This window comes from Rana temporaria, chromosome 2 (genome assembly GCF_905171775.1).
Source record: "Rana temporaria chromosome 2, aRanTem1.1, whole genome shotgun sequence".
In the NCBI taxonomy this organism is placed as follows: domain Eukaryota; kingdom Metazoa; phylum Chordata; class Amphibia; order Anura; family Ranidae; genus Rana; species Rana temporaria.
In genome coordinates this window covers 177,335,358-177,407,446 of record NC_053490.1, presented here as the reverse complement: position 1 = coordinate 177,407,446, position 72,089 = coordinate 177,335,358, and positions in this window count along the sequence as shown.

The following is a 72,089-nucleotide window of genomic DNA, read 5'->3' as shown; positions in this document are numbered from 1 at the left end:
AGGAACACTTTGAAAACACTGGGTACTGGACTGGTTAATGTGTTAGAAATTATTATTATTATTAATATTATTATTATTACTACTTGCTACCTTTAGGCGATCCCTGAAAACGCATCTCTTCAGGGAAGCCTATCACTTCTCCAACTAAACTTTTACCACTTTCATCAGCTCTTTCCCCACAGTTACAACCTTTTGTACCACCTGCCCCACCCAATTAGGTTGTAAGCACTTCTGAGCAGGGCCCTCTTAATCCTCTTGTATTATAACTGTATGGTCTCCCTTTTATATTGTAAACTGTTGGCGCTATATAAATCCTGTATAATAATAATAATAATAATAATAATAATACTCAGTAGTTTGTATGGCTCACATATGCTTATATGCATGCCTGACATTGTCGGGGGCATGCTCCTAATGAGACAACGGATGGTGTCCTGAGGTATTTCCTCCAAGCTCTGGACCAGGGCATCACTGAGCTCCTGAACAGACTGAGGTGCAAACTGGTGGGATCAGATGGATGGACCGAAACATTATGTCTTAGAAGTGTCCTATTGGATTTAGGTCAGCAAGCGTGGGGGCCATTCAATGGTATCAATTCCTTCATCCTCCAGGAACTGGCTGCATACTCTCGCCCCATGAGGCTGGGTATTTTTGTGTGCCAGGAGAAACCCAGGATCCATTGCACCTGCATAGGGTCTGACAATGGGTCCAATGATTCTATCCCGACACCAAATGGCAGTCAGGGTGCTATTGTCTAGCCTGTAGAGGTCTGTACGTCCCTTCATTGATATGCCGCCCCAGACCATCAGTGACCCACAACCAAACCGGTCATACTGAATGACGTTACAGGCAGCATAATGTTCTAATTCGCTTCTCCAGACCCTTTCACATCTGTCACCTGTGCCCAGGGTGAACCTGCTCTCATCTGTGAAAAGAACCGGGGGCCAGTGGTGGACCTGCCAATTCTGGTGTTCAAACAATCGAACTCCACAGTGTTGAGCAGTGAGCACAGGGCCCACTAGAGGATGTCGAGCCCTCGGGCCACCCTCATGAATTCTGTTATGATTGTTAGAGACATTTACACCAGTGGCCTGCTGGAGGTAATTTTGTCAGGTTCTGACAGTGCTCATCCTGTTCCTCCTTGAACAAAGGAGCAGATACCAGTCCTGCTGATGAGTAAATGACCTTCTACGACCCTGTCCAGCTCTCCTAGAGTAACTGCCTGTCTCCCAGAATCTCTGCCATGCTCTTGAGACTGTGCTGGGAGACACAAAAAAGCTTCTGGCAATGGCATGTACTGATGTGCCTTCCCGGAGGAGTTGGATTGCCTGTGCAACCTATATAGGGTCCAGGTATTGCCTCATGCTACCAGTAGTGACACTGACCTAGCCAAATGCAAAACTAGTGCTACTGCTCCCAGTATGCATATTAGGCGGTCCAAAGGGACCCTAACTTGGAATACAAAGGAGATAACCTCCGTAACAGTACCCCAGAACCGGTGCAGCTCAAGACAGCGCCACATCAGATAGATAAGCGAACCCTCCTCCCCGCAGCATTTGGGACACAGAGAGGAATCCCTTCTACCCCAATGGAACAATTGAATAGGTGTGCGATAGGCCCTATGCAACAAAAACAAGTGAGATAGCCTATGTGCCTGCGACACCGAAGTAAGAGGTCCCGCTTGTAAACATGAGTCCCAGGTTTCACCATTAATGTCTCCCAGGTCTTCCGTCCACCCTCTCCTGCACGGTAAAGTCGCTGCGTCCTTCTCTGTCGATAGAAGTGTAGAATAGACATGGGATATTAGGCCTTTTTTGTCCTTACCAAAGAATATATCCTTTATTAAATGATGACTAGATAATTGGAGAGTAGAAATCTGACCCTGGGCTTTTTAGGGCATGCCGGAGCTGCAGGTATCTATAAAATTGATGCCTAGGAAGATCAAATTCAGTCTGTAGTTCCTGAAATGATTTAAGAATATTTTGGTGATATATCTGGGCTACATTGTGAATACCAGCCATCCTCCAGGACTGGAAACCGTCCAGCCCAATGACCTCCGCTAGATTGGGATTATCCCATAGGGAAGTCTCTACAAGAAATCCTGAAACTCTCAAATTAGACCTCACCATGGACCACAATTTCCTAAGGAGAACCACGGTTGGCGCCATACATAACAGAGTGTCAATGGAATCGCTTTCATTGATACACCCCATTCTACACAAATTCTGCAACTGAGAAGCTAAGAAATAAAATTTAGGGTTAGGGACCGCAGCACCACCCTGGTCCTTACCATATTGTAATGTAGAAAGCCGAATACGGGCAATTTTTTTCCTCCATAGTAATGACCTAAATAAGGTATCTATCCGAGTGAACCACCTATGAGGTATCCACTGAGGCGAGTTGTGCATTATATATAAAAATTGTGGGCCCCACACCATCTTGATCAGATTAATTCTACCTACACTATAACTGAAAGCGGGAGTTTACACCAGGTATTACAGGTCGTTTGCAAATGTCTAAAAAGAGGTAGGAGATTCTCCTCTAAGTACTTCTGCGGGCTGGTCGACACCTGAACCCCCAAATATTTAAAAGAGGAAGCCACCTTAAGGGACCTTGCAGCATCGGGCAGCGAGGCAATTGGGCCATCTATGGGCATAAGAACAGACTTACTCCAATTAATCAAAAAACCTGACAAAGAGCCAAATTGTTTAATCAAATCCATAGCCATTGTAAGGGATGTGTCCACATCCCCCAGATACAGTAATGTGTCAGCTGCGTAAAGGGAAATCTTTTCCATGCACGTACCTCTGTTAAAGCCAGTAATCGCAGAGGACTATCTAATCAGAGCCGCCAACGGTTCAAGGGCCAATGCAAACAGCAGGGGTGATAATGGACACCCCTGCCGTGTGCCTCTAAACAAAGGAAAAGAGTCTGTAAGATCTCCATTTACGCGGATCCTAACCGTAGGGGCAGCATACAATAAACCCACCCACGTAATAAAAGTATCCCCCAGACCAAAGCGATCCAGGACCTCCCACAAATAGGGCCATTCGACGCTGTCAAAAGCTTTGGCAGTGTCCAATGAAAGAATTGCCCTCTGGCCTTCATTATCCGCAGGTAGCTAAAGATGAAGAAAAAGGCGCCTGATGTTGAGGGCCGTTGACCGAGAAGGGATGAACCCCCGACTGATCCTTATGAACAAGCTTATGGATAACTTTAGTTAGTCTAGTAGCCAACACCCTGGCCAGTAATTTCACATCAGTCGTCAACAAAGAAATGGGCCTATACGAGTCCGGAGAGTGAGCCTCCTTACCAGGTTTCAATAACAGCACCACTATAGCTTCATTCATGGACCGAGGCAAGGTACCCTTGTCATATGCATCCGCGAACACCTCCCTCAAAAGAGGTATCAATACGTCTGAGTATCGCCCATACACCCCTGCCGGCAAGCCATCCGAACCCGGAGACTTACCAGGAGAGGAAAGCGCTAGCGCCTCCATCATCTCTTCAGCCGTGAGCGGAGCACTGAATTGCTCCACATCTGAGGCCGACAGATGCAGAATTTGACATTGGTCCAAGAAATAGGGAATCTCTTCCTTAGCAGGTGACACCTTAGAAGAATACACATCAGCATAAAAATCTCTGAATATGGATAAAATATCTGCATGGGATGACACCAAAGCCCCCAAAGGAGCGGTGATTGCTTCTATATGGGCAGAGCCCCTCTGTGATCTCACCATCATAGCTAGCATATGGCCGGTGCCCTCCCCTTCCTCAAAGTATTTTTGTTGGAGAAAAAATCTTTTTTTTTCAGCCTTAGTCAGGATTACATGTTTAGCAATATTCTGAGCTTCACCCCATGCCCTCTCGGTCCGTTCAGAGGGGGAATCCACAAAAGCCGATTCAGCCCTCTCAACCTCCCTAAGTACAAACTGCTCCCAGGACCTCGTCCCAGCCTTAATTGCATTAATGGATCTGATAAACTGACCCCTTAGATATGCTTTAAGTGCATCCCAAAAAACGTTAAATCCCGTAAAATGCTTGTTAACCTTAATAAAATTAACCAAGTCAGTATGAACAGGATCGGGAGTGGGGAATAGAAGCAACCAAAACTGGTTGAGCCTCCAACAGGAATTCTTAGCAATTCTGGAAGTCAGTACATCAACATACAAAGGGGAGTGGTCCGAAATGGTTCTTGCCTCATACTGCATAGAGACCACTAGGGGAAGCATTTCACTATTACCCAGGCCAAGATCAATCCTAGAAAGGCCTCTGTGCGAAGCCGAATGACAAGAATAACACTTCTCCTGTGGATGGCTAAGCCTCCAAACATCTCTCAGCCCCAGCTCCTGCACAAGCTGAGCAAATGGCATCGAGCTCCCTCTTGGGGCGGCCGCCAACACCCCAGGAGAAAATTTGTCAAGACTCGCACACAAAAAATTGTTAAAGTCTCCCACGATAAGGGCAGGCACACCAGGGTGACGAGATAGGAAAGTGGCCAAGGTCTTAAGAACTTCCACTGAAAAGGGAGGCGGTATGTACACATTCACTATACAGTAATACATTGTAGATTATTCAAAATACAGAACAAAAAAATAAACCGTCCCTGGGGTCAATGAGGGAGGAGATAAGGACAAACTGAACAGTTGTATTAATAAGTGTACTAACCCCTCTAGCATAGGACAAGAAGGCAGATTGAAACTGGGTACTATAAACTCTAGAGGAGAACAGAGACACCTGACCCGGCAGCATGTGGGTCTCCTGCAGACACACCACAGAAGAGCCCAACCGCTTAAGCATATGCCCCACCGCCAGACGTTTCACTCTGTCCCCCAGTCCCCTCACATTCCAACTAGTCACCACACACCGTACAGCCATAATGCAAAGAAATAAACATTTTGCTCAGGTAAATAGTGCACAAACCCAAAAATAAAAGGCCATGGCAACCTCAAAAACAAGTAATGACTAATCAAGCATAGTATAAAGTAGAAAATTCCCTTAATGTTCATAGTCAGGCAAAGTGGACACAACCTGTAAGAACAAAAGTTAGGCAGACTGCAGATAAACGGTCCAACAGGACCAGATTTGAAATGAAAAAAAAAAATAGAAAAAAGGGGAAAAAAATGAAGGAACCGTAATGTCCACGAGGGACTCATCTCCATGGGGCTAAAGTCACTAGCCGGCACCAAAAAGACCAACAGGCAACAGGCCTCTTTTGGAAATTAACAAAACGTTTTCAGTCAGAGTAGGCACATCCTGTGACAACAGTCTTCTGCCTTGAAAGGAGTTTGAGATGTTCAGTCACTCCGATCCCACGATTGAGAAGCACAGATAGAAGACACAAACTTGGCAAACAGCAGTCACTCATTCCTCCGCCTTCTCCCCAGATCCTCACGTAAGGAACGCTCCTCTCTATCTAGCCATTGCATGGCCTGGTTAGGCTTATCAAAAAAATGAACTTCATCCCTGGCCACCACCCTCAAACGGGCAGGGTAAAGCATAGCATACTGCAACTCCTGGGAACGTAGCCTCTTCTTAACATCATTAAATTGAGCACGTTGTTTTTGAACCTCTGCTGAGAAATCCTGAAATAGGGAGATTTTTTAATTATCCATCACTAGAGCATCCCCCAAAGAACGCGCCTTAGACAAAATGACATCTCTGTCCTTATAATTGAGCAATTTGAATAAAAAAGCTCTGGGGGGATTACCCGGGGGCAAAGGCCTCAGGGGGACATAATGTGCACGCTCCACCACAAACATGGGCGAAAATGAATCTTTTCCAAACTTCTCCATCAGCCAATGCTCTATAAAAAGCAACCGGATTTTTCCCTTCCATTCTCTCCGCAATACCAATAGCTCTGACATTATTTTGGCGCATTCTATTTTTGAGTTCATCAATTTTTGGCAACCATCACTTGCTGGGCATGAGGCTCCAGCTGCATGGGGGCTAAATCATCCTCCAAGACACTAACGTGCCCCTCAGCATCAGATGTGCGGTCCCGCAACTTCTGCATGTCCTGACGCATAAAGGACATTTCTGCTTTTACCCCTTTAAGTTCAGCAGCTAAATTTGTGACAGAAGCATTGCATGTTATAATTGCTGCAAATATGTCTCTTAGTGTGGGCTCAGGTCCGTCCGAGCCCGAGGCTGAAGTCACCCCCAGCACACGGGACCCAGGTGTAGTACTCACTGTGTTCCAAGGTAGCACTGGTGCAGGGGGATCCTTCAGGGGCACAGTATCATCGGCTTCTGACTGAGATCCGCTGTTAGTCTCCTCGCTTTCCCCTGGGATCTCTGGCATTTCACAGGCACTGATCGGAGAGAACAGCTTCTGTGCGACCGCCCTGTACCTCCCCTTAGCAGACTGAGAGACCGCGCTACCATCTTGGCTCACGTGGTCCGGAGCCGTGCGGCCTGATGTTATCCTCTTAGACATCTTCCCTGAACCACACGAGAACAGCGGGGAGTGGACCGAGCAGCCGGGGACACAGACACGCCGCAGGACCAGAATCGAGCCACCAGGGACTCAGAAAAAGGATCAATTGACTGATGTACGGCGGAGCTTACAGGACGTGCAACCTTCTACATCCCTAGCCAAGCCACGCCCCTCCATATTTTTTTTAAATCGTGACAGATAGTGTGGGGGGGGGGAGATCCCCACTAGCTGTCATAGTGGGGAATTGGGGAGGTGTGGGGGGCTGGTTCGTTTGTAACATGTTGCATGTTACACCTTGAATATGTGTGTAACATGTACTATGTTACTATGTTACAAAAGGGGAACTTATGCTTTAATAAAAAGATGATATTGCATTTACTTCAACCACACAAACTTATGCTAACAACAACAAAAACATTTTCACTTGCACATAACCAGGTATGGAAAGGTTGACACAGGTTGCTTTTGTTTACCATCATTTAATATTTAACAAAGTGAACAGTTCTTACTTTAGTAAATGAACCCCAATGCATGTTTGTAAATATATATATATTTTTTTTTCTTTACAATCTATTTTTTATGTTAGCCACTAAAAGGTAGCATATTTTTTGGCTTCTCTGCATTTATTGTGTAAAAGAGGAATCTGCACTAGCAAATAATTGCCATCAATATCTGAAGTTTGGTTTAATTGGTTATTACTACAAATTTAGCTCCTACTTACACAATGTTGGCCATAGTTTTATTATAAGCAGCACAAGGTTGTTGCCTGAATTACTTTATTTTCATTTATCCCAAGGTCTGAGGCCCTGTACACACGACAGAGTTTCTCGGCAGAATTCACCGAGAAACTCGGTCAAAACCCGGATTCTGCCGAGAAACTCTGTCGTCTGTACAGTTTTGGCTCGATGGAGCCGCCGAGGAGCTCGACGAGAAAATAGAGAACATGTTCTCTATTTTCTCGTTGTTCTATGGGAGAAGGCGTCCCGCCGAGCTCCTCGGCGGCTTCATGTCAAGAACTCGACGAGGAACTCGACGAGGAACTCGACGTGCCAAGCACGTCGAGTTCCTCGGCCGTGTGTACGGGGCCTCAAACACACCTTTGTAATGTGGTGGGTTGAAGTAATGTGCTTGTTACTGAGCACAACACACTTTTATTTGTTAGCGTTCTTTTTCAGTGTCGGTCATTTTGAATGGCACATTAATGCACTATGGCGATGCAGCACAAGGCACGATAATGCACTACAATGTGCTGTGAAGAGCTGCATTGCCAAAAAAGATGCATGGTAATTTTTTTATGTTTTGGTACCGGTACATTGTTAGCCTATAAACTCTCTAACGCAACTCATATTAATGTGCAAAAAAAAAAATGCATATTAATACATTTAATGGGCTTCAAGACACCAGGATGCCAAGATACTTTGTGCTTCATAACTATTTACAGTTTTTTTTTAAACAAAAACAGTGGTTTTTACCAACAACAAAAATCAGCAAATCACAACATTTTTTATTGTGCTTGGCTAAACATAATTTACCAATTACTTTTCCCTTACTTCCAATTGAGTTTATGTTTACTTTCTGGTTTTAACAGCTGTCTGCCAAAGTGTGAGAGCTCATTAAACTCAATTTGTAGAAGAAAAAATAATTGGTACATTATAAGTTTTTATTTTGATGTTTAAAATATCTAAACTGATTTTGTGTAAAGTTTTTGCTACTTGTATGAAAGCTTAGAAAAAAAATTACCACAGGCTGCTTTCACAAATAATTCTCAGCTCTCCAATAAGTTAGCCCAGCAGTAGATGTTTTCTTTGGTTTTTCTGTCTAATTGATATTTTATATGAAACAATATGAACTAGATGCAGTTATGTGTGTATTCTTAGCAAAGCTGAACAGCTGGGAATAACATTCTAATCTTTTTACAGCATAAAAGTAAAGAACTCTAAAAAAAAAAAAACTGTTATTGATATTGCTCTGGAACTGCACCTCCTGGCTGCATATTGTATTTATGAACTACCCCTATATAATATTTTATATTTACACACACACACACACACACACATTTGTAATATTTTGTCCTTAAGATAATGAAGAACATATGTAAAAACACATTCTATGCAAGCTCTTTTCGTCAGGAAACTTCAGAATGTGTATTGGCTACTTTCATACTTTATGTACATATCATTTTTTGTAAATATTGGTACACATTCTATGACTTAGCATATCCTAACTCCTGATGGTATATAAAATGTTTGTTAATTTGGCTTTAGGATACATAATTTGGCTTTAGGATACATATTCATATTCTGCATATGCACTTGTCAGGACCTTTGTGAAGAAATAGATATATTTCCATTGTTTCAGTTTTGGAGACATAGACGTTTAAAATTAAATCATTTTTGGATATGCCAAAATATTAAAGGGGTTCATTTCAGGTCTGAAATCATGCAAGTGTCACACAAAGACATACTGTTTTTTTATGATCTGGTGGGGGTCTGAAAAAACAAGCCTGTTTGCAAAACTGGTTAGAAGATTAATGAGGTTGTACATTCTTTCCCACCTGGAGCCTCGAAGAAGCTGTTTTATTACTTACAAATAAAACTTGTGTAATAAGCCTTGAAACCAGCAACTATCAACTGACTTTCCAAGGTAAAATACACAATGTCCAAATAGAAGGTAAAGACAACCCCTGATCGATGCTTACATGAAGATGGAGTATGAAAGCACCATGTATATTCAGATGGACTTGTGGACACAATAGATGAGCAAGGGTGGTTAAATAGTGACCAGCCATTGTCTTAGTTCTGAGAAAGATAAACACAGAGTGAGACCTTCCCAGAAAATAATTATTTTTCTTGTAACAATTTCACAAGCTAAAGACATTCATATAACATAAAGTCACTTCACAATCTCTATATTGCAAATCATCAAGACCCTGTGGCATATATATACAGGGCTTTTTTTCTGGGGGAACTTGGGGGAACTCAGTTCCACCACCTCTGGCTCAGACCCTTTGGTGCCTGCTCACCACAATCACTTGTAAACACAGAAGTCTGGTTTCTGTGTTTACAAGTGACAGCTCTGCACTCTGTGTGTAACCCCCCTGAACTCTGCACTCTGTATGTAATGCAATTCTGGTATTTAATGACCCTTTAAGACCCTTCTACTGTTTGTGAAATCTGAACGGGGTCATGGTTGAGTTCCTGCACCTATTTTCTGAGAAAAAAAGCTCTGTATATATATATATGTGATTGTTAGTAGACATGTGGATTCCTTTTTGTCGAAATGCATTTTCATCCGAATTTCTGGGATTTTCCTGGTCGTTTTAACAAATGATAACGAACGTGCAGAATCCAAAATCGGAAAGATCCAACATAAAAAAATGCTTTATTTTCATTTTGTTGTGACAACTGTTCAATACAGATAGAAGATTTCACATGATGGCGACAATAGCGTTGGACATTTGAGCGGATTTTACCGGTACCAGAAAAGAACAATATATAGTTTTACAAAAATAAATTGATTTATTTAATGTTACAAGATGGATAAAAGTGTATATAGAATAAAAACAAGAGAAAATAGAGCTTGCGATTGTATAACCACAGATATATAAAGTATGTATATATTCCCTTTTACTGTTCAGTCAAATAAGGTCAACGTTTCGCTGTTGCTTCTTTAGGACCTATTTCCATTAACCACAGGCAAGGGGGTTCTGCATGGGAAAGAAAAGCGTATCAAAACTTCATCAAATGGATGACAAATGCAGACAAATCATATATAGTAATGTAAGTCCCATAGGTGGTATGGGGATAGTGTATATGAGGTGCCACTCACATAGCAGAGAGTATCAAAAAACTGGCATGAAATAGCATCCAATGATCTGCATTAGCAGGCAATTAATATTGTCAGCGCTAGTGATGACTGCAGGTATAGATCTGAGGAGCAAAGTAACCTAAATTACTTTCCTGCATACTAAATCATTAAGGTATATGGCGTGAGGTTTTCAATGAAAGTCCCAGTAAATAAACTAACCTGATCCTGAGTGTCCTGGATAAACATGCCACCACAGACAGCTCTTGAATCCAAGCCTTAAGTAGAGCCGACAATCGGCACCACCTAAAAACCCAAAACAGCTCACTATAATCAGCTGTGAGGGCTGTACCAGCATGTGTGAACATGTGAGGCATTAACAGATCTTCAGGTGGGGAATCGCCCATAAGTGCCGAAAGAATGGTACCACTGTACCCTGCACATACACTGTGGAAACATAAGTGATTACTGATTGCTGAGAGTGCACTCAATAAAAACAGCACTGCCTGAGAATGTCCTCCACAGTGAGCCGCCATTGCAGAGCTGGACCACAGTTGGCAGTAGCAAGACTAAACAATACAAAACACATATGCCCTGCATAGTTAATTTAATTTGTAGATCTAATACAGAAATAAAGATAAAATAAAAGGAGGGGGGATACCCATGGCTCCCACAACCACAACATCACCACCTTGGTACTGCAGCGGCTAATAAAAACTAAACTTCAGCCAGATGTTATCCATGCCAGGGGTCCCCAAGAGAGAAAATCAACAAATAAATATATCAGAGATGAAGCCCTGATCTGACACGCATTAAGGGCACCCTTTGGCACACTGTGTGTGTATATATATATATATATATATATATATATATATATATATATATATATATATTATACATATACACACACACACAGTGAGGTGACATTAAGACTAAAGATCCATCTAGCTTCCCATTGTAGGAGCTTCTTATCAATATTTCCTCCTCTAGGATCTTCAACTGTCCTTTCTAGCACCGTAAATTGTATTATTGAGGTGTTGTGCTTGTGCTGAAGGGCAACATGTCTCCCAATGGGGGTATAGAGTAGTTTTTTTTCGATGTAATATATATATGACCATAAATCCTTCTCCAGAAGTTCTTAAAGGTTTTCCCTATATAGAATGATCCACATCTACATAGGGCGATATAGATCAGTGTTTCTCAACTCCAGTCCTTAAGGCACACCAACAGGTCATGGTTTTCAGGATTTCCCTCAGATAAAAACGGCTGGAGTAATTACTAAGGCAGTGAAACTAATCAAATCACCTGTGCAAAATAATGGTAAGCCTGAAAACATGACCTGTTGGGGTGCCTTGGGGACTGGAGTTGAGAAACACTGATATAGATAACACATTTAGTTTGTCAGTTCACAAAATGTTGAATTCTGTGTACCCTGCCATTTGGGTAGTGTAAAATACCCTCCCTCCAGAATCTAGTCACAATATTCACAGCTCCCATATATAAACATGCCCTTTAGATCTTCATTGGGCCCCATAAATTCTTGGAAATGGCTATGGACCAGACGATCTTTTAAAGATCTACATTTTTGTACGTGACTTTGGGATATTCTTCAATGTATTTTCTCAAGATTGGATACCCAGTGAGAAGATGTCAATATTTCTCTAAAGTTTTTTCACCTTGTCATGGTTATTGGAGTAGGTAGTAATAATCCTGACCGTATCTTCCTGTTTCTTTATTTTCATATTGAACAATAGTTCTTGTCTATTTTTTAGTAAGCTTTATTATAGGCTTTTTTAGGGTTGTCTTAATATAGCCCCTCTGCAAAAGCCTCATTCTCAAAAGTTTTGATTCCTTCAAGAAATCATCTTCACTAGAACAATTGCACCTGATACGTTAATATTGTGAATAGGGTATGCTCCTAATTAGTGGTTGAGGATGGGCACTAGAGGCATGGAGCACAGTATTACCCACAGTGGGTTTCATGTACAGTGAAGTACCTAAAGTACCATCCTCTTCTTTAAAAATGTCCACATCTAGAAACGATATTGATTGTAAATCACAATGCATAGTAAATTTGAGATTGTAATCATTATTGGCCAGTTTCTCCATAAAACCCATTAACCCAGCAGGTCTGTTTTACTCAAATTCCAGACCATGTGTCGGGGACGTACTGTTCGCTCCCCTCGGCACGCGCCTACGCGCATGCGCCAACCGCGGACCTTGCACACAGCTATGCAGCCGTTGCGCGCTCCTTCGCGCACGCGCCAAAACGTACCTAACCAGACGTCACTCGTTCGTGCGCGCATGCGCACGCATTATACGCATCTTTTGGCACCCAGCAAGCCTATAAAAGACACTGTGGTGATGCTGCACCTCGCGGCTTGATCTGCATCTGTTCCCTGAGCTCCTGTTGCTGTTTGAAAGCATTCTGTTCCAAGTGTATGACCCGGCTTCCTGACTCTGCTTCCTGCTCCAATCCTGACTCTGGCTTGTTGACCTTGCTCTGTTCCCTGCTTGAATACCCGTTGCCAAGACCCGGCCTGGACTGACTACTCTTCTGCCTATTGCTTCTGCTATGACTCCAAGTGTATGACCCGGCCTGCCTGACTCTGCTCACCTGCACCTGCTGCGCTGCTAACCTGCATCCACGCCTCTGCTAACCTGCATCCACGGCTCTGCTGACCTGCATCCACGCTCTGCTGACCTGCATCTACTAAGTCTGCAAACCTGCATCATCTGCTTCCTGTCTCTCGGTTCCCATCTCACCAGCAGCAACAACCAGAACAGGCACCTGTACCCCACCGCGCTCCTACCCCCACTGTCCCCATTCCAGTGGTCTCCGAGCCGGGGTTGTACGGGAGGTCTCCCTCCACGCGTCAGGCTCACACCCAGGTACGTAACACCATGAAGATGTCATCTATGTATCTGTACCAGCATACAATGCTGGACAGATACATAGATAGGAAATATTGATAAGAAGCTCCTAGATGGATCTTTAGTCTTAATGCCACCTCTCCTACTGGCCTCAGCGAAGCCTTAAGTTACAAAGCATTCCTAGGTTAAATATTGATTGGTCCACATGCTCTTGCTTCTCTTTTGAGAGAATATGGTGAAATGATTCCAACAGAATGACAGCTTTGTCTCCCCCTTGTCTGGTTACATAGTTCTGAATAGATTTGTGATCAGGAAGTTTGATTATGTATTATACCATTGAAAATATACTCTATCTCTATTAAATTGTTTAATGTATGGTATTAAACATGGGAAGCTCAGATGACCAATGCAGCAATTCTAATGTGGGACCAAGGGTTTCCTTTGCCTCGATCCCCCAGTTCAGCTTAGTGTATATATGTGCAGTGTTCCGGAGGGTGACCTTGATGCATCTCGGATCAGGGCTTCATCTCTGATCTATTTATTTGTTTATTTTCTCTTTTGGGGACCCCCGACATGGATAACATCTGGCTGCAATTTGGTTTTTATTAGCCGCTGCAGTACCAAGGTGGTGGTGTTGTGGTGGTAGGAGACAGGGGTATCCCCCTCATCTTATTTTATCTTTATTTCTGTATTAAATCTATGAATTGGGAAGGGTAGTATAATTTTTCGACAGGATAGTTTTGTACCTAGCTCTCATGTAATATCCATCTCATTTTTTAATTTTGAAATAAGGAACAAAAGAATGTATAATATTGATAGGATATATTGAAATCCAAAATAAAATAAAACATCCTGGTTACAACACATCAAGCTTCAGGATATCTGGTAAGCCCAACAGCCCAGACTCTATTTACTCCAGTAAGGATAGGAATCAAGGGAAGAAAGGAAAATAAATGCCTTCCATAGTGTAATAATTTCAAATACTAGGGTATTTATTTAAATAAAAACCCTAGTAGACAGAAATACCCCAGTAAAATATCGTGGAGCGGAATCTTATGAGTGTTAAAGGCTTTTTCCCTATTTTATGCAGTTTATCTACTTATTGGAGGTGAGAGTTCTGTAAGCACATTTTTTAACCGGATGTAATGAATATACATTAGCGATAGCCTGAATTTGGATCATTATATGGACTAGAACTAGGAACCAATATAAGGGTGGCTCCATATATTTTGTGGATAAAGAATAATCACCCTGATGTAGTGATGCTATGGATCTGTTGGCATTGTGAGTACCCTGCCAAGATGATATTATATATACATATTGCCCCGCATATCTTTATGGGGGCTCATTCTTATTATTTTTTGTCCTCCTCTCAGATTGGGGAGTCAGGTATTTTTTGATCGTCTTGATCAAGGGAGCACTGATCTGATTGCATCTGGGTAGCATACGGCATCCCGCACATGGGAGGGCTCTCTCTGCTATGTGAGTGGCACCTCATATACACTGTCCCCATACCACCTATGGGACTTACATTACTATATATGATTTGTCTGCATTTGTCATCCATTTGATGAAGTTTTGATACGCTTTTCTTTCCCATGCAGAACCCCCTTGCCTGTGGTTAATGGAAATAGGTCCTAAAGAAGCAACAGCGAAACGTTGACCTTATTTGACTGAGCAGTAATAGGGAATATATACATACTTTATATATCTGTGGTTATACAATCGCAAGCTCTATTTTCTCTTGTTTTTATTGTATATACACTTTTATCCATTTTGTAACATTAAATAAATCAATTTATTTTTGTAAAATCATATAGTGTTCCTTTCTGGTGTCCAAAAACTATTTTCCAACAGTTTTTATTGGATGTGGTACCCCCTTAGCTATATTTCTTTAAATATACTGTATTCATATGATTGTAAATCAGTACACATGGTGAAAAGGTACAAAAATATGTTATACTGACAAGATATTCCATCACCGGAAAAAGGGTGTTATTATGATTACAGTTTATTTGTAATTGAGGTTATTAGGGAAATGTGTGTGTGTGTGTGTGTGTGTGTGTGTGTGTGTGTGTGTGTGTGTAAGACATAACTATATTCAATTAATAGTTTATAGGGTTATATGCCTTTCATGTATTTAATTGCTATATATGGAATTCCAACTCCTGATAATCAAAAAAGTCTTACTGTTAAATATTTGCTGCAACAGAAATATGTGCTCATACATTGGCAGCTACCAGATCTACTAAACATTACATATAAGTACATATATATTAGAGATATCACATGGCCATTCCTGTATCATGAAAAAGTGAACATTCTTATAACAGATTATTTATAAGAATCTAATAATTTAGAACAAACATTCCTTGTCCTAAAATGACACCTGGTAGCTAAGAAATGCAATGCTTGAACAACCAACGAGTAAATATTTAGCCGCATGAACCAATGAAAAGAAGTTCCACCTTCTGGGCTAGGCTTATTCAATTTTTGTATATAGGACAAGGTTAGGAGACTTCATCCATACAGATCCGGACACTTCATCCACACCTCATCATCACGCTTCATCATCTGACACCTCAGGGACACCAAGACACAGCTCCACAATAACGAGACACCATTTTGGAAAGGCAGATACTTTAGGGGCCATTTTGATAGGGTAACTACAATACATTGATATTTTATTAATTAGTTGTTTAGCTTGATATGCATGTTAAATGCTTCTTTGTGATACCTAGATTGCTCTCCCCCAATATTATAACCATTTACATTTTTCTTTAATTCTATTTTTGTTTTTCCAATTTAAATAATTTTCTGTTTTTGTGCTATAGTAGCGTACCATTTTTACATAGTTTAACACTTACACCTTTTGCAGACTAACGCAGACTATTGTCAGTTAGTTGTTATATTATGACTATTTTCAATATATATATATATATATATATATATATATATATATATATATATATATATATATATATATATATATAATTATTCTATCCACTGGGAGAATTTAATTATTTTGTTTTATTCTATACATAGCGATATCCATATATTATTGAGTGTTATTACAATTTTATTTTTATATACGTTTGTTGTCCATCCACTGATCTAACTATTGTGAATATGTGTCGTAGTAAAAAAAAAAAATATTAACGTATTTCCATATTTAGTCTGTATTTATATTGATAGAGTTGTGTTCTTAAAGATTTCTGCTTTAGTCTAAAAATGTCTCAACATAATTAAGCGTTTAGGCAATTCCTGAGGCAAACACATTAACACACTATACCTGGTCTTCAAAAAATAGCAAGTTGTAACAACTGTGTTTGCAGGAAAAAGTTGAAGCCACTAAATATACACACACACAATCACATACATATATATATATATATATATATATATATATATATATATATATATATATATATATATACACACACACACACACACACACACACACACACACATACACATACATACATATGTGTGTGTGTGTGTGTGTGTGTGTATATATATATATAAAACTGTAATGGTACATATTGGTACCAATTGCAAAGTTAGAGGAAGATGGTGTGTGTCAAAAACTTCCCTAAAATAGCTTTTAGGGACTTAGGAGCTATATAGAGAAAAACAGCAGAAATACTGCCAGGACCTGAAGCTACGCCATATAGGCCCATATAGGCAGAAGGAGCTTAGGGAACCTAACAAGTGGCTTAGGAACTGGGATGGAAGGCAAATGTTGAGTTTCTTGAGAACTGTGCTGATTTTTCGTTGGTTACCAGCTCTATAGCAGAGACAGACTGCACCTAACCAGAGAGGGTGCAGCTCTGTTAGGAGAGAATATAGCCAAAAAAATAGACAAACTTTTAAAATAGGTGGTGGAGTGGAAGGAACAAGGAAGGCATTCCAGGCAGTGAGGGAGCGTCAGAGGGTTCTATTATGGTCAGTGATGAGAGGGTAACCGCAGTACCAAAAAAAATGCACATAGGTTTTCAGAATCCTAGTGCAGCACAGTACACACAAGGGGAAAATATTATTCCCCCCGTACAAAACAGCAGGCTGTAAAAGGCATGTTCAGAAATGCTAGAAGTTTGGGGAATAAAATGGAAGAAGTGGAGCAACTGATATAAAAAGAGGATTTTGACTTTGTGGAAGTATCAGAAACCTGGTTTGACAGCTCACATGACTGGCTTATGACAGTGCAGGGTTAGGTAGAATGGGGAAGGGTAGGTAGAAGGGGGGAGGACTGTGTATGTCAAGAATGAGTTGTTAAGGGGACACTGATAAAAGGACAAGGGAGAAGGTGAAATCCTAGTGGCCAGAGATTTAAAGGGAGAACACAAATGGGAAATTAATAGCTGTTGTATGCTACAGGCCGCCCTAACCTGAAGGCTGAAGAGGAGACCCATCTCCTCCCACAGTTAGAAATTGTGGTGAGGCAGGAAGATGTTATCATGGGGGACTTAAATTATCTGGATATTGACTGAGTACATTTAATTGCTCAGTCATCCTAGGCTCGCAATTTCTTCAATGTCTTGCAGGACAATTTCATGTTCCAACCAGAAATAAGGCTCTGTTTTACCTACTAATTACAAACAGCACAGAGCTAAATTCTTGTATAAAAAGGCATATTAATGAGATTTTTTTTAAATTTAAGGCTTAGCAGTCACTGTCAGCATTAAAACACTACAAAGAATAAAATAAGAAATGTAAGGGCCAGATTCACAAAAGAGATATGACGGCGTATCTCCTGATACGCCGTCGTATCTCTGAGATACGATTGTCGTATCTATGCCCCTGATTCATAGAATCAGTTACGCATAGATAGCCCTAAGATCCGACAGGTGTAACTGTGTTACACCGTCGGATCTTAGGCTGCAATTCTAGGCCGACCGCTAGGTGGCGATTCCATTGCGGTCGGCGTAGAATATGCAAATGACTAGTTACGCCGATTCACGAACGTCCGCTTTGCCCGTCATCTAAATTTACGTAGTTTCCGTAGAGATGCGTCGCGTAAAACTAAGCATGCCCTCTAGGTGGTCTAACCAATGTTAAGTATGGCCGTCATACCCGCGTCAAATTTTTAAATTTAACGTCGTTTGCACAAGTTGTCCGTGAATGGCGCTGGACGCCATTTATGTTAACGTCGAAACCAATGATGTCCTTGCGACGTCATTTAGCGCAATGCACGTCGGGAAATTTCAGGGACGGAGCATGCGCAGTACGTTCGGCGCGGGAACGCGCCTAATTTAAATGGTCCCCCCCCATTTGAATTAGGCGGGCTTGCGCCGGGCGGATTTACGTTACACCGCCGCAAGTTTACAGGTAAGTGCTTTGTGAATCAGGCACTTACGCTGGAAACTTGCGGCGGTGTAACATAAATGGGATACGTTACGCCGCCGCAGCGTAACGCAATTGTCTGTGAATCTGGCCCGTAAGAGTGCAATCAGATCAGCAAAAATAGACCATAGGAAACACATAATAAAGGAGAGTAAAACAAATCTCAAAAAAAAAGTTTTAAATACTGTATATGAATAGTAAAAAAGGCAAAGAGCAAAGAGCATATAGGCCCCATAAAAATTGTCAGTGAAAGTTGGTTATAAATGACAAGGAGAAAGGGAGGGGTATAAGACCATATTGTTAGTAACACAACACAGAATGTACCCTTGTTAAAAAAAGGCAGTATTCAAAATTGACTTGAAAAACAAAATGCATCTTGAACCAGATGTTTTACACCTGAGAGTCCTCAAAGAGCCAGGTTATTTATAATCTTTAACCACTTCAGCCCATGAAGATTTTACCCAATTCCTGACCAGAGCACTTTTTACAATTTGGCACTCCGTCGCTTTAACTGACAATTGCGGGGTTGTGCAATGTTGTATTCAAACAAAATTTGTGTCCTTTTTTTCCCACAAATAGAGCTTTCTTTTGGTGATATTTGATCACCCTTGCGGTTTTTTATTTTCGTGCCATTAACAAAAAGAATTGACAATTTTGAAACATTTTTTTTTTACCTTTGGCTATAATAAATATCCCACAATATTTTTTGAAAAACACATTTCTTCCTCAGTTTAGGCCAATATGTATTCTTCTACATATTTTTGGTAAAAAAAAAATGCAATAAGTGTATATTGATTGTTTTTTGCAAAAGTTATAGCGTCTACAAACTACGGGAAAGATTTACGGCATTTTTATAAAAAAATAATGTTTTTACTAGTAATGGCGGTGATCTACGATTTTTAGCTGTATTATGACATTGCGGCAGACAGATGGGACACTTTTGACACATTTTTAGGACCACAACATTTATAGAGCGATCAGTGCTATAAAAATGCACTGATTACTGTATAAATGTCACTGGCAGAGAAGGAGTTAACACTAGGGGCAATCAAGGGGTTAAGTGTGTGTTCCCTCACTGTATTCTAACTGTGGGGGGATGGGACCAACTAGGAGAGATGACAGATCACTGTTCCTACTTTGTAGAAACAGACAATCTGTCTCCTCTCCTCTGACAGCACAGGGATTTGTGTGCTTACACACACAAATCCTTGTGCTGGCGCTCGTGCACATGATCGCTTGCGTGCCCTCTGGTGGGTTTCCTGGGCAAAGCCAGTAAATCTGCATTAACCGGTTGGGAACTGATTAAGGACAGCGTCAGGACCTAGGTTTGAACTTGGGACCTCTTCTGTGTCTGGCATTGTCTCTTCCCACTGAGCTATCTGGGATGCTGGACAGTTCCCTGCCTGATCTACTGACTAAATCTATATGATCCATTAAACTACTCTGCTTGGTGTCTTGATTGTCATTGAACCATGAACCCATTGCTCCTCCAATGAACTTCCTATAAAAACCTTGTCTCAGCATTTTCTCTTTGCCAGGTTATTGTGCCTTCCCTGCCAGTGCCTTGCTGTTGTCTTTACTTCTGCCATTTGTACCTGCAACCACCCGTATTTGACCCTCTGCCTGTTCCTGGACTACTCAACTGCCTGATCCTAATCTGCAACCACCCGTGTTTGACCCTCGGCCTGTTCATTGACTACTCTTCTGCTTTATCCCATCCTGCAGCCACTCGTGATTGATCCCTTGGCTGTATACTGACTATGCTGCCGTTTCATCCTTGTCTGCTTATTCGCTATTGTACACTGGCTTGCTCACACCCTGGTGGGGCAAACTTGAGGACCGCGACCTGGTATGATATGAATGCAGATTGTGCTTCAGAGGGAAGGGAGATATATGTAGATATTTTGTTCTGCTCTGCAGCACCGACGAAGTCATAGAAGGGGGGAGCCGGAGTAGCCGACCATTTCAGAGGTAATCAGTGTTGGCAGGTAAAGGGGCCAGGAAGGTAACAGTAAGAGTGGGGGTCATTTTAGCACGCAGTGAGGTAGGTATGTGTAAGCGCAGCAGGAGGCCGGGGGAGAGAGGGCATAGATGTGGAGAGGAGGGGGGTCAAATTTAAGATGAATAGCTCTGATTATCATCTTGTTAAACACTAATCAGAGCTATTAGTTTGCTCAGCAGTGTCTGCAGAACAGTTTTGCTATAATCTCATGGTATGCCAGGTCAATACAGCAAAGGGATTTGACCAGCTGAAAGGGTTGTTAAAGGTCCGTATACTGTATGTGCCTGGCAGCAAAAGCATTAAAGAGTGGGATCCAACCCATTGTATGTTGACATTCAGATGCTCTAGTAAAAGCAAGCAATTTTCTACTAAATTAATGGCCTTTTTTTAGATTAATTAAATTATATTCACATTCTTTAACCACTTAAGCACCGGACCATATTGCTGGTCAAAGACCAGAGCACTTTTTGCGATTTGGCATTGCGTCACTTTAACTGATAATTGCGCGGTCGTGACCTTTTTTTCCCACAAATAGAGCTTTCTTTTAGTGGTATTTGATCACCTCTGTGGTTTTTAGTTTTTGCGCTATAAACAAAAATAGAGCGTCAATTTTGAAAAAAAATAATATTTTTTACTTTTTACCATAATAAATATCCCCCAAAAATATATAAAAAAAAAAATTTTTTCCTCAGTTTAGGCCGATACGTATTCTTCTACATTTTTTTCGTAAAAAAAAAAATCGCAATAAGCGTTTGGTTTGCGCAAAAGTTATAGCGTTTACAAAATATGGGGTAGTTTTATGGCATTTTTATTAATATTTTTTTTTACTAGTAATGGCGGCGATCAGCGGTTTTTTTTTTTTCGGTACTGTGACATTATGGCGAACACTTCGGACACTTTTGACACATTTCTGGGACCATTGGCATTTTTATAGCGATCAGTGCTATAAAAATGCATTGATTACTATAAAAATGCCACTGACAGGGAAGGGGTTAACACTAGGGGGTGGGGAAGGGGTTAAGTATGTTCCCTGGGTGTGTTCTAACTGTAGGGGGGGTGGACTCACTAGGGGAAATGACTGATCGCTGTTAATACATTGTATGAACAGACGGTCAGGCATTTCTCCCCTGACAGGACCGGGAGCTGTGTGTTTACACACACAGCTCCCGGTCCTCGCTCTGTAACGAGCGATCGCGGGTGCCCGGCGGTGATCGCGACCGTCGGGCGCGGGAGTCAGTCTATTGGCTGCTGGGAGAGATGACGTAGATCTACGTGCTCTCGCCCAGCAGAGCCGACCTGCCGCCGTAAAACTGCGGGGGCTGGTCGACAAGCAGTTAATTGTATTCTGTTCATTGACTACCCAGCCATAATATTGATTTGTATTAGTTTATGCTGTGATTATTAAATCTTTGAACTTTTTTAATGCACAGTACAAAGTGAAAAGCACTAGGGGCCAGATTCACAGCAGAGATACGACGGAGTATCTCAGATACTCCGTCGTATCTCTCAGAGTATCTATGCGACTGATTCATAGAATCAGTTACGCATAGATAGCCCTTAGATCCGACAGGTGTAATTGTTTTACACTGTCGGATCTTAGGATGCAATACCGCGGCCGCCGCTGGGGGGAGTTCGCGTCGTAAACCAGCGTCGGGTATGCAAACTAGTAGGTACAGCGATCCACAACGGTTTTCCGCGTTCGCTATGTCGCTGCTAGTCTAGTTTCCCGTCGCAAAGTTAGTCGTCGTTTTAGGTGCCCTAACTTTACACAGCACACGTATGTGCTGTATAAAGTATGGCCGTCGTTCCCGCGTCAACATTTAAAAATGTTTCCTTCTTGCGCAAGACGTCCGGGAATACGGAAGTACGCTACGCATGTCACCGTTTGAAAAAATTACGTCACTTCGCGCAAAGCATGGCGGGAAATTCAAAAGGGAGCATGCGCAGTAGGTCCGGCGCGGGAGCGCGCCTAATTTAAGTGGCACACGCCCCATTGAATTACGCGGGCTTACGCCGGAGGCCGCCGGCGTAAGTTTTCTCGCAAGTGCTTTGTGAATCAGGCACTTGCGATGAAAACTTGCGACGATACGTTACGCCGCCGCGATTCTATGTGAATCTGGCCCTAAGGCTTTAAATGCTACCATTACTTCTTAAGACAAAGTAAACATTACCTTTAATTATAAAAATCCAGTGAGTCTTTTTGATAATATATTTAATTCAGTATTTGCTTGATTAATGTTTTAATACCATAATTTGGAGTGCAGTTAAGGTCACACGTGTACCTAATAATTATATGTTCTTCAAAAATATGCTTGAAAGAAAAGATTTCATGGCATTTATTCTTCTCAAATATAACTTGGCAAAACATTTTCATTTGGCTTTAAAAAAAAAAGCTTCCTTCCATCAGGGTTATCAGATGTGACTTTCATTTTCTTTGTTTTGCTATCTACGGTTGTCTTTGTTCATATAAGTAAAGATAAGCCAAGTGTTAACATTACACAGCAAAACAATTTTATGCCACATCAATTTTAAATATAAGCAACATAAAAGGTAAAAGAAAAACTCAAGGCCATCCATAGACAGATCAAAATGTGGCCAGGAATTTTGATCGGTCCATGAACAGGCTCGTTGTACTGAATTTGATCCATCGATCAACTTCAGTACAACCATCCTGTTGGGTTTTCTTTATCATTGCCAGTCGCTATAGATGTCAGCAGTGATCATTGTGTTCTGACGGCTAGGGAAATGGGGAGATTCAGAGAAATAAAGCGAGGGGAGATGAAACTATTTAGATTTTTTCCCAGAATAAGAGATAAGGTAAAATTCTCTAATAGGGGCACTTGTTCTTGCCAACAACACACAACAAGAAAACACTGGTACGTGTTTTAACCCTTCTCTATTCTATTTAAAACTCATACAAACAAAATGCCCATGGGTCTTTTAAAGAGGAAAAGGTATGCTATTTAAAAAATAAACATAATTCAATAAAATCCATAAAAATTGTATTCAACCCAAGCAGTAAAAAACATGTTCCTGGTGGTACACAGATCAGCAATACATAATAGTAAGTTGTTATGAGACAAAATAAATGGACAAAGGAGATAATCTAGCCACAATATATATCTAGATGGATTTCATTAGAGATAGGCCGAACACTCCCATTTCAGTTCACACCAGAACATGCAAACAGGCAAAAAGTTCCAGCAAACATGTGAACCCTATTAAAGTCTATGGAACACAAACATGAACAATCAAAAGTACTTATTTTAACCACTTGAGCCCCAGAAGGATTTGCCCCCTTCCTGACCAAAAAAAAACTGACTTGTTTACTCCACATACAAATGAAATAATAACTACAATGTACCAATACATTGAATTACTCAATGATCCATGTAGACAAACTGCAAGACACTGTTATCACTTTGTATCTTCTTAGTAAAGAAGAGGATGGCAAAATGTGTTAAAGGCCTCTATACTAAAGGGGTTGTAAAGCTTTGATTATAAAAAAAAATAACAAACATGTTATACTCATCTCCACTGTGCAGTTTGTTTTGAACAGAGTGGCCCGAACACCATCTTCTGGGATCCTCCCCGCATAAGATAACGTCCCAGGAGAAGCACTTTCCCGGGGGGTTTCCTTGCGGGCCTACTCCTGAATTATTCATTCGGCATCCATAGCCCCCAAATGTATGGCTCGGCTCCGTCCCCCAAACGTCATTCTATCCAATCAAGAGCCGGGACCCCGTGAAGAGAGAGACAGTGCGTCCCTGCTGAGGGAAATTTGGGCTCAGGTAAGTAAAATGGGGGTGCTGGGGGCCAGTGACTGCCAGGTGTTTTTTCACCTTAATGCATAGGATGCATTAAGGTGAAAAAACACAAGGGTTTACAAATCCTTTAATGCAGCCAAAATAGACACTTCCTTACCTTAGCACAGCCATATGCTGTTAAATAGTCACTGCATTAGTTCTTTTTTTCATTGCTCATCGCATATAATAGGTAAGTACTTTCTGCTCTCCCACTACCTGAGCAGCGGTCAACTCTCTTATAAGCAGCCCTTGCTGCTTATACACTTCTTTTGATTTCCATGTAAGACGCCTTTCACACTGGCGCGACTTGAAAGTTGCACGATTTTGCTGCAGTTTTGATGTGATTTTGCCACGAATTTTGACATGATTTTGCTGCGAATTCAGGAAATTCCTGTGTAAACTTGAGGTCTATGGACCTTAACTCGCATCAATGTCAGATCAACATAGTACAGGGTCTACTTTGAAGTTGGTGCAACTTGAAGTCACACAGATATGAATGGTTATCATTGGGAATCATAGAGTACAACCTGTATTGTGATGTCCAAAGTCACAAGAAAAGTCACACAAGTGTGAAAGGGGGCCTAAAAATTTTCCCATGAAAATTGACACTGTCTTAGGAGGGAGCATTCTCTTCCAAGCCACTCTCCTAAGAGTATACACATATTTATGCAGCAGTATAAGGTGGATTGAGGATCAAAATCTACTGAGCACTGTTGACATTCTATTAGATGAAGTTACCCAGCAGAGTGTTCAGTTTATGTTTCCCAACAAAGAAGACTACCTCTTCAGTTAGTTCAATATTTTAATTTCAATCACTGGGCTTCTGTATTAGAAAAGGGAAACATCTAAGGAATTCATACTACAAAGTGATTTTGGTGATTTATAAATATTCAATGTGCATTTTTCAGTATGGATAGTAATGTTAAAAAAAAAAAAATAATTCTTTAACCATGTATAAGTTTTATCCCACCAAACACCTTAGTGCTAGCCATTTTACTCCATTGTAGTTGTGTGCATGTATTTTAGTGTTGTATTGTATAATGTGTATAATGTTACTCGAGCGTTAAAGTGCTCATTGAATTGTGTTACCAAAATAGAGACCGATTTGCAACACTTGTTTCAAAGAAGCCAAGAGTATTGGTAGCCAGTGCAGTATCTGATTTAATTTCATTTTAGATGTTCTGAGCAGCTGTAGGACCGCTGCTGATGTAAGAAGTAAGGCAACTGTGATGTAACTGTAAAGCCCTGTACACACAATCTGTTTGTCCAATGAAAACAGACAGAAAAAAAATAGAACATGTTTTAGGTTTTTCCTATGGATAAAAAAACAATAGAAAAATCTGATCGTTCGTATTGGAACTCCATCGGTCAAAAATCCATGCATGCTCAGAATCAAGTTGACGCATGCTTGGAAGCATTGAACTTAATTTTTTTTTGGCTTGTCATAGTGTTGTACGTCACCGCGTTTGGACACGATTGGATTTTTGACTGATGGTGTGTAGACAAGACTGATGAAAGTCAGCTTCATCGGATATCCGATGAAAAAATCCATCGGATTAGATTCCATCAGATATCCGATCGTGTGTACGAGGCTTGAGGCAGTTGCTCCAACTATAATGTTAGAAGATTGAGGAGTTCCTGACTCGTTGGTCTATAAGCAGTAAAATTACACAGGATATCACAGTTTTTAAGCACCTGTGAATAAAGACACTTTGCAGTTACAGAAAAGGGGATGAGACACAAAAATCTAAAAAGTACTAACTTATGCCTGTTCTGTGAACAGAACCTTAGAATATATATTAAAACAGAATGGCCCAGATTCACAAAGCACTTACGCCAACTTATAACAAGTTACGCCGACGGTCTGGCGACCCTCGGACTGGATGGCAGCAGTGTTGGCCTGCACTATCACACCCAGGCTCCTCACCTCCGCCACAATCCATGATGCTGTTGCCTGCAGCTCCCCAATTGCCGTGGTGTGCCGTTCCTGGGTGGCCTGCACGTCCTATTCCTGGTTCCCAGATGTGGAAGGACCCCCTACTACCATATGTTGATGCATGGCATCCAGGGTCTGTGACTGGTCACAGAGGCATGTGGCCATGACTGAGCAATTGGCATTCACCTCCTGCAGGCAGTCAGAGATGGCCAGGATATGGTCAGCCTGTTGGTTGAGGCACTGCTGCATTGCGGCTGTGGTGCCCTGCACAGCCACTGTGCACTCAGCCTGTGTCTTTGCCGAGGACCCGACAAAGGAGGACAGGCTGTCAGCCACACGGTGGAGGTTTCTGTCTATTTCTGCCATGGGGCGTGTCTGGCGTCCCTGTTCCCTCTCCAGCCCTTCTTGGATGGATCCGGCTACACCCCAGGTCTTTGTCAGAGCCTTCCTAGGAGATGTAGACGGTTGTGTCCGTCTGGACAGGGTGGCCCTCGGGGGGGTTCCTCTGGGCGGGGTAGCCCTTGAAGGGGTTCCTCTGGACGGGGTAGCCCCCTGATGGGCGTTGAGGTCGTCAGGAGGTCCAATGTCTCGGAGGGTCCGGTGAAGATGGTATCCTCATCAAGGTACAGGCATTCCTCCTGTTGGATGTCCACCTGCTCCTCCACAATGACCTCAAGAGCAGATGTGTGGGCAACTCCCCTCCATTGTTGTTTTGTGGCTTCCCAGGGGGTCAGACTGAGTGGGTCGTCCAGCAGCAGAAGATGGCCCAGCTCCCTCCAGCACATCTGTGGATGACACACACCATTCACATGTTCCCTTGCACCCCCTCACATGCTCCACACCGGATGGGGGATGAAACACACTTACCTCTCCTCAAGTCCTGTTCGCTGGAGTAAAATACCTCCAGGCCCTCCACCTGCTCCTGCTCCTGCTCCAGGCAGCTGGCGATGACATCCTCTTCATCTGTCAGCTTTACAGTCATAGCTGACCCACCTTTCCGTGCCCCTGAGGTGCCTTTTGATCTTGGCCAGCTTCTCCCTGACACGCCGACGCATGTCGTTGATTTTTTTTTGGACCTCCTTCCAGGTCCTGGTTTCATGGCCAAGGGTGTTGATCTCCAGGGTCACCTTCTGAAGGATCTCTGTCTTCCTGGCCTTGCTGGTCCTCCCACTCTGTGCGCCATGGAGGTACTTGGCAATGGCCGAGGTCAGGATTGCCCTCTCATCCCCAGAGAAATTCTTCTTCCTCTTCTCCCTGTCAAACTCACTATCTGACATGTTGGCACAGGTCACAAAAGTACGTCTGCACCAGGGAACACAAGCGGGCGTACTTTTGCGCTGGACGTGCGTCTGGCTGGGCGTACTTATGGTCTCGGCGTATGCGGTGGGCCGGTGTATCTTAGGCAGTTGTGCCGGCATGGTTGTGAGCAGGCGCAGAGGGGTGCTGTGCATGCGTCCACATCACGGCGCATGCACAGCTCGTTATACGCCGGGTGTAAAACACTGCACCACGCTCCGACCATCATTTGCATGGGGTCACGCCCACTTCCACCTACGCTGGCCTGCGCCCTCAAAACCTACGTGACGCAGCGTTGGGAGCAATAGCTTGCTGAATGCAATGCTTGCCTCTCCACGCTATGCCGGCGTGGCGTACAGCGTTTGTGCTACGGCGGCGTAATATGCGCCCACACTCTGTGAATCTGGGCCAATATGTTTAATGACATTTTAATTGTAATGTAACTGTTTTAAAATAAAGTACAAATCTATTAGCTTTTAACTTAAAGAAGCAACAGAGAAGCTGTTACTGTCTTAAGTTATTAACCACTTCAGCCCCGGAAAGGATTTGCCCCCTTAATGACCAGGCTATGTTTTGCGATATGGCACTGTATTGCTTTAACTGACAAATGCGCGGTTATGCAACACTGTACCCAAATAAAATTGATGTCCCTTTTTTCCCCCAAATAGAGATTTCTTTTGATCACCTCTGCGGTTTTTATTTTTTGCGCTATAAACAAAAGAAGAGCGACAATTTTGAAAATAAAACAATTTTTTACACTTTTTCTGTAATAAATATCCTTCAAAAATGTTTTAAAATACAAATTTCTTCATCAGTTTAGGGACATATGTATTCTTCTGCATATTTTTGGAAAAAAATAAATAAATGCAATAAGCATATATTGGTTTGCGCAAAAGTTATAGGGGCTGATCCACATAGATCTGCACCCGTGCAGCGTATCAGAGATACGCTACGCCGCCGTACCTTACCTGGCGTTCTTTCAAATCTTCAAAGATCTTTTGCCGTAAGTTACGGCGGCGTAGTGTATTTCTGGCGGCGGAATTCAAATCGGCGATTAGGGGGCGTGTTTCATTTAAATGAAGCGTGTCCCCGTGCCAAATGAACAGCGCATGCTCCGTTTCTAAATTTCCCGCCGTGCATTGCGCGAAATGACGTCGCAAGGACGTCATTTTTTAAACTTAGACGTGACTTACGTCCATCCCGATTCACGCACGACTTACGCAAAAAAAAGAAACAATTCTAATTTTGGCGCAGGAACGACGGCCATACTTAACATGGCAAATCTAACTATACGCCGCAAAAAAGCAGCTTTAACTATACGCTGGAAAAAGCCGACTAGAGACAACGTAAGAGAATGTGACGGCCGCCCGTACGTTCGTGGATCGTCGGAAATAGCTAATTTGCATACCCGACGCGGAAAACGACGCAAACTCCACCCAGCGGACGTATTGCATCTACGATCCGAAGGCGTACGAAGCCGTACGCCTGTCGGATCAAACCCAGATGCCGTCGTATCTTGGTTTGAGGATTCAAACTAAAGATACAATGCAGGAAATTTGAAAGTACGCCGGCGTATCAGTAAATACGCCGGCGTACTCTCACTGTGGATCTGGCCCATAGTGTCTACAAAATAGGGGGTAGATTTATGGAATTTTTAGTACAATTATTTTTCCTAGTAATTGCAGCAATCTTCAATTTTTATTGGTGCTTTGATATTGCGGCTGAGATATCGGACACTTTTGACACTTTTTTGGGATCATTGACATTTACACAGCAATCAGAGCTAAAAATAGCCACTGATTACTGTATACATGTCATTGGCAGGGAGGGGGATAACACTAGGGGACGATCAAGGGGTTAAGTGTTTTCTATGGATGTGTTTCTAACTGTGGGGGGAGTGGACTGACTGGAAGTAGAGAGAGATCGCCGTTCCTGATTACTAGGAACAGCAGATCTCTCTACTTCCCTGACTGAACGGGGATCTGTTTGTTTACACTGACAGATCCCAGTTCTGGCTCTAGGGGGCGATCAAGTGTTCTAGGGAGTGATTCTAACTGTGGGGGGATGGGACTGACTGGAGGAGGAGACTGATCACTGTTCATACTTATTATGAGCAACAATTCAGTCACCTCTCCCCTGACAGCACAGAGATCTGTCTGTTTACATTGACAGATCTCTGTTCTGTCTCTCTCAGGAGTGATCACGAGTGCTGACAGCCATTGTGGCCGCCGGGCACGTGTGTGGGCTCTGCCATCGTACACACATGCCTCCTAGTGCTCTTAAAGCGTCCAACATATACCTGGTGATTTGCCCAGTCGAGCCAACCTGCCGCAGTATCACTGCAGTATCACTGCGGCGGCTGGTCGTCTAGTGGTTAATAAATATAAAAAGATCTAATTTTGTGCTTTCAGGTTTGATGTCCCACATACCTACAGCATGCACTCTTGTTTCCTTTGCTTCCCTGCCACTTCATTTAGCACTGAAAGCAGAAGAAAAAATGCAACACTTTTGGGCATAAGAGTATAGGTATGAAGTCAAGGTTCAGGTGACGTTCTGAAAGTTATTGCAGGCCTTTTACATTTCAGTCTGATGGCCTAAAAGGGCCAATAAGGGATTGTGTGGATCAGCCAGCCCCCTCACTATAAAATTATTTAGTACACCAATGCAACACATCTTTTTTCCCCCCCGAATTGCCATAGCTGTTATTAAAGATGGGTATTCCCCTTCATTCAAAGTATGAGATCTAAAGGGAAAGGTTCAGCAGACAGAGGTAGTAGATGATGAGCAGGTTGAGTAGAATTAATTTGTGTCTGGACCACACCATTTAGAGGTAAAACACAATACTCCAGTGCTCAATGGGCAAGAAGAGCAGGCAGTCTCATAGAAGGTGCAAAAAGTAAACTCATTTATTCATCATGAATGGAAATAAAAACCAGTCCTGAATAAAAACACTGATTATGAAAAGATATATAAGCTTGTGAAGTCACCTAGGATCCACTGTGCAACGAGGAGCAGACAATCCCGTTGGAGGGGATTGTCTGGGGGAGGTTGGGACTTTATATGAGATGCGATTTTAGCAATATGCAATTAAATATAAACATGGAAAAAAAAATGTTACCATGTAGCCAGGCTCAAAGTTGTCAACCAAAAAGCACTAAACCAAATTAATCTGTCTAACTGATGTAAGTAAAAACAGAGTTTAGTTGCAAGCATTTGCAAATACCTGGGAAGCCGCAGCGACACTGCACTCTGTCTAGCTGCGGTCCTAACTGTGAATTTAAGGTCTCCTGAAAGAGAGCCCAGGTGTGCTAATCAATAGGCAGAGGACAGGTGATATCCTAAAGCCCGCCCCTACCTATAGTTGGTGGGCAAAAGAGAGCACTGGAAAACAAAAGAACAATAGGAGTGGAGCAAAAACCTTGCCCAACAAACCAACATACCACCAAACTAAAAGCAGACCGACTCAAACTGGGTCTGCCAGTAAAAAAATGACAATGCATAAATAAACTGATCGGTGGTAAATCTGTGCAGGCACTCCGCTCCACTCCTATTTTTCTTTTGTTTTCCAGTGCTCTCTTTTGCATTAGCGAATAGCGCGTATTTGTCGGGTTCAAACTGAATATTTTGTGAATTGTTTATACTGCCGCCGTAAGTTAGAGAGGCAAGTGCTGTATTCACAAAGCACTTGTGTCCTAAGTTACGGCGGCGTAGCGTAAATGTGCCGGCCTAAGCGCGCCTAATTCAAATTGTGAAGAGGTGGGCGTGTTTTATGCTAATGAATCGTGACCCGACGTGATTGACGTTTTTAACGAACGGCGCATGCGCCGTCCATGGACATATCCCAGTGCGCATGCTCCAAATTACGCCGCAAAGACTTATTGGTTTCGACGTGAGCGTAAATTACGCCCAGCTCCATTTATGGACGACTTACGCAAACGACGTAACATTTTTAAAATTCAATGCGGTTTCCGGCGTCCATACTTAACATTGGCTGCGCCATCTTTTTGGTGGAATATCTTTAGGCCTGAAAACGCCTTATGTAAACGGCGTATCTTTACTGCGACAGGCAAGCGTATGTTCGTGAAGTTACACATTCTAGGCGTAAATCAGCGTACATGCCCCTAGAGGCCGGCCTAAATAGACAGCTAAGATACGACGGCGCCCGCGGTCATATCTTAGCTAGATTTAAGTGTATCTCAATTTAAGAATACACTTAAATTTACGACGGCGCAGATTCAGAGTTACGACGACGTATCTACTGATACGCCGGCGTAACTCTCTCTGAATCTGGATATATATATATATATATATATATATATATATATATATATATATATATATATATATATATATATATATATATATATATATATATATATATATATATAAAATTTCGGGATTTTTTTTATAGATTATAAAGTTAAATTATAATCAAGTTTGTAAAAGCAACAGTATTACTTCTCCAAACCTTAAATCTGTAGTGGTAATTGATTTGGGATTCAATATATGTAGATTACATTTCCCATTATTTAATGTTAATTTTATATATTGTGTGTTGCGGATTTTATAGTTGGAAAGACTGATCAGTCGCTTCCCACAGGATTTGACTTTCTTAGTTAATGTGGGGTTAATTGAACAGTTGGACGATTTGGTCTAGTTTTAAAATTCCAACATGAGTAGTGTGTACATTGATAGAGTATGGTGAGACACAGTAATGTGCTTTCCGCTGTTGACCATCTAGCCAGTTGGAAGTATGTATAACTCTATAAGTGTAATTTTAACTGGCAGAAGGCGGGTCACTTGGACAGATGGAAAATATTGCGGCGGTCCAGGTCTATTGACTTACAGGTCTACTAAGTTTGCTCATTATGAGTTGAAGTCGTGAGGAGAAGGATACTTAAGCTTCGTTGCTGTGCCATGTCACCACCCCCTGTGATGAATTTGGAAGTGATGAAATGCATTGCCGCATGGCTACATAGCAATGCTGAGACAGTGACTCTATGTGTGTGAATGAAGATATGAGGAAATCACAACACAGTCACATGGCATGTTTGGAATTTTAATAAACTGATTACCTCAAGGTGTTTATACACATTTCTAGGCTCTGTCTGCATTTCTATCCCTACATGTGGAAAGTGCCTTTATTACATAATGACCTATTATCTCCCCAATTCTAACCTGGGACCCTTCTTGACCCATGTCTGCTCCCTATTGACATCTCACCAAAAAGATAGGCTGTGCTCTGAGAAAGAAGATATCCCTTCGAAACGCATCAGCCGGCTTCGAAATGCATCACCCCGCCGTGGCCCTCGAAATCTCCCCTGTTAACATCTAGGAGTCCGTTATCAGTAGACCAATTGCTGTTATCTGGAGATCATTTGTATCGCAAGTCTTTTCACCACATGTTTGTGAGTATTTTTTTACTTAATTTTTTTTTTTTATAAAAATATGTCTAAAGATAGTGCACAGTGTTGGTGTATCCTTTATTCCCTTTTTCTATTTTGACTGTTAGGATGCCCCTATCCTTGAGGGCAGCAAGACCTGAGGAACTATCCAATACAAACTTTTGTTCGCAGGAGTGTTTGTTTTTTCTGCTACCAAAAAGATACCCTGCTTTTAACAGGGACTCAAATGTGGCCCTGGATCCTGTGTTGGATGTATGACACACTCTCTTCGCCTATGGGACTCTGTTTTCGGCAGGATTACTATCCCCCACTTATCATTACTGCGTCTTACTCATTGCCCTTTCCCCCCCCCCCAATTGTGATAATCCTAAACAATTCTCGTGGTGGACGGATAATTGATTCACTGACATTCATTCTCTGTTCAACCCTACGAGAATAATAACATTCATTGTTCTTAGATCTTCCCATGTTATCCCCCTTTGGGAACATTATAGTTACCTTTAAATTAAACACTTCCTCAAACAACTCACAAAGGCCCGACCTACCCCATACACCCTGACCCCCTTTGAAAGCATTTGCAGGGCTAAACCCCATTCTCCGGGATTAATATCTTTACTTTTTCTCTAGAAAACCCACAAGGAGATTGTATCGTATCCAATGGGAGAGAGACTTCGGTAAACAATTGTATCCAGAGGACTGGCAGATCATGACGATAGCCCTTACAAAGAGTTCTAGAAATGTTCTCATTCTGGAAAATGCATACATGGTGTTCTATAGATGGTATTATACGCCAGCCAAACTAGCCCATTTTATTCCTCCAATTCCCCTCATTGTTACCGGGGTTGTTTACAGGAAGGCACCATAACCCACATTTGATGGACTTGTCCTAAAGTAGGTAGACTATGGGTCAGGGTCTATATCCTTCTTTGCAATATCCTCCACTCCAACCTTAAAAGAGACCCCTATGAAGCCCTTCTGTGTAAACCTATCCTTGAACTCCTCCATCCAATAGGCTCTGTACCTTTTTAATGCAACTAAGTTGACCATTTGAGGGCATGGAAAACCTCTGTACTCAGCTTCAAAGCAGTTAAAAAAATTGCATGAACGACATTATGATTAATGAGAAACTGGCAGCTCTTACCCATGATACTCATAATAAATTTCTCAGGGTCTGGCAGCCATGAATATCATACAACCAATCCTCCAGGTTCAATAACCTATTTCTTTTAATCTAAGGGTCTCTGGCTGCACCTCCCCCTGATGGACTCTTCCCCCTTCTCTTTTTTTCTCTCTTATATCCCCACTTACTTTCTACAGTCTAACCATTCTCTTTCTTTTCTTGTATACTTTTCTCTGACACTCCTGGTTTACAGGAGTTGGTCTATAGTGAAGATGGTTACAGGGATAAAAAAATAAAAATAATAATATTTTTTCTCTCTTATTCATAATCAATATGCAGTTAATCTATGTACCGGTATGTATGCACTCTTTTTTATCGATTTGGGTTTGTGACGTACCACTGCTGTTTCCTATTGTACCGATGAATATTGTGCCATGTATACAACATCCCTTTGTTGGGATCTTCTTCTTCATCTTATGTTTGATGTAACCATCTCACTGTTGCATTAATCTGTCAAATTTACTTTTCTATCAATAAAGACTTTGGAAAAGAGAGTGTCTTTATTGATCTGGATGGAGATTGGCGTGTTGAAGTGGCTCTTCAATAACATTTACTAAGGCAATATTTTCCAGACAAGAGAGTGAATGGCAACAGCATCTGGTGAGCTTTATTCTTAAGTGGCACACATAACTTTGGTGAAGTATTTTGGTGGATCAACAAGATTTTATTTCACGCAATTTTTGTATCACTTTTCAAGTTGGACTGCATTACCATATTGATTTGTATATGTTGTAGCATATATTTTTTTGGATATGCTATATGGATACTTTTTTATTATGTATGGACCTTTATGTTGAGGGGTGTCCCTTCTTTCTATTTTTTTTTACTCCCTCACCTGGAGCCACGGGGAGTACGGGGGCTCAGGATGTGAACACAGAGGACTGGAGCCCTTAATAAACTGTCACATCAGAGCAGCCAGCCATTAACGTTATTACCCCCAGGTATCCCCCACTCTGATTACACCCCCACCCTGGTCACACCCCCAGATACCACCTTCAGATTCCCCCACTCTAATAAGCCCATCAGATTCCCCCCTCAGACCCCTCAACTATGAGCACCCCCCCTGATTGCCCCCTCCCCCATAACACACACAATCATCCCCCCACATCTCACCGGTCCTGGCACACCTGGCCTGACCCCCCCCCCCCACCTGCACAGCATGGCACTCACTGCCTGAACACACGCATGATCAGGATGCGCCCTCCGCTCCACCCTCCTCTTCATGCTTGGATCCATTCTCCCAGCTGTCTCAATGATAGCAGATAAACAGCAGGTAAAGTAAAACTTCCATGAGGCACCCTCTCTCCTACTGGGCACAGCATGGGGGATTTAGTTTCCCTTCTGGGGGACAGGTATTTTACAATTCCAAATCCTTAGCAAGCGGATGAGGATTTGAATTGTACTGCCCCCTTCCATGCTGCCACCCTTGTCTGTGCCCCTCTAAATGTTGCAACTGGGGTGACTACACTGGCTGCTCCCCCCACGCTATGCCACTGTTAAACAGTTCTTATAGTTCTGTATCTCCAGTACCTGAGTGCCTTTTCTGAATGCAAATGCCTCTTGTTTGGAATAGCAATATTCAAAACTGCATACAGGTAAATGGGAAGTGCACAAAAAACATGATGTCATTGATGAAGACTGTGAGCTTACAGACTGTGATTTGAACCTTCTTGGGTTGTGCTTATATCAAAAAATGTCCGCTTCTCATAAAAACACAAATTACTTCTATCAGAACATGTCTTTTAAACTGCATTAAAGTTCAAAATAATATGATTATTTAGTCAGCAGAGGCAGATATAGGGAAAGTGGAACAGTCTTTAGCCATGTTTCACACTGCCGTGACTTTTCATGCAGCTTGAGAGTTCAAAGTCGCATGACACGTCGTGCCCGATTAGCGGCAATAGAAAAAAAGGTTCCTACCCTATTTTTGGTCCCACTTCAATATGACTTGCATTGACTTCTGTTAAAGAAGTCGTACGCAAGCCGCAATGAAGTCAGATTTAAAGTTGTTCAGAAGTCACGGCAGTGTGAACGGGGCTAAGCTGGCTATAATCTGATTAAAATTTGACTCGTTCAGCCAAAACCAATCAAATTTTGATCACTGTATTGCTATCTCCACCTGACAGGAGTTGATTATTTGATTGACTTCTGTCAAAAAGAGTGTATTCATGATAGCGGTAGGTGGCAGTGTCAGAATACAATGTCCTGGCAGGGGGATCCCTCCATTCACCTCTGATAGCTGAACAAAACAAAACTTACAGTGTACAGCCAACCTTAATGAGCAGCCATAGATAATCAGGCTGGTGTACTAAATCAGGGTTTAACAAATTTGCTTGGAATCTAGGAGCCAGCTAAAAAAAGTTAGGAGCCATAAAACACGCCCCGTCCCTCTGAGCTCGCGCGCAGAAGCGAACACATACGTGAGTAGAGCCTGCATATGTTAACGGTGTTCAAACCACACATGTGAGGTATCGACGTGATTGGCAGAGCGAGAGCAAAAATTCTATCCCTAGACCTCCTCTGTAACTTAAAACATGCAAGCTGTAGAATTTTTTAAACATCGCCTATGGAGGTTTTAAAGGGTAAAAGTTTGTTGCCATTCCACGAGCAGACGCAATTTTGAAGCGTGACATGTTGGGTATCAATTTACTCGGCATAACATTATCTTTCACAATATAAAAAAAATTGGGCTAACTTTACTGTTGTCTTATTTTTTAATTATAAAAAGTGTATTTTTTCCCAAAAAAGTGCGCTTGTAAGACCGCTGCACAAATACAGTGTGACAGAAAGTATTGCAACGACCGCCATTTTATTCTCTAGGGTGTTATGCTGCGTACAGACGGTCGTTTTTTGTGATGAAATAAAACAACGTTTTATATCATGAAACAAAACAACGTTTTTGAAACTTGCCTACACACCATTGTTTTTTAAAAATGCTCTAGCAAAGCGCGGTTATGTTCAGCACTCTTTTCCATTGAAGCTTGCTTCATACCTTGCTTCTGAGCATGCACAGGTTTAAAAATGTTGTTTTAGCTACACACTGTGATTTTTTATGACACAAAAAACTGAATTGAAGCATGCTCAAATTTTTTTTGGTCGTTTTTCAGAAGACATAAAACGACGTTTTCCCCACACACCTTTAAAAAGGTTGTTTTTTTCATCACATAAAGCGATCGCGTGTATGCGGCACAAGAATAAAAAAATATATATTATGTTTGGGGGCTCTAATTAGAGGGAAAGAGATGGCAGTGAAAACACTGGGGAAGCTCCATTAGAATTGCTGGTTTACTTGTCATGCCAACGGCCACCACAAGATGGCGCCAGAACATAAAAGGAAGCATAGGCCTGCAGAAGGCCGCAAAGCCGCAGCCTCAATTACAGGTAAATGAGGCCGTGGCTTTGTGGCTTTCTGCAGGACTAAGCTTCCTTCCTTCCAAGCCTATGGGCTTGCTGAAAACATTTTTAAAATACAGGCTACAATTGGAAGATTATGACTGACATTTATTTAATTTAGGCTGGCTCACACTATCTTCACATGTGGATCACAGCAGGCATCCGGTGCATCCCCGTTCAACATGTCAGGTAAGATTTCAGCCCAAATTTTTGGCTGAATTCAGACCTAAAAGATGCACAGGACCCTTGTGCAAAATCACACAGTGGAGATGTGTGAATCGGCTCCATAGAGAGCATGGTCACAATCTTCTGCTATTGCAAATTGGATGTGGGGAGCCCAGCCTTATTCTAAACAGGGACTTGTTTTTGGGTGAGATTTTTTTCCCCCGATTACCAGTAGTATAGCAAGTCTTTAGGAAAAACACATACTTTTAAAACCATCAAAAATAAAACTTTAAGCTAGTTAGAATTTCTTCACCTGTTTAAAACAAAAATGATGCAATGGTGGATTTTATTTTACAAATCTATTTAATATTGTTATTTCAACTGTGAGGTTCATGCTTGAAATTACTGCTGGTGATCTCCAGCTGTTTTTGATATAGAAATGGATGGTTTTGTGTAGGTGTTAATGTTTGTTAGAACCATATTCAACCCATTTTTATTAGTTACATAAAAACTTGAAAATGACCTCTTTTTTCAGTGTATTGCTTATTGTTTTCTTCAGGTCCTGAACTCCATAAAAAAATAGAGAAATGTAATAAAATGCTTGCCGATTACAAATACAAATGATACATTAGCATAACTTGGAAAAAAATAAAATAAATAGACAATGCTTGTGAACCGTCTTCCTGATTTTTAGAAATCTCGCTACAAGGTGAAACATTTGCATGTGTTAAAGTGGTTGTATCCCCCCACAACGCTATCCCATTTAAATCAGCATACAACACCCTAATGAACACTGCTTGTAGGTATCTCCTTACTTGCTTAGTATTGTTGTAATTCTTTTTGTTCTTTTGAATGATGTCACTGGAGCATGCCCAGATCTCCCCTGATTTACAGCACACTCTGCTTGCTTGTCTGTCTATTAACAGGACTTCAATGTGCAATCACATGGAGTGTAAACCTGGGCATCTGACTGCATTACTGCAGTCACATGGAGTGTAAACCTGGGCATCTGACTGCATTACTGCAGTCTTATCAGCTGAAGCTGATAAGACTGACATAGACAAACACTAGATAATCAGCACAAGTAAATACTATGAAATTAAAGTCGGATATGAGCAGGGAAGTAGGGTTGCCATAGAAATGTTGGATTGAGAAGGAGGCTTGGTTAACAGTACAGGAAGTGCTCAATGTAAGGGCATAATTACACTCTACTGTGGACTCAAAAACAATACTTAAGATGGCACTGCCTTACCCCTGGAAACAAGTTTTTTTTAAAGTTTATTTAACCACTTAAGCCCCGGACCATTTTGTTGCTAAAGGACCAGGCCCCTTTTTGCGATTTGGCAGTGCGTCGCTTTAACTGACAATTGCGCGGATGTGCGACATGGCTCCCAAACAAAATTGACATCCCTTTTTTCCCACAACTAGAGCTTTCTTTGGTGGTATTTGATCACCTCTGCGGTTTTTATTTTTTGCGCTATAAACAAAAATAGAGCGACGATTTGGAAAAAAAAATCAATATTTTTTACTTTTTACTCTAATAAATATCCCCCAAAAATATATAAAACATTTTTTTTCCTCAGTTTAGGCCGATACGTATTCTTCTACATACTTTTGGTAAAAAAAATTGCAATAAGCGTTTATTGATTGGTTTGCGCAAAAGTTATAGTGTCTACAAAATAGGGGATAGTTTTATGGCATTTTTATTTAATTTTTTTTATTACTAGTAATGGCGGCGATCAGCGATTTTTATTGTGACTGCGACATTACGGCGGACACATCAGACACTTTTGACATTATTTTGGGACCATTGTCATTTTTACAGTGATCAGTGCTATAAAAATGCACTGATTACTGTGAAAATGACACTGGAAGTGAAGGGGTTAACCTGTAGGAGGCGCTCAAAGGGTTTAGTGTGCCCTAAGGGAGTGATTCTTACTGTGTGGGGGTGTGGCCTGGCGTCTGACATCACTGATCATCGTTTCCTATGACAGGGAACAGACGATCAGTGACAGTCTGACTAGGAAGCACTGGGAGAGGTTTGTTTACACTTACCTCTCCCTGTTCTTCAGCTCTGTGACCTGATTGGCAGCGATCGGGTCTGCAGTTCCCGCGAGCGTGCCGCCGGTGGCGTGCGACCCACGGCTGTTGATATTAAAGGTGACGAACCTTAGTATTTAATTCCTTCCCCCCCCTTTTTTTTTTTTTCACAAGAGATCTAATAAGGAATTAAATACGGTTTTAACACTTAATGGGAATAAGAAAGGGGGTGTGGTGGGGGTTAATTAATTTTTTTTTTTATGCATCACAGAGATTTAATAAGGAATTAAATAATGATTTGACACTGAACAGGATAAGGGAAGTGGGTTTGGTGGGGGTTGGGTTTTTTTTTTTTTTTTTTGGAGGGAGATGGAGGGAAAGCATAAGAGAAGAGGGAGGATAAAGGAGAAGGAGAAAGATAAAAAGGTGTAGGATAGACCCATATCGAGAATGTTGTCATTAATGTTGTTATGTATATTTAAGTCATGTTGAGTGTATTTAAAGGTGAATTTTTTGTACACGTTTAACACAAATGTAATATAATGTGAATTGTGTATGTTTTAAAAAATTTTTTTGATATAAAAACAAATAGAAACAGAAAGGTGACGAACCTGTACACCAACATGCGCGGCCGTGCCATTCTGCCGACGTACATCGGCGTGCGGCAGTCGGCAAGCCGTTAAACAGTAAGTAATATGTTATTACAGTGGCTATAGTTTTATAATTACCTAATATAATGGACTAAATGAAAAGAAGCATCAGAGTGGGAGAGTTTACTTCCTCTTTAATATAATGGACTAAATAAAAAGCAGCATCAGAGTGGGAGAGTTTATTTCTTTTTAATGAAAAGAACCTGTTTGCAGTGTTACAATATTATGAACCATATAGTCCTGATCATAACTCATGAACATTTGAAGAATTACCGTATTTATCGCGGTATAACGCTCTCTGGCGTATACCGTGCACCCCCAAAGTGGCCCCCAATCCTGTGGGAAAAAAAGATTTTTTGTTTTTTTGTACTTACAGTTTTGATGTCTTGCGCGGCGTCCATCTGCGGCCTCGTCGGGTCCGGCGTCCTTCTGCAGCTTCGGGTGTCCTCTTCGGCGGGTCCGGCGTCCGTCTTCGGCGGGTCGGGCGTCCATCTTCGGCGGGTCGGGTGTCCATCTTCGGCGGGTCCGGTGTCCATCTTCGGCGGGTCCGGTGTCCATCTTCGGCGGGTCCGGTGTCCATCTTCGGCGGGTCCGGCGTCTTTCGGCGGCGTCCTCCCGCTCGTTTCCCGCCACGACTTTGAATACTGCGCCCGCATATAGCGAGCGCAGTACACTCGTGAATCTTCGGGCAGGCTCGGGCGCCTCTCGCACTGACGTCCTGTACGCTCAGGACGTCAGGACGTCAGTACGAGAGGCGCCGAGACTGGCCGAAGATTCACGAGTGTACTGCGCTCGCTATATGCGGGCGCAGTATTCAAACTCATGGCGGGAAAGCGGGTATCGGCGTAAATCGCGCACCCAGGATTTTGCCCTGATTTTCAGGGCAAAATAGTGCGCGGTATAAGCCGATAAATACGGTACCCCTCTTCACGACCAGGCCATTTTTTTCTATATAGCACTGCATTATTTTAACTGTCAATTTCACGGTCACGCAACCTAACAGCCAGGAGAGCAAACCATCTAGTAGAGGTGGGGAGGGGAGTGCAGGTAGGCCTAGACAGTTGGTGGTAATAGGGGATTCTATAATCAGAAGGACTGATAGAATAATTTGTCGCCAGGATTGCCTCAACCGAATGGTTTGCTGTCTCCCTGGTGCCAGGGTTCGGCATGTGGTGGACCGGGTAGATAAATTACTGGGAGGGGCTGGGCATGACCCAGCTGTCTTGGTCCACGTTGGAACCAATGACAGTATACATGGAAGGTGGAGGCTCCTTAAGAATCAATTTAAAAAACTAGGCTCCAAGGTGATATTCTCTGAAATATTGCCTGTGCCATGCGCAACACAGAAAAGGCAGGGGGAGATTAGAGAGCTGAATGCCTGGCTAAAGACCTGGTGTAGGAAGGATTTGGGTTTCTAGAGCACTGGGCTGACTTTTCATTGGGGTGCAACCTATATGCTAAAGACGGTTTGCACTTGAATGGAAGGGGGTCTGCTGTGCTGGGGGAGAGGTTTATGGGAATGCTGGAGGAGTATTTAAACTAGACTTGAGGGGGGAGGGTGAACTAGAATTACATCAGGCACACAGGTCAGTTAGGGGTCAGACATTAATGGAGAGTGGAATGGGGATAGATGGGAGGAGGGTTATGGCAGGTGACAAGAAAGTTCCCATGTTGCAAACAGCCATTGGAAATTATAGTGCCATTTGTACTTCTATAAATTATATGAAAAACACCAGAGAAAAATTTAACAATACATTTAAGTGTTTGTTCACCAATGCCAGAAGTCTGCCAAGCAAAACAGGTGAGTTGGAAGCTCTGGTGCATGAGGAGAGCTATGATGTAATCGGTATTGCTGAAACTTGGCTTCAATCCTCACATGACTGGGCTATTAATATTCCTGGCTATGCTCTCTTTCGGAAAGACAGGGTAAAAAGGAAAGGTGGAGGGGTCTGTCTCTATGTGAGAAGTGACCTCAAAGCAAGCGTGAAAGAGAACCTGGTTGATGGAGAGTGTGATGAGGCTGAAGCATTATGGGTGGAACTGCATACAGATGTGCGTAGTTCAAAGTTAATCATTGGAGTTTGTTATAGACCACCCAATGTTAATGAGGAGGTGGAGACTCAGCTCCTTGCACAGATGGAAAGGGCTGCAAGGGCTGGGACGGTGATAATAATGGGGGATTTTAACTACCCAGAAATTGACTGGAATAATGGCATTGCTGGGTCAGTTAAAGGACAAACATGTAAAAACCTATTGCAGGACAATTTTATGGTACAGTTTATTGAGGCCCCAACTAGGAATGATGCTCTGTTGGACCTGGTAATCTCAAACAATGCAGAGCTTATTACTAATGTTCAGATAAAGGAACACCTGGGTAGCAGTGATCATAACATGATTTCATTTAATGTTAACTATAAGCAAGAAATACATACAATAGTAAAAAGGTGAAGTTTGATCATGTAGGCACCTTACAAAATAATCTAGAGTGGGTGACTGGGGACAAAGAGAAGGCAAATGTATTAAATGCTTTCTTCAGCTCTGTGTATACAAAGGAGCATGGGGGAGGGGCTCATGTCCAAAATGCGGGTGGGAGTGACAGAGCCCCAAATCCACAATGGCTCAAAAGTGATATGGTCCAGAAATATTTAGACAGAATAAAGGTGGATAAAGCACCTGGACCAGATGGCATCCACCCACGGATCCTAAAAGAATTGAGCTCTGTAATTTCAAAGCCACTGTATCTAATATTTAGGGACTCAATAATGACAGGAATAGTACCACTGGATTGGCGTAGAGCCAATGTGGTGCCTATATTTAAAAAGGGAACAAAGTCTTTGCCAAGTAACTATAGACCTGTTAGTCTAACTTCTATAGTTGGGAAGATACTGGAGCGTATAATAAAAGACCACATGGATGAGTTCTTGATGGAAAAAAACTATTTAAGCAACCGACAGCATGGATTCATGAAAGACAGAAGTTGTCAGACAAACCTGATTTCCCTTTATGAAGAGGTAAGTAAAACCCTGGACAGAGGCGTGGCTGTGGACGTGATATATTTGGATTTTGCAAAAGCGTTCGATACAGTTCCGCACACACGGCTCATGTGTAAGGTAAGGTCTACAGGATTGGATATATCAGTTTGTAAATGGATAGAAAACTGGCTGAAAGACAGAATTCAGAGAGTCGTGGTTAATGATTCATACTCTGAATGGTCCAAGGTTATCAGCGGTGTACCCCAAGGTTCAGTGCTGGGACCCTTACTTTTTAATATATTTATAAATGATATTGGGTCTGAGATCAAAAGTAACATTTCTGTCTTTGCAGATGACACCAAGCTATGCAGTGGAATAACGTCCTTACAGGATGTCTCCAATTTACAAGCCGACCTCAATGCTCTGTCTAATTGGGCGACTGAGTGGCAGATGAGGTTTAATGTTGATAAATGTAAAGTTATGCACTTGGGGGCTAAGAATATGCATGCATCATACATACTAGGGGGAGTACAACTGGGGGGATCTGTAGTGGAGAAGGATCTGGGGGTTTTAGTTGATCATAAGCTCAATAATGGCATGCAATGCCAAGCTGCGGCTTCCAAAGCGAGCAAAGTCCTTTCTTGTATTAAGAGAGGTATGGACTCCAGAGACAGAGATATAATTTTGCCCCTGTACAAATCATTAGTAAGACCTCATCTGGAATATGCACTTCAGTTTTGGGCCCCAGTTCTCAAAAAGGATATCGGAGAACTGGAGAAAGTGCAGAGAAGGGCAACCAAACTGATAAGAGGAATGGAGGAGCTCAGCTATGAGGAAAGATTAGAAGAACTACATTTATTCACTCTTGAGAAGAGGAGAATAAGGGGGGATATGATCAACATGTACAAATATATAACGGGTCCATATAGTGAACTTGGTGTTAAGTTATTCACTTTACGGTCAACCCTGAGGACAAGGGGGCACTCTCTACGTCTAGAGGAAAAGAGATTTCATCTCCAAATACGGAAAGGTTTCTTCACAGTAAGAGCTATGAAAATGTGGAACAGACTCCCTCCAGACGTGGTTCTGGCCAGCTCAGTAGACTGCTTTAAGAAAGGCCTGGATTCTTTCCTAAATGTACAGAATATAACTGAGTACTAACATTTATAGGTATAGTTGATCCAGGGTAAATCCGATTGCCTCTCGGGGGATCAGGAAGGAATTTTTTCCCCTGCTGCAGCAAATTGGATCATGCTCTGCTGGGGTTTTTTGCCTTCCTCTGGATCAACTGTGGGTATGGAGTTGGGTGTATGGGATTGCATTGTGTTTTTTATTTTGTTTGTTTATTTATTTTATTTTTTTTGTGGTTGAACTGGATGGACTTGTGTCTTTTTTCAACCTGACTAAGGCTGGGTTCACACTACGGTTTTCCCGTCCGTCAGCCGCATACGATTTCAGTATTGAAAACGTACGGGCACGGATGGGAAAACGTATAGATAGACAATGCATTGCAAATCGTATGCACTCAGATGCATCCAGGTGCGTACGATTTGCTGGCAAAACGTTTTTTAAACGTACGCAAAACCGTGTTCAACCACGGTTTTGCGGTCATTTTTAAAACAGTATGGCAACCGCATACGTTTTCCTTTAACATTAATGTCAATGGAAAACGCACATATGTGCAGTTCCATACGTTCACGTCCGTTTCAGCCGCATACGGTTTTTCATATAAATCGTATGCGGCTGACGGACGGGAAAACCGTAGTGTGAACCCAGCCTAACTATGTAACTATGTAACTATGCAACTCTGTACCCACATAACATTTTTGTAATTTTTTTCCCACAAATAGAGCTTTCTTTTGGTGGCATTAGATCATCGCTGCATTTTAATTTTAACTACCGGTATACACAAAAAAAACTGGCAAATGTGAAAGCAAAAATAATATTTTTTCGTTTCTGCTATACAACATAACAAAAATGTAAAAAAAAAAAAAATTCTTCAAAGATTTAGGCCAATATGTATTCTGCTACATATTTTTTGTAAAAAAAAAATCCCAATAAGCATATATTAAGTTTATATACTAGTAGTAATATATACTACTATGGTATATATAGAGGATTTTCTTTTATACTAGTAATGGCAGCGATCAATCGACTTGTGGTGGACAATTGGATACTAACTAACACTTTGTGGTATCCAATGACACTAATACAGTGATCAGTCCTAAAAATATGCAGTTTCACTGTACTAATGGTACTGGCTGGGAAAGGGATAATGTGTGCCTAGCCAGTGTTTTTGTGCACTTTGTGTGGTACTTTTACTAAGGGATCTGATGGACTTTATTCCCTGCTTTCCAAGGAAAAAAAATCCATCACTTCCCCCCTTTCAGGACAGAACTCTGCCTTATTTACATTAGCAGAGTTTTGTTCAGCCTCTCTTGCCAATGATCGGTGGTGGCAAACATCCAGTGGCTGTCACCCGCTGATCAGCTTCTGCATTAATCACAGTGGCATGCTCTCTAGGCCAAAGTGCAGAATCTCTTACACTATATTACCAAAAGTATTGGGACGCCTGCCTTTACACGCACATGAACTTTATTGGCATCCCAGTCTTAGTCTGTAGGGTTATAAATTGAGTTGGCCCACCCTTTACAGCTATACCAGCTTCAACTCTTCTGGGAAGGCTGTCCATAAGGTTTAGTGTGTCTATTGGAATGTTTGACCATTCTTCCAGAAGCTCATTTGTGAGGTTAGGCACCGATGTGGACGAGAAGGCCTGGCTCACAGTCTCCACTCTAATTCATCCCAAAGGTGTTCTATCGGGTTGAGGGGGACTTCACTTTCATCATTAATCCTGCACATAACACACTTCCTGTCCTTTTGTAGCTACATTCACACCTCCACTGTATCTATGAAGCCACCTCCTTCTCTGGACTAGATCATAAGTGGGAGCTTAGTAGTTTACATTTTTCCTGTCAGTTTACCAAATGTTTACTGTCTACTCAGCTAACAGGAAATGACCATGACATGTTGTTTAAGTCAAGATCAACGTTTTGTTTCTTACTTGTTTAACATATTTCTACACTAACAATAAAGTCTAACACAGCCACCACATCTAAAGACTGGCTAAGACTAAAGACTAAACTAAGTTGCAATATATTACATTTTTGTTTTTGGGTCTAGTGATCCTATGTTTTATCTGATTTGTCTGCCTACAATTTTAGGAATATCACTTGTCATACTGAAATTGTCAGTTAAAGTGATGCAGTTCCGTATCGCAAAACATGGCCCGGTCATTGAGCAGCCAAATCTTACGGGGCTGAAGCAGTTTAAGTTCTTATGGTTATTTTTTTCTCTTAGGATTATAAAAGGCAACAAATAGAAATTGACATTACACAGATATTACAAACATTATGAATACTATTCGTTATGTTTGAATGAATGATGAGACATTCACAAAGCTATTTTTTTTATAAATAGACCCCTTAGTTTCCATGCCCAACAATGCTATGTAATGATTTGTAAGTTTATCTACTAAGTAAGCAATGTTAACTGCTAAGTTGCAATTAACGATTAGGCTTTTGATATACTGTATGTTGTAGCATATACATTTATCTGAGGCCCCATACACACCATAGAATCTATCCGCAGATAAATCCCATCAAATGGGTTTCTGCGGATAGATCCTATGGTGTGTACACGCCAACGGATATTTATCCGCAGATAAATCTCCCCTGGAATGGATTTCCAGCAGATAAATATTTGTCGACATGCACAGAATATCTATCTGCTGGAATCCATTCCAACGGATGGATCCGCTCGTCTGTACAGACTTACCGGATCCATCCGTCCAAAGGGATTCCCCGCACGCGCCGTAATGAATAGACGCATGCGTGGAATTCCTTATATGACAGCGTCGCGCCCGTCGCCGCGTCATAATAGCGGCGACGGCGCGACACGTCATCGGCAGAGGATTTCAGCGCGGATTTCAATGCGATGGTGTGTACACGCCATCGCATAGAAATCCTCTGAAATCTTAGAGAGGATTTATCCGCGGATACGGTCCGCTGAACCGTATTCGCGGATAAATTCTATCGTGTGTATGGGGCCTTAGTTATGTGGTTCTATTATACCTTTAATATTAAAGTAATTTTGTAAGATAATTTTTGTCAGATTTGCAAGAATTGAGAGTTAAATCAGTTTACTTAATGTGTTTTTCACAAAATGTATAACTTTTTTTATAGCAAAAATACAATGACCTTTTTGATTCTTGTGATTATATACAATTTTACGTTTTATATGAGGTAGTAATAGCTTAAAATGTTAAACTAGTCAAATGTACAATATGGAAAGGTTGCAGCAGTAAAACACATTCTTAAAATTGTAGACTTAATAAAATATTAATAACCCTGTAAAGGCTGGAAATAAAACGTATGTATGAATATTTGATACAATGTTGCTCATATAGACAATATATAATGAACATAGTAAATGCATAAGAATAGTAACATTTGAATAAATGTGTATCTGTGAATTATCATCAATTTCTTGAAGAAAGTGATTTGATAACATTTAAATATCAGAATCATGTACTATAATAAGCATTGTGTATTGTTTGTGTATAATGATATACAGTAAATTACTTATGTAATAACCATATCACATTATTGTAATATGGTTTATCTTGCTTGTCATAATTTGAACTTCAGGCTTAAATCATGAATTTAGCTCTAAATAAACACATTTGAATATTGCATATTAAAAGGACCTTTCCCACTTGTAATACTGTAAAAGTTAAAGTCATTCTGTCTACAAATCCGCCAGTTCTTATTTTACCATGATTAGAGCCTCATATCACTCTTTTTTTTTTTTTTTTTACAAACAATGTGGTGCTTTATTGAAAAGTGTAAAGGCAATGTACAGTATATGCATTTGCATAGTCTTAACATAATATACATAAATGTATATTAATGAGTCATACATGAGATATAAAAAAAAAAAACCTTTGGTGTTCCAGACATATTACCACCATGCAGGGGTTAGGTAGAGGAGTACACAAACCAAGACATTGTGAATACAGAGTCTAACAGCTGATGGACTTGTAGGTCCAGCGTAACGTGATGAGGGAATACTAAAAACATATCATAGGGGGTGTCAGTCAAGCATTTCATTGCAAGTAGCAGCGTTACCCAGCCAACCATCCCAGATCTTGCCATATTTTGTTGGGCAGCCCCTATGGACATAGATTTCCTTTTTATATGGCAGGATCTTGTTGACCGCAACAATCCACTCCTGAAGAGTCGGGGGCGCAACTTGAAGCCACTGTCTTGCTATAAGTATGTGGGATATATAGCGCTCAAAAGGATTGAAAACATTTCTGACTGTGAACAGATATTATATATGAGAGAGAAGATCACCGCTCAAGGTAGGTCTATTGTAGGGTCGTTTCACAAATATAGGACTCCAAGGGTGCAGGCAATGCACTAAGGCAAATATTGGTATAAAGATGAGGGATGGACAGCCGCACTCCAAACCAAACAGGTTGTCTTTATTCAAATCAACAGCAAGAGAGATTTGAATAAAGACAACCTGTTTGGTTTGGAGTGCAGATATTATATATGGCTATAATAGCAAGGTGAATAATGAGCCTTATATCTCACAATAACAAATTAAAGTGAAAAAACAATTGTGTAACACAAATGAATGTGAGTGCAAAAAAGGTAAAGGAAATTAAGAAGAAAAGTCCCACTACATAAGATGAGTTAAAAAACAATCCTCATTGGATAAAGATGTCCTTATGAAGTTATTCAAATGTTCATCCAAAAAATAGGTAGAAGAATAGAGCGAACTTCATCCACCAGAAAAAAGGCACCCAGGAGTAGTGTTGCAGTCTCCTTACCCTATTAATGTGACCACTATTACAGTGGTCTCAGCAAGCGTGGGGATTTTAGGTCTCCCTCCTGACCTTCTATGGTATGCCTGGGGCGATGTTCGTTTATCTCAAATGATCAGAAAGAGAGAAGAAGACCATAGCATAATACCAAAGTGTAAATTTAATGGGCTAAAAAGCTATGCACTTACAAGACCATGGAAATAAATAGCGATGTAAACAGATCCAACTGTAATGGAGGTGTGGCGACTTCTCCTCCTTCTCCTGCCTGTGTATGCTCTGTGCTTCCTCGTCTGGAAAGCCACACCTACGCGTTTCGTCACAACGGACATAGTCTGGGATTGGCTGCTAATCTTGCGTCATCACGCATGCCCTTATATAATTCCGGTGCTCCATTTTAACTGAGGGCAGACGGAAATAAGGTAATGGGAAGCAAGCAGCGAGAATAGTCAACTATTGGCAGCTGCAATGGAGCAAAGGGGAAAACACCACCATCTTGTGGAGAATAAACGGAAATACACGGAGCAACACATGCAATGCAGGAAAGTGGAAGAAGAAGGCGCCACAACCCACACACAAAATCAATATAAAAAAAAAAAATATATATATATATATATATATATATATATATATATATATATATCGCAAAATTAATCAAGTATATGTACATGATTCAACATAGAGCTCTCTTTTATATTTAACTGTAGGGTTACAAGCCAGTTGAATGTACATTTCAGTATCAGATAAGAGCCTATTCATCTTTGACACACAATCAATTTTGTTGTCACTTCCTTCTATACCATTATATCACATGAACATGGTCTAGAGGCAGTGACATTCTATCTTCAACGGGATAACACCCTATCTGTTGTACAGAAAGACTTCATTATTAATCTTTTAATTTTTGCTACCAGTCATAATTATTTTTGGTTTGGGGGGGCTATTTTATTTACAGAGGTGTGGCGTGGCTATGGGGGCTAAATTTGCCCCCAGCCTCGCCAACCTCTTTATGGCATATTGGGAGAGGGATGTTATTGATAAGAATCCCCCCCAAAGAATTGCGCCTTTGGTAAAGATACATCGATGATGTTCTTATATTATGGGAAGGTGACCTACTTTCATTAGAAATGTTTTTCATTGGACTAAATTATAACAATAGAGGGATCTGTTTCAAGTATGAAACTAGCCAGTCTCAAATACACTTCCTGGATCCTAATATCAGAGTAAATTAAGGGATTCTGACTACCACCACATACTAATAGAAACCGATCGAAATGCGTTTATTCCATTGACGAGTTGCCACCATTCCAACTGGCTTAGTGCTGTCCCCAAAGCTCAGTTCCAACGAATCAGAAGGAACTGTACCACCCTGGTGGATTATCAACAACAAGCACAAATCTTAAAGCAGAGATTTTTGGAAAAAGGTTATTTAGAGACAAATATTGATGATACCATCACGATGGTCAAAGACATGGATCGTAATAATATGCTTATAAGAACAGGGCAGGGTCAATCAAACCATGGACAACCGGTTTGGTTGCTCAATGATTACATGGTACTCTAATCAACTCTTTTTAGTTAAAAAGATTTTTAATAAACACTGGAATATTTTTAAAGAAAGATAAGATCTTGGGTCCTGCCATCCCTGATTGTCCAGTTGTTATATTTACAGGGGCACCCTCCTTACGTCATAAGGTAGCCCCTAATAATATTGACCCCCCAATACGGTCTCTTTCTTTGAAACTATGAAGATTTTTTTCCCGTGTCGCAAATGCAAAATATTCGAGTTAAATTCCTTCAAAGGACGCAAATTGGAAAATGTTCAATCCACACAGACAGATAAGGTGTATGATATCGATTCTTTTATCACGTGTTCTAGCGAATGTGTGGTATACCTCATCCAGTGCCCATGCTCCAAACAGTACACTGGTCGCACCAAGAGGGCCCTGCATGTTCGTTTAGAGGATGGGTCTTCAAACTATGGCCCTCCAGTTGTTCGGGAACTACAATTCCCATCATGCCTAGTCATGTCTGTGAATTTCAGAGTTTTACAATGCCTCATGGGATGTGTAGTTCCTCAACAGCTGGAGGGCCATCGTTTGAGGATCTCTGGTTTAGAGGAACATGTAGGTAATATAAAATGTGTGCTTCCCAAGCATAATCTATCCAAGCATTATGCTAAATGCCATAATCGCCAAATTGATGATACCTTATTTGTCCCCATTGAAAAGCTCCGCCCACATTGGAGAGGCGCGAATAGAGTGCACTCTATATCCAAACTCGAGACGAGGTGGATATTTGACATGCAGTCCTATGCGCCTCATGGGTTAAACGTAGATTGGGACATTAACTGTTTCATAAACAATGCTTAGTCATACGTTGACCCTTTATTCATTTAAATCTACACTTGTCTATTTTAATATTTTTAATATTTTAAATGGTCATACTATTTTATATATTTTTTATATATTTCCACTGTAATTTTAAATGAATCTATATGTTGAATCATGTACATATACTTTATTAATTTTGCGATATATATATATTTTTTTTCAATTTTATATTGATTTTGTGTGTGGGTTGTGGCGCCTTCTTCTTCCACTTTCCTGCGTTGTATGTGTTGCTCTGTGTATTTCCGTTTATTCCCCACAAGATGGTGGTGTTGTCTCCTTACAAAATAGGCTTTTTTTCCCTTGGCTCCATTGTAGCTGCCAATAGTTGACTATTCTCGCTGCTTGCTTCCGATTACCTTATTTCCATCTGCCCTCAGTTAAAATGGAGCACCGGCATTATATAAGGGCATGCGTGATGACGCGAGATTAGCAGCCAATCCCAGACGACGTCCGTGGTGACAAAACGCGTAGGTGTGGCTTGCAGATTCAACATCATCACACTGTTCCAGACGAGGAAGCACGGAGCATACACAGGCAGGAGAAGGAGGTGAAGTCACCGCACCTCCATTACAGTTGGATCTGTTTACATCGCTATTTATTCCCATGGTCTTGTAAGTGCATAGCTTTTAACCCATTAAATTTACACTTTGGTATTATGCTATGGTCTTCTTATCTCTTTCTGATCATTTGAGATAAATGGACATTGCCCCAGGCATACCATAGAAGGTCAGGAGGGAGACCTAAAATCCCCACGCTTGCTGAGACCACTGTAATAGTGGTCACATTAATAGGGTAAGTAGACTGCAACAGTGACAATTTTGAAAAAAAATGAATATTTTAAAATTTTTGCTGTAATAAAAAAACAATACAAAAACAATACAAAAACCGATACATATTCTTCTACATATTTTTCGTAAAAAAAATCGAAATAAGCGTTTATTGATTGGTTTGCGCAAAAGTTCTAGCGTTTACAAAATAGGGGATAGTTTTATGGCATTTTTATTAATATTTTTTTTACTCTTTTGTCGGTACTACTACATTATGGCGGACACTTCGGACACTTTTGACACATTTTTGGGACCATTGGCATTTTTATAGCGATCAGTGCTATAAAAATGCATTGATTACTATAAAAATGGCACTGGCAGGGAAGGGGTTAACACTAGGGGGGCGAGGAAGGGGTTAAGTATGTTCCCTGGGTGTGTTCTAACTGAAGAAGGGGTGGGACTGACTGGGGGAAATGACTGATCGCTGTTCAGAAGATCAGGCATTTCTCCCCTGAGAAATTTACACACACAGCTCCCGGTACTCGCTCTGCAACGAGCGATCGCGCGCGTCCCTATTGGATGCTGGGAGAGATGACGTATAGCTACGTGATCTTGCCCAGCAGAGCCGACCTGCCGCTGCAGTTATAACTGCGGTGGCTGGTCGGCAAGCAGTTAAAACGGATTGTTTTAAACACTTTTTTTGCATTGATACATGTACCCCTTGGCAGTACTCAGGTCTCCATACACTTTTTATGGCAATAACTTGCATATAAGCCTTTGAAGACTTTTGATTTTTCATGTTCGTGTCCCATAGCCTTTAATAAAATGTGCACGTTCGCTAGAAGATTTTGCCTTTTTTTAAAAAAAAAATAGACCCCTTACTTCTTTGACCAACATATTTTGGATAATTATTATTATTCCAAATATTTTTTTTACAAAATGTATTTCAAGTGCAGGGACCACAAATGTGTGCAAATTTTGATACATATGTATTTCAGTGCTGTGTGGCCAATAAACTAGTATGTACAATTTACATTTAGAGATTTTTGGCAATGACTATAATTCATTAACTAATATGGGATTATGTTAAGGTACGGCCATTTCAAATGGGTTAAATAAAACATGGGAGAGAGACTGGGTTGACTTAACAAATAAATCTTTCTAGGCAAACACATTGAAGGAATTCAAAAAAGCTATTTCAACACTTTTCTGGCATTAATTCCTTCTGTTAATGTATTGTGCAAAATTCATGAAGCATTTGCACCAATTTTGGTCCTAACAGCAACTTGTGCATCAAATTCAGGTAGTTCTAAAATGTGCCACTTTTACATTTTATGTATCAATTGTACATTGAATGTGCCAAATGTAAAAGTGGAGCTAATAAAACCAACTTTCTTTTGGCGTAAGAGAGAAAAACTGACTAAACTGAACTGAATAATGGCGCAGCATGAGCCAAATTCAAGCATGAGTTCTAGACAGGTACTTGAATTTGGTGCTTTCTTTCACCACTCATAATATGCATGAGAGACACTTTTGCAAAATCTGCCTGTGCCTGTCTTAATGAATTCCAGGGATGGTGTGTACTCGCAATACAGCAAACAATTAAGGAATCTGTGTCAGGAGTTTCACAGCCCTGCACCTGGAAGTGCTCAAAGCTAATCACTTCTGAATTTACTTTCAGCAGTAGGAGATAAGGAATGGTGGTTTCTGATCTTCTTTGACACTCTGCCATTTGGATGTAGAGTATATACCGTGGTCCTGGGCACACAAGAAAGCAAGGTGAAGCTAGGAAGAAGGAGATGGGGGTGGATATAAATATAAACTAATGTATAGAGCTTATATAAGATGAATTAAAGGGGTTGTAAAGGCAAAAAAAAATCCTAAATAGCTTCCTTTGCCGTAGTGCAGTCCTCCTTCACTTACCTCATCCTTCGATTTTGCTTTTAAATGTCCTTATTTCTTCTGAGAAATCCTCACTTCCTGTTCTTCTTTCTGTAACTCCACACCGTAATGCAAGGCTTTCTCCCTGGTGTGGAGTGTCCTGCTCGACCTCTCCCCTGGAATACAGGAGAGTCAGGACTCCCACTAACACACAGCCCCTTTCTCTATCTGCGCTTAGACACTGCCCTGACGGGTCAGTATTTGGCGCATTATAAATCCATTAAATCAATCAATCAATCAATCAATATCTGGAACGTAGAGAGCGTCCTGATTCTCCTGCATTCAAGGGGAGGGGTCGAGCACGACACTCCACACCAGTTACTGTGTGTAGTTACAGACAGAAGAACAGGAAGTGAGGATTTCTCAGAAGAAATAAGGACATTTAAAAGCAAAATCGAAGGATAAGGTAAGTGAAGGAGGACTGCACTAAGGTAAAGGAAGCCTTTAACCTTTACAACCCCTTTAATAAAAATTAATGTATGTGACCATTTTGCTCTGGAATGCATGTGTTTTATATAAATTCCCATATTAAAACAAGTTCCATAGCTATGCCACCTTAATATAACTGTAAATTCTACCCAATTCTAGCTTGGGTAGACCCTTGCTTGGAGCACCCACTCTTGCATCCTGTATTTTTAGTATATGTCCCTTTTTTCAAATTGTCTTTGGCCCGGTCACATGAAGTTCCCCATTCATTTTCCTCTTCTTTCTGTGGCTGTGGTGTGCAGGTCCATATTAGGAATGTGTTTTAGATTTGCTAATTCCATGGGATTTCCAAAGTTTGCAAATTTGTAATCTTTGGTTAAAAATCTTGCAGGTTCACTACCAAAAATAAAAACACATAAAATGCAAGGTATAGCCTTTGCCCCCTCTTAGATGGGTTACACAATTAATTTAAAGAAACACTTAAATTAGCCTTATTTCTATAAAGGGGTAGGCTCACATAAAACATAATGTCATTGCCGATAAAAGAATGGGTGGCACGCATTAACCATTTGGCAGCGATAGAGGAGCTGATATACACTGCACAAGACAGAATTCCCACCTTCACTTACGTTTGGAGCGAGTGGTTCGAATTCCGAAAAACAGCAGATTATCAAGCTCTGGTGCGACACGTGGGCTGATTGAAATCCGGTGACTTTAAGCCCGATTGGTGACTGGTTTGTGACATCACTAGTCTGTATTTCTTCCAATATGATGTGGACGGCAAGGGCAGTGGACCCCCCCTTTTTTTTTTTCCTCTTTCTCTTCTTCTCTCTTTCCCTCGTCTTCTGTATCTCTCTCTATCCCCCTCTATCTTCTCTATTCCCTCTTCCTCTTCTATCAATGATGGGAGGGCGGGTTGGTTTTAGACTGACCCACCTGCCCATCCTGTTCGTAATAGGTAGACCTTAATGACAGATATAGGACCTGATTCTGTGATCAAGGAGCCATAATTGGATATGAGGTAGAATTTGTGGAAGCATTCAGAGGCCCTTGAACACGAGCATCCTAATGTCTTCCTTCTTTTTTTTTTTTTTTTTCACAAAAAAAAGGTTTTTATTAAGGAAAAGACAGTCATACATATATGCGTATAAAAATGCATAAGTACATACAAAGCATGACAATACTTCAGGTATTACAATTATGGCGTGTCATAGGCAAGGTAACACAGTTTATCACGGCTTCAGTGAGCGCATAGGGTAGCGCCATGCAGTATTCAACATAATAACACCAAATAAATACCATATGCCTATGGACAAACCCTTGAAAACCGACACTTGTGGTTCAGACAGGGGGCCTGGGGGAGGTGTTGGTCGGTTATATCGCCAGGGGGGCCAAGGGCCCCAGATGGAGAGGGGGAAGGAGAGATAAAAGAAAAGGAAAAAAGGAAGTGAGGGAATGAAGAAAAAAAGAGAAAGAAAGAAAGGGGGAAAGGGGGAGGGGGCTAGTGGGGTGGGTCCAGGTCGTGAGAATCCATCTGGCAAGTGGTTTCTTGTTAGCACGGGAAGAGGGACTTGTACAAATCTGAGTTCCTGAAGTGTGACCAACAGGCCCACGTCGTTGTAAATTTCTGAATACGATCCTGGGCAATATAAATTAATTCCTCCATCTCCTCAATTTTAGACACCCTGGCCAGCCACTCTCTTATGGTTGGGATGTCTGATGATCGCCAGTGGTTGGGGATGCATAGTCTGGCCGCATTGACCATGTGCATGGCCAATGATTTCTGGTAGGCGTGTCGGGAGAGGGATGTGTGGTGTAAAAGGTATTGAGCTGGGGAGTAGTCTAAGGTATAGGTGGTGACCGAGGAAATTATGGAGTGAACTTCTCTCCAAAATGGTTGGAGCAGAGGGCATTCCCACCAAATGTGAATCATGGAGCCTGTTGCATTTTGACACCTCCAGCAGGTGTTTGGAACTGAGGGCGAGAACTTGTGTAAGAGAGCTGGGGTCCTATACCATTTTGTGATGATTTTATATCCATTTTCCTGGATAGCTACATACATCAAGCCTTTGTGAGCAGATGTATAGATGGATTCCCAGTCATCTTCCGTGAGAGTCAGTTGTAAATCTGCCTCCCAGGAAGTATGTAGCGACTGTGTCAGGGAGGGGTCCTTGTCAGCTTGCAGAAGAGCATAAATATATGAGATTAAATGTCTCTGGGGTGTAGAGCGTGTACATAGTGTTTCGAATGGCGTGAGACTTCTATTCCAGGGGTCGTTCGAGTTTGTGGAAGTAAGGAAGTGTGTCAGTTGTCTATATGACCAGAAGGGAAAGGCACCCGTACGAGAGTTGGAATTTAACTCATCGTAGGAACGCCGACGGCCTTTATGAAAGAAATGACAAGCCAGAACCTCCTCGTGTGGCCATTCCCTTTGCAGGAATGTTTTGGACTCTCCTGGTGGGAACTCAGGGTTCTCTCTTACGGGAGTCAGCGGACCTGGTTGTGAGGATAGGTTGAAGAGAGACATCGCTTTCCTGAAGGCCAGAAGAGAGGGGAGAATGAGAGGGTGCTGTCTGATAGATGGGGGCCAGAATTTGGGCGTAACCCAAGGTAGAGTATGTGTCAAGAGTTGTGAAAAGGAGTTTTCTAACATCACCCAGGGTTTGCTTTGTTTGTGCGTTTTCCAGTCAACTACTCTGGTTAGATGGCAAGCTAGGTAATACTTGTTCAGGTCAGGGAGCCCAATTCCGCCCGACGTCTTTGTACAGGTGAGGCGTGAGAATTTAATGCGTGGGGTTGAATTCTTCCATATGAAGGTTGTGCAGGCCTTTTTGTATGTCTAACTAGATCTGTTAACTTTCTAGTGATTTGGATTCCTAAGTAGGTGATGGCCTCAGCTTTCCATTGGAAAGGGAAGGAGTCCTGACAGTGAGAGACGTCTTGGGGGGACAGTGTCACATTGAGTGCATGAGATTTCGTGTAATTTATTTTAAGGTTGGACAGCGTCCCAAAGTAATAAATGTCTTTCAATAGGTTAGGTAAAGAAATTCGGGGGGCTTGCAAAGATAGTAGTATGTCGTCGGCAAAGGCTGCGACTTTGAATTCTTTGCGTTCAAAAGGGATGCCCTTGATGTCAGTATTGTCACGTATTCTGTTCAACAGGGGTTCTAATGTTAGGACAAAGATCAAAGGGGACAACGGACATCCCTGACGCGTGCCGTTGCCGATAGAGAAGGCGTCCGACAGGAGGCCATTAGCCTTAACTTTGGCTGAGGGATTAGAGTACAGAGCATCAATATGCGCGAACATGCGAGGAAGGAGGCCAATGTTCCTCAAAACCTCCCGCATGTAATCCCAGGCCACCCTGTCGAACACCTTCTCTGCGTCAAGGGAAAGTAGGAACCCCTTAGTGCCTGATGAGGTGAGCCAGTGGTGTAGGTTTAGGGTACGGATGGTGTTGTCTCTGGCTTCCCTGCCAGGGACAAAACCTACTTGATCGGGTAAGACAAGGCCCGGGATCAGTGACATCAATCTGTTAGCTAGGATTTTCGAGTATAGTTTAATGTCTACATTAAGCAAGGATATTGGCCTGTAGTTCGAGACTAGTGAAGGGTCTTTACCATCTTTCAGGATAACAGCTATATGGGCTTCTAACATTCTTCCTAGTGACACTTGGGGGTTTGCAAATGAGTTAAATGTCCGCAGCATCTGAGGGGAGAGTTCGTCTTGGAAGCATTTGTAATAAACTAAGGGAAGGCCATCAGGGCCCGGGCTTTTTCCCACTTTCATCTGTTTAATTGCCAATTTAAGTTCTTCCATGGAGAGAGGGCTCTCCATGGCCTCCGCCTTTTCCGAAGGGATAGACTTGGGGCAATATCGAGCAAGAAACTCTTTTATTTGGGCCGAACGTGTGAGCGCGTCGGATGGTTCCCCCCCATCTGGCGTCAAATTATAGAGTTTCGCGTAAAATTTCTCGAATTGCTTGGTTATGTCCTCATTTTTAGAGAACACATTGCCATTTTTGTCCCGGATATGATGGATTACCGAAGAAGCTTTGGAAGCCTGTATCGTGCGCGCCAATAACCTCCCGCTCTTGTTCCCATGTTCGTAGAAGATTTTCTGGCCAAGGACGTATTGTCGCCTGGTACGTTTGCCTAATTCGTCTAGCAGGGTGGAGCGCGCAAGCAGGAGGTCTTGTAGTGTGGCTTGCAAGGCCGACTGTTTATGGGCAGCTTCCAGGCGGTTAATCGTGGCAATGAGTGTCTTAATTCTTTCTTGGTGTCGCTTTTTATGTGCTGTTGACAGGGCAATCAAAGTCCCTCTAATAACGCATTTGTGGGCTTCCCAAAGTGTGATGGGTGTCACGTCAGGGGTGGCGTTCTCCCCGAAGTATCGTTGGATTCGTGTGTTTATCTGTCTAAGGTTTTCGGGGTCTTTTAGTAAGGAGGGGTTCAGTCTCCAAGTCTTAGTCGTTTTGTTAGATTCTGGAAAGACGAGTGTCACTGTAATGGGGTGGTGATCTGATAGAAACATTGGTTCTATGGTGGCCTTCGTGAGAAGTGAAAGGTCTGTTTGAGAAAGAAAAAAATAGTCGATTCTTGAGTATTTGTTATGCGGGGGGGAAAAAAAAGTATAGTCTTTTCCAGTGGGGAACATGGTGCGCCATGTGTCATGGAGCGTCAGGTTCTGCAGCTGGGGTTTAATTTGGCGGAGGGCTCTATAAGAGAGAGCCGTCGTACCAGTGGATGTGTCCACAGTTGGGTTGAGGGGGACATTGAAGTCTCCTCCTAGCAGCACGATCCCCTCGCGAAATGTGAAGAGAAGATCGGACACTTTCCTGAAAAAGGAAGTTTGGTGTTCGTTTGGACAATATACATTTGCCAGCGTAACAGGTTTGGAGGCGTATCTACCTTTAACAAATATGTATCTACCTTCGGGGTCTATCAATGTGTCTAAAATTTGGAAGTCAGCGTGTTTGGAGATGAGGATTGATACCCCTTTTGTTTTGGAGTCTGGGTTTGTGGAATGCAATGCCCATTTGTATACATGATTGCCTAGTTTAGGGATGGCATCTGAACGGAAGTGTGTTTCCTGTAACAGGAGGAAGTGAGCTTTGTGTTTAGTCAGGGCAGCTAAGACCTGCGACCTTTTTTCTGGGAGGTTGAGGCCTTTGACATTTAACGAGAGGCATTTCAGCGACAATTGTTGGGTAGAGACCTGTGTCTTCTGCATCGTAACAGCTGGCGGGGAGTAGAGAGTGTATGCGAGGGATTTGTGTCACTCGCCGGACCCAGGGAGAGGGAGGGAGGAGGTATAAGGAGAGAGAGAAATGGGAAGGAAGGGGGGAAAGAGAGGAGAGAGAGAGAAGAGAAAGAAGAAAAGAAGGAAAGAAAAAAAAAGAAAGAAAAAAAGAAAAGAAAAAAAAAAGAGAAATTTTTCTTTCCCTCTTTTCCCCCTTCCTTTTTTGGGGGGGGGGGCTCGGGGAGAGGGGGCCTGTCTAGTTGAACAGAACCGGGGGGGGGGGGGGGAATAATAGAGTTAGAGTTAAAAGTCACACCTACGCAGGGTGTATTAATCCCAGGTGTGAGAAATTACCGGAGGTGGCTAGGGAAATGCCCACCCACCTTAGGGGGGTAGGGAGAGAGTCCGGAATGTCAGCTTCAATCCAGTAGGGAAGCTGTGGGGGGGATAGAAAACCGTGGGCGGAATACGGAATGTCGCACCACAGAGGACGAAGGGTGGAGAACAGGTGTTTCCAGGGTGTGGATAGAAATGTATCACCACTAAAGAAGGACATTACCGTTTCAGAGTAAAGCGGATCAGTAGTCCGTTGGGTCTGCCCATCTCCGCAGTAAATTCGCGGCTTAACCGCACATCAAGTGCAAGGTAGGCAGAAACAAGGGTCAAAGTCTAACAAGCAAGCAAAATCCTAGATAACATGTGAGGGGTATTGACAGCATCTGGCGGTTCTGTGTACCGCCAGGAAGCTTCTAGCATACCCGGAAGGGGTTGGACCCATCCAATCCTCTAAACACATTAAGTATAAAACAGTCAATCTTTAAGCAGATAAGCAGTTAAAACAAACGTTTAAAGAAAACCAGTGTAAGTTTCATCAGGGTTGTAAAATAAAATACAATCCAATTTCCCCATTCTGAGAAAATTAGGCGATCCGCATCTTTACCTGGATAGATCATCCCCCTCTAGACCCAGGTGTGGCTGCCAGGAGCCTCCTCCGGGAAGGTAGTCACAGCGTCCTGTTTGATATAAGCTCAACCCACATATGTATAGCAACATTTGAAATCCCAACTCACAGTTTTTGCAGTGGATATGAGTATGAGTATAGCCCATAGGAAAAGTGTAAGAGGCGTGTAGGATTTCCCTTAAACCCTCAGGGGGGTAAGGGGACATAGCAGAGCGGAATATCTAGCAGTCTTAAGTGCACACACACGCTCTAACGAATAAATCACAACAGAGTCTGGGCTGAAGTGGTATCAACAGTTGTCCAGTGAGATTCGCAGGGGGACACTGCAGTTATAGCTGTGCATATAGGCTAGTGGCAGAGTCAAACCGTGTCTAAGCCGGAGCGCCTCAAGGAGGTGGTCTCTCTGGGGTTCGTAAGAGGCTATAGCAGCCATATATGTGTAATGAACACATCAATACCTGCGCTTAAGAGTCTACAAATAGTGATTCAGCTTGGGTCACAGGGGGTTATTGCGACTGTAAACGTGCACACATTCTGATGAAACAGTACCTGATCCGGGGAGATCCAGGGGTTTGTCCATCTGGAGCCGCGGGAAGATATCGGAAGCCCACTGTATCGCGTCGGCTACGCTCTTCCGGGTTACGGGGCGATGTCAGTCATCTAGGACCCGACTGTGCAATACGAGTGGAGAGAAGAACAGGCAAACCTTCAAGCCGAAAAAAGAACAAGAGGGAGCAACAAGAAAAGGGGAAAAGAACATGAGCAAAAACATAATGGGGGTTCCCTCTCGTCGTTGTTGAGTGTATGGGTGATGTCTTCAGGATTTAAGCATCTTGGTGGCCCCTACGCGGGGTGACGGCTGGTTCAAGGTCACGTGGAGGAGGATCACGGTGGGAATGGCGATCATTAGATGCTGTGGGGTCCAGTCTGCGACGTCTGGAACGTTGCCTTTGCGACTTCGGGGACGAAGTGTGGGAGACCGGTTTCCACGGCTCAGCAGGGAAGTAGAAAGCGTACCAGTCCGGCAGGTCAATAGGCGGAATATCTAGCTGCTCGCAGAATGTGGGTAGGTCTTCTGGGGTACGGAGGAGAGCTGTGTGACCTCTGGAGGAGGCCGAGAGGCAGAAGGGGAACTTCCCCCTATACTGGATGTTGCGAGCCTGCAGCGTGTCCAGCAGGGGGCGCAGTGACCGTCTGTTTTGTAATGTTATTTGGGAGAGATCTTGGAATAGTTTGATGTCTGCTCCATTAAACAAAATGCGGCCTCTGTCTCTCGCCTTCCGCAGTATTTCTTCCTTAAGGGGAAAATTGACAATGCAGCAGACAATGTCTCTTGGGGGTTCAGAGTCACGGGGAGGAGGTCTCAGGGCCCGATGGATTCGTTCCATTTCGATGGGGGTTTCAGCTGGGCGCCCAAGCAGGTCATTAAAAATGGCGCAAACTGTCTGTGGCATGGTAGCTTGGTCTACCCCCTCGGGAAGCCCCCTCACCCTAATGTTATGTCTGCGGCCACGGTTGTCTAATTCCTCCACTTGCCTGTGGAGTTCAAACATGTGTGGGAGCTGTAGGTCGTAGGCCCTCTGTACTTGCCTGACCGCTGCTGCCTGCATCTGAGAGGATTCTTCCACTGCCGTGATGCGGTGATTCATCATGTGGATGTCCGCTTTCAGGTCGGATATAGCCACTGTGAGGGTGTGTTTGATGACCAGCAATGTCTTCCTTCTTTACCACTTGGAGACACATCCTCCATGGGTGATATGAAAAAGATAAGAGTGTTCATATGGATCGTGTGAAGATTATTTGAATTTTGTCATAGATATTCTGCTTGTACCTATATCTCATGTGTAGCTACACGTTGTAGCGCCTCATGTATTCACTTGTCATGTATGTTGCTGATGCTGTTTTATCTGTAAAGCTGTTCCTTTTCTCTCAATAAAATCTTTATGGATAAAAAAAAAAAAAAAACATAATGTCATTGTGTGTTGGAGTGGTTGCTGAAGAAAGACTTTAGCTGGGAATATAAGAACTGCAATAAGCTTCCTTTCAAGCATTGGCAAGATGTTTATAAAAATCATACAATCAAGGCTGCAGCAATTTTATAAATAGGCTTGCCAAAAAAGACAAGCAGGATTCAGGCCACATTGGGTTTGCATTGCTTAAATATTTACCAAATCATCAACTGGCAGAAGAAAAGATAAGTGTGGAAAGCAACCATCATCATCTACACTGTCTTCATTGAAATCTGCATTCAACTGTGCCTACTGTCCTGCCCTGTGAAGAACATTGGAGAATAAGCACATGCAGCTGAAGATCATTAAAATTCTCCAAGAATCATACAATGGCTTAACCAGTAGCATGTGGATCCAACTAACTAATTATCCAAGGAATTTTTTATTCAAACTGGAGCTCTCCAGGGAAATGTCACTTCATCCCTGCTTTTCAATATCATGACTTATGCCAATATGAGGACAAACTTGGGGTTTAGTATGACATGAAAAACTTTATGACTGACTTGTTCACAGTTGAAAGTTCCATATTTTCTGACACTGATGCAGAGGCTACCAACATCCTTTACCACATTACCCCCATAGCCCAATCATATGGCAATACAATCAATGTAGATGAGACCAAAGTGATGACCACAGATGGATCATAGGCGAATATTCACCTCAATGGAATCAAAATTGATGAGGTTTGAAAACTCTAATGCCTGGAATTGTTGGTGCAGATGAAGATAGTGATATGCACTGCTGAAGTGCACAGCAGAATTGGTCAGGCAATAGTAGCGTCTGCCTCACTCAAATGATGCCTCTGGAAGAAGACATCTTCAGCACGACCAAAATTCCCATCTTCCAAACACTAATCCTGACAGTTTATGTACAGATTGAAACACGAACTCTGTTCAAACCAGACATGAATAAGCTCAAGGTTCTTTAACCACTTCAGCCCCGGAGGATTTGGCTGCCCAATGACCGGGCAATTTTTTTTCAATTCGGCACTGTGTCGCTTTAACTGACAAAAAAAAATCAAAAAATTGTGTTTGGGTACAGTGTTGCATGACTAAGTAATTGTCATTCAAACCCATTAGGGTTTACATCCTCTTAAATAAAACTTTGGCAATAAAACCTGGAAGATGATCGGTTTCTATGCAGAAGTGAGCCTGATTTTGTACTCTCCAGCTTTAGTAAATAAACCCCACAGTTTTTTGTTTTTTGTAATTGTTTTAATTTTATCCTTGGAACTTTTCACTTGTGGCAGTGCTAGGTTTCCTATCCCCTTTGATTGATAATAGCTTGATTGTTAGAAAAAGAAGAGAAAGCAGCGCCCTCTAAGCATAGTAAGTCAATTTATTGAAGGTATATTTAAAACCATATAAACAGTAGACATGTGCACACTGAAATATTTTGTTTCGGAATTTTGTTTTCGTCCGAAAAATACATTTATTTAGTTACTCCCAAAATTTGTTTTTATTTATTTTGTTTTTCGTAAAAAAAAATGCATTCGTCCTAAAATCGAAATTAAGGTCGAATCTGTCACTGAAGGCTTATGGTGTCTGTCGAATGTTCTAAAAAATAAAATAAAAATTTGACTCTTCATGTCTCTCTATGTCGAATCTTCATGTTTCTCTATGTCGAATCTGTCATTGAAGGCTTATGGCGTCTGTCAAATGTTCTAAAAAAAAAAAAAGAAGATTCGATAGAAAAAAAAAATGACTTTTCATGTCTCTCTATGTCGAATCTTCATGTCTTTCTATGTCGAATCTTCATGTCTCTCTATGTCGAATCTGTCATTGAAGGCTTACGGTGTCTGTCGAATGTTCTAAGAAAAAAAAAAAAAAGATTTGACAGAATAATAAAAAATAAAAAAAATGTCGACTCTTCATGTCTCTCAATGTCGAATCTTTTCTCTCTATGTCGAATCTTTTCTCTCTATGTAGAATAATATTGGACTAATAGAGTTAAGGTTAGGCACATTCGACCGCAACGAAAACGAAAAAAAAAGCATTTGTTTATGTTGGATATTTCGGTTTTCGTTTTCTGTGCTTTCGTTATCATTTGTTAACCCCCCTAGCGGTATTCCCGAGTATGGCTCGGGGTAAGATTTTTATACCAAGAGCGGTATCCCTGAGCCAGACTCAGGCTCGCCACGCTGCAGCCAGAGACAAAGTTACTTACCTTGTCCCTGGATCCAGCGATGCCACCGCGCTGTGTGAGCGAGCAGGACCTCGCTCGATTCACACAGTGTCCTCCTGTGCCGCTGATCTCTGTTCCTATTACGACGCATGGGGGCGGAGAATGGCGCCAAATTCAAAAAGGTAAACAAACACATTACATACAGTATAATGTAATCTTATAGATTACAGTACTGTATGTAAAAAATACACACCCCCTTGTCCCTAGTGGTCTGCCCAGTGCCCTACATGTTCTTTTATATAATAAAAACTGTTCTTTATGCCTGAAAACTGTTGATTGTCCATAGCAACCAAAAGTGTCCCTTTATGTCAAAAGTGGTTTTAGAGCAGCTAGAAAACAGCGATAATAAATTATAATCACTTGCAGAATTGTGCGATAGCGATTTGTGGGGAAATTCATCATAAAAAAATAAAAGTAATGACAGCGACAATTCTGCAACTGAGAAAATTTCAGTGATTTTGAGTTGATTACATTATTGAATCATTTTTATTATAATTATATTATTACTTGTTATAATTATTTATAATTATTTATTATATTATAATTTATAATTTTGTTTTAAAAAAAAATCATACCCGGGATGCCTACTAGACTCTTGTTTGGACAGATTTAAGTGAGTTATTCCTAAGAATTACAGGCCTACAGTATAAAACGCCAAATTGCCTTGCAAAATAATGGTACCGCTTTCAGCACCTTTTTTCTGAAATAATCATACCGCCAGGGAGGTTAAAACGATAACTGAAATACCTGAAATTCGGACGAAAATGCATTTGGACGAAAACGAATGCACATGTCTACTAAACAGTTGCACTCACAAACGAGCTACATGGCAGGACTTATCTGTACTGTTGCTTCCTCACTGTCAGGTCACCCGTAGCCAGGTGACAAGTGCACCCCGTAGGGGTCAGGGATGCACCACAGGGTGGTGAATCCTATGGCCGACTGCTGCTAGCGGAGACGAAGCGTGAACCTAAGATCACCCAGGGCGCGGAGTCTAAGACCCAGTATTGTATTCACCAGAGCCTTTGATGGTAAGGATGGTCTTGGCCGCTACTGGGTCCAGGTCGCATCCCCGAGATTCCTCAAGTCACACTCCGCAGGGAGAAGGGGGAAGCAGCCAGCAGACCAAACAGTGGTGATGGACAGGCCGAGGTCAGGGCAACAGGCAGACAAGGATAACCGTGGAACATGCAAATAGTCAGGGGCACAGGCAGACAGGGAAGTCGGGGACAAGCCAAAACGGTACACGGAAGATGATCGTAGCACTCTGCAAACAGGAACTAGCAATACACTGCAGACAGGAACTAAGCATGGAACACTGTTGAACAGCACTGCAGACCTGTAGAGCAACGGTTAATATAGGCTTCCTGGGATGGACTAGGGTGGAGCCATACAGGAAGAGGAAGTGATAAAAAGGGGAACCAGAGCAGGATCTGCCTCTAATGAACACATGGAGATCAGGTAGGCAGACAGGCTTGATGCATATTCATGACAGTACCCTCCCTCTTAAGGCCCCTCCCCCTCCCCAGCCTGGAGCCCGGGCTAAAGGGGAATCCCAGAAGAAACCTCTTCGACAAATGGGGCGCAAAGATCTCAGATGCAGAAATCCAAGACGCCTCCTCAGGACCAAATCCTCTCCAAAGCACAAGGTACTGAAGAACGCCTCTGCGGAGACGAGAATCCAGAACTTGAGTATCCTCATTGACCAGAACCGAAGTAGGGACAGGAGGAGAGGATTTATTGAGGACCAAAGGCCTTTTAGGAATAAGTAAGGGCATGAGAGGGTCAACAGGAATCCGAGGAGGATCAAGCAGACCCTTAAAGATGAACTGGGGATTAAGCACAGGACCATCAGACTGGGCAGAGGTCAGAGGAACCCTGAAGTCAGGTTGGTTAGAAGGTGACAGGGCACAGGAGTCAAGCTGGATAGCAGGGAAACCAGCAGAATGCAGAGAGCCCTGAAAACAAGGTAGAAAACCCCATTTGGCCGACGATGGCAATCTATCCAAAGGATGGATTGAGCCCCTTAGACAGGTTGCAGGAGGGCCTGAACAAGAAAAGGTAGGAGGCTCACTGGGCATGGGCTGACCTGGCATAGCTGATGCAGAGGCCGATTGAATAGCATATTCAGGTGTAGCGATTACCCGAATCGCATCACAAGGCGTAGTGACTGCAGAACTCGCAGACAAGTTAGCCTGGCTGTGCGTTTTAGGGACAGTCAACGGTAAACTGGAGTGAATGATCGGCTCAGGTTCACAGACGGGCTCCTCATCCAGAGTGCTACATTGGCTAAAAAGTGCATCAGCCTGACTATTGCAGGACACATTCCGGACATCACTACATGTGGTGGGACGAGCAAAAGATTCTGGAATGGTGGCAACAGGAAGTTTCTCTTTTGGGGCAACCTTGGGTAGGCAAGACGTGGAACAGGAGGGACCCCAAGCCAGGATCTGTCCGGCAGTCCAGTCAATGTGAGGAGAATGGAGTCTTAACCAAGGAAGACCCAAAACGATAGGAGCTGAGGTCTTAGGTAGAACAAGGAAGGATATCCACTCCTGGTGAAGTGTGCCTACTGACATCTTAACAGGGACCGTCTGGAAGCGAATAGGACCCCCCGGGAGAACAGTGCCATCAATCGCCGAGACCACCAATGGTGTGGTGAGGGGCAAAAGGGTAAGTCTCATGGACGATGCGATTTCCCAGTCTATGAAATTGCCAGCGGCTCCGGAATCCAGATATGCCGAGACCGAATGAGAAGAAGCACCAAAATGAAGGGACACAGGAAGAAAAAGACGAGAAGGTGAAGGAGATATTTCTGGATCCAATACTCCACCTTCCAGATGTATTGAACCCGAGCGTTTCTCGGGGCGAAGAGGGCAAGTGTCACGAAAATGACTTTTGCCCCCACAGTATAGACACAGGCCTAGAGTTCTGCGCCTGGCATGTTCCTCAGGGGATAGCCTGGTCCGACCCAGCTGCATGGGTTCCTCAGTTGGCAAGGGATGCTCCACAGGTCGAAGAGAGGGGAGCTCAGGCTGACTAAGGGCCAAGGAATGTTGGCGTCGCTTTTCTAGGGTCCTTTCCTGAAAGCGAATATCGATCTGATTACACAAGGAGATCACTCCGTCCAGATCAGTGGGGATGGTTCTTCCTGCTAGTTCATCCTTCACTCTATCAGATAGGCCATGCAAAAAGGTTGCGACTAAGGCCTCATTGTTCCAGCTCAGTTCAGCTGAGTGGATACGGAACTGCAGAGAATATTGTCCCACTGAATGGGATTCTTGGCGGAGACGTAAAAGGGCGCTGGCTGCTGAAGAGACACGAGCCGGTTCTTCAAAGATATTCCGAAAAAGTTTCAAGAAAACAGGCAGGCTAGAAACCACTGGATCATTCAATTCCCACAGAGGGGCAGCCCAGGCTAAGGCCTCCCCGGAGAGGAGAGAAATGATATAGGCTATCTTGGCCCGATCAGACAAGAAGTACTGGGGCAGGAGCTCAAAATGAATAGTGCATTGGCTAAGGAATCCCCTGCAGGCTTTGGAGTCTCCAGAAAAACGGATTGGAGGTGATAACTTCAGTGAATGCGACTCTGCGACTGGTGCAACAGGTGCAGCTGCTGGTTGTACTTGGGGTTGCGGATTCGGGGTTCCCAGCGAGGTCTGAAGCTGATCAAAGCGGGAAGCCAGATCCTGAAGGAAACGCATCACCTGATCCTGATTAGCTTCATGCGTCTCGAGTCTGCGAACAATGCACTGTAATGGATCATCTGCGGGGAGCGGCATGTCGGCCGGATTCATGGCTGTTCAAACTGTCAGGTCACCCGTAGCCAGGTGACAAGTGCACCCCGTAGGGGTCAGGGATGCACCACAGGGTGGTGAATCCTATGGCCGACTGCTGCTAGCGGAGACGAAGCGTGAACCTAAGATCACCCAGGGCGCGGAGTCTAAGACCCAGTATTGTATTCACCAGAGCCTTTGATGGTAAGGATGGTCTTGGCCGCTACTGGGTCCAGGTCGCATCCCCGAGATTCCTCAAGTCACACTCCGCAGGGAGAAGGGGGAAGCAGCCAGCAGACCAAACAGTGGTGATGGACAGGCCGAGGTCAGGGCAACAGGCAGACAAGGATAACCGTGGAACATGCAAATAGTCAGGGGCACAGGCAGACAGGGAAGTCGGGGACAAGCCAAAACGGTACACGGAAGATGATCGTAGCACTCTGCAAACAGGAACTAGCAATACACTGCAGACAGGAACTAAGCATGGAACACTGTTGAACAGCACTGCAGACCTGTAGAGCAACGGTTAATATAGGCTTCCTGGGATGGACTAGGGTGGAGCCATACAGGAAGAGGAAGTGATAAAAAGGGGAACCAGAGCAGGATCTGCCTCTAATGAACACATGGAGATCAGGTAGGCAGACAGGCTTGATGCATATTCATGACACTCACTGGTCCCGGGTACGGCTGGTACTGCTCTGGCCTCGGTAATAAATGGACCTGGTCCCTGTTGCTCCTTGCCTCGATCGGCAGCGGTGGAATTTCCCAGCACTCTCTCTGATTGTTAGCCCTACAAATGGACAAAATGTAATGAGAAGATTTCTATAGACTTCAAACGGGTTCAGAATTTCCCGGATCTAGAACCTTGAGCAAGAAAAACTAAAAAACAGTTATTGAACCAAACACAGGCATATTGCTTCATCAGCTGTCAATGACAAAATTGTCCACTAACTGGAGGTGGCAAGTATTGCATTGAGATTTTTAATTTAAATGTGGTGAGGTTTTCAAAAGTTAGGATTATATATATTTTTAAATAATAGTATTACAATATATAACACATATACATAATAGCAACAGACACACCTGGTTGATTTTTCTCAAGAAGAACACACAATTTGCTGGTTCCTATGAGATTCACCCTCAATATAGTACAATGCTGAATGTTTGCCTAGATTCGGCCATGAAATGAAGCCAGAGACGCACAGGACTCCTATGCAAGCCGCTCCGCAGCCACCCCGGAGATATGTGAACCGGCTCCATAGAGAGCCAGTCACAATCTCGTGTCATGCAAATTGGATGTGGGTAAAATCGGCATCCAGTTCACAATGGTGTGAACCCAGCCTCAGGCAGCAAAGCCACCCTGTCTTCATGCCTGAGCTCAGAACTGATAATAACAGAGCTCACAAACTGTCATATAACAAAGGTACTGCCAGAATTACATGAAAGAAAATGAAATCACCTTATATTGAACAGTTTTAAATGTCTTCAGCAGCCTTGTATATGTGTGTCAGTTATCAGCCCTGAGCTGAGGCAGGTCAGTTGCCTTTTAGCAACCTACAGCCTGGCACTCAACTGACATTTCTGCTTTGACAAGTAGATAATACAACTGTATAACGGCATGCATTATGCTCTCATGTCTCTGAGAGGTAAAGGTGCATTTTTTTCAGTTTCTTTATTTAGATGATCAATTTTTTTACACGTTCTTTTTCAAATTGGTGAATACTAGGATAGGGAAAGCTAAAATATGACCATGTGTGTCTAATTTATATATATATATATGCAAAAAAATAGAGGAGAACTGTACCAGGTGTACAAGTGCCAGCACTTCCCACCGACCATATATACAGTATATATGAAAAAATTTCAAGGGGTGCAGCAATATTAGTAAATGCCCCCCTACATTCTCTATATCCTCTTCTTTCTTCATCAGTCTTCAAATTTGAGTGTGGCACTACATAGTTACATAAAATGATTATAGCAGCCGGGGCGGGTGCTTTTTTATTTTTACAGGAGGCTTAGAACTGGATATTTTGCCCAATCCAAATTTAAGGCTTCACATGTATTTTTAAAGGAAGCTAGTAAAGCATATCTGAATATGTTAAGAAACCTTCCATGAAGGTTTCTGTACTTCAGCACTCAGACTGGATCAGGGAGGGACAGTACAACGTACTTTCAGTGTCTTCGCATGTGATTGTCTTGCTATGCTTGCTTAGAGATTTTGGAACATGAACAAGATTTTGGAACATGATTTTGGAACAAGAGATTTTGGAACATGCTATAAGAGGGCAAAGAAGAGAGACAATCTCGTTATCGTGCTGCAGCTTTTTCATTATTCATTCAAAAGCTGGGGCAGAGAGGTGTATTGCTTAACTGCAGTAGAACAAAGGCAGGGCTACACCCTCTAACAGGGATTTGCAAAAATCAGGACTGGCTGTATACATTTACAATCCCCCAAATTTCATTTAGCTTTAACCCATTCAACAATTTGCATGTGTTTTATTTTTTCTCAAAACTAGAGGCTAAAACATGCCCACAGTTGAAGTAGCAGAAATTAACTTACTGTATTTTCATACAGCAATCTCCTGCATATACTGTACTGTAAATGTGATCTAGGCCTATGTAGAGGCACTTGTTCCGTTTTACATGACTCTCAGTGTGCCCCCTTACCTGCCCTTTCCCTTAGGTCCCGTACAGACGAGTGGACTGTCCGCTCAAGATTTCTGTCTGATGGTTGTACACACCATCAGACAGAAATCCGCGCGGACACAATATGCGGTGATGTGGCCGCGCCGTCGCCGCGACGATTACGCGGCGACGTGCGCGGCCCTGGAAGGTCAATGCTTCCACGCATGCGTCGAATCACTTCGACGCATGCGAGGGCTTTCGGCCAAGCGGACATGTACGGTGAGTCTGTACAGATGACCGAACATGTCCGATGGACAGGCTTCCAGCGGACATGTTTCTTAGCATGCTAAGAAATTTTTGTCCGCTGGAAAACGGTCGGCTGGACAAATGTCCGCAGGAAACCTGTCCGGTCGGCCATACACACGACCGAACATGTCTGCTGAAACTGGTCCGTGGACCAGTTTCAGCGGACATGTTCGGTCGTGTGTACAGGGCCTTAGTGTTTGCTGAGCTTTTCTTCTCCCAGGAGCCTGGGACCACTGTCAGGATGGGGAACAGGAGGCGTTCAGAG